General features: G+C 46.0%; 1 protein-coding gene across 1 annotated transcript; it reads left to right on the top strand.

The window, feature by feature from the left end:
• Positions 1-7,772: 7,772 nt before the first annotated feature.
• On the top strand, positions 7,773-54,900 carry LOC121438824 (one cut domain family member 2). Its single transcript, XM_041639290.1, has 2 exons — positions 7,773-9,149; positions 54,227-54,900. The coding sequence occupies exons 1-2, from the start codon at positions 7,916-7,918 to the stop codon at positions 54,511-54,513; spliced, it is 1,521 nt and encodes a 506-aa protein (XP_041495224.1). The 5' UTR covers positions 7,773-7,915; the 3' UTR covers positions 54,514-54,900.
• Positions 54,901-56,151: the final 1,251 nt, after the last annotated feature.

Raw genomic sequence — 56,151 nt, 5'->3', positions numbered from 1 at the left:
TCGACCCTGGAATCAATAGTGGGCGCTGATTTTTCACAATTGCAGCTGTCTGATTCATCAGTGAATAATTAAATCAGAGGCAGCCAGGCCTGCCTGGAGTCGGAATATAGGGGCCCCCTCCTCGAGCCCTTCAAACTGGGGGTCAATGGGAAGCTGAGAGGGCAGCCTCTGCCTAAGCCTAGGCTGGGAGAGCTACCTAGAAGGGGAGCCTTTCTGTGTGTGGCTGCGGAACCAGAGCCAGGTGTGGGGAGCAGGCCTGACTGCTGGGGAAGGTGAGAGAAAACGGGGCGCTCCACAGAGACCCAGCTCAGATTCAACAGCCCCTTCCTGTGAACCACAGGCTGCAAACCAACCACCACACTAGAGTCCCTCGCTCCCAGTCGCAGCTGTGATTTGTGCAGACACCCTTCTCGGGCTGACTTTCCGAAGGGACAGGAAATCCACCCTCGGAAAGCCAGTTGCCTTTGAGGAAGATAGAAGCGCCTAGAAACGGCATTGATTTAGACATCAATCCTGACCTACTCCCTCCTCCTCCCCACTGGCTGGGCCGTGCCGCCCCCTCCTCGCAAAGAGAACCTTCGCCAGCCCCAGGGCTACTGGACTCGGCTGGCCGGCAACCAACCCGGCTCACGCAAGACCCCATAGCCAGCGTACCTGCCCCCCAAGGTCTCCAACCTACCTCCACAGCCTCAATACCTGCACCCACCATCCACGTCCACCCCTCCTCCACGATCTGCACACCAACCTTTACAACCTCGATACCCGACTCTGTGACCTCCAACCCACCTGACTCAGCCTCCAACCGGTCTCAGTCTGGAGGCCAGCACCCAGGGCCTCCGTGCCCAGTCCCTACCTCATCGGCCTTCCTCTGAAGTGTGTGGAGCCTCTAATTCCACACACACAACCTGCAGGCCAAACACCGAGGCCTCCACACCAACCCCCAGAGCCTCGACGCCCTCCTCTGTGGTCTCCACAGTCACCCTCGACCGGTTGGGCTCCCTTCCCACCTTCTCCACCACCACCTCCAGCCCATTCCACTCCTCCAAGCTTGGCCCGCCCAAACAGCCAACCCCACACCAGGGCCGTTCCACTGCCCTACAAATGCTACTTTGGGGGGGGGGGGGCAACAGGTCTTCCGGGCCCTCCAGGTTGCAGGGTGGCTACTTTGCTCTCTCAGCCCGGGGTCTGGATCTCAGTTTTCTTCTCCACAACCTTACCGACTGAGTCCGGCCAGGGAGCACACTGGTACATAGTGCAAATCTTTCTTCAAGAATGACTATAGCCCCCTGGCCACCTGCAACTCCCGCGGTAGCTAGTCTTGATTTCTAACAGGCGTTTGCAAACAAAACGATTCAGAATTCGTAAGGTGACATCGAGACAATTTTGTGGTCATGAAATTCTCCTAAAACAACCTTAAAGTGTTGTGTGCCTTTTAATAGTGTTACCCCGAAAGATCGACTCAGAATGACTTAATTTATTAAATTTCTCTGAGAGCAGATAGTCAAAAAGCCTTTAAAAAATGCGCGAGCTTAATAAACGGACAGAATGCACAGAAACATTTTTTAACCCCTGTTATATTAGTTTTCGACTAAAAATATCTATTTTAAAATCGAAATTTCTATTTCTCAAGTTTCAGTTCTGGCCAGGGTATAAAATACTTTATGCTAAAAATCTTCTCCCGTGGTACCTACAACAAATGAAAGATATTTAAAATTCATTTTCACTGAGAAAGTACTGGGCATTCGTAGTAATGAATAAATAATGTTAAGTCCTCAAAAATCGTGATTTCTAGAACAAATAAATGATGTTTTTTAGAGGTTAATAAATTTTTAAAAAGTGATACCGTACTTAGTGTCTCCAGGCAACTTTAAAAAAAAAAAGCTCCACTTTCAAGGAGCTAAATTTGTCCTTTTTACAACCAACTGCAACTTTTGCCTTTCTTTAGAAAAGACAACAAAAAGATTTCACGCGCAACTTGACCGGGACAAAGAGACCTCACGCCCGGTCTCCTTTTGTAAGGTGACAACTGACAAAAAGAAAAACTTCATCTTCAGCCCATTTGAGTAGTGCGTCTGGAAACACTCTGCAAAGGGAAAGCGTAGCGGACCGCAAACTCTCCTAACCGAGGCCGCGGGGCTTTGAGGTCAAGGTGACAGGTAATCCTGTGAACTGAAAGTCGAGTAGGAGAAATGCCTCGTTCTTGGGCTTCAAGTTACTTATTTATGTGTGCCATGTAATTTTAGTGAAAATTAACCTCCTCCCGTCTCGGAAAATGTCACAAGCTTCCCCAAGGAAGTCCTCCGTATTTGACTATTCGCAAATTAGAGCCCTCAACTTCCCCTCATACATTATTATTATTATTATTATTATTATTATTATTATTATCATTATTGCATTTTCTACAAAGAGAAAAATGTTTCTCCATGAAGCTTCAGCAATGTTAGCAGCCTAGAAAACAGACCAAGAGAAGGGTGTGGGTGCAAATTCCAGACAGAAAAGGTAGTGCTGGCCCAGCCTATAGTATCTAGATTCAGCTAAGGTCTGTCCAGCTCAGAGGATTCACTACCTTTAGAACTCCTCCAGCCGTGAAGAAAGGGGACTAAGGAGCAAGAGACAGTAACACAGACAGATAAACTGGGCACCTAACTTTAGCCGGTTTCAAATCTACGAGGAGAGAGAAAGATTGGGGTAGGGGACCTAGTTCTTGGCTTTCTTTACAACCAAGCAGGTAGATCCGTTGGTGTCTCCGCTCAACTGAAGTCTAGTTTTGGCTGCCTCTGCAGAATTGTCAGTTCCTGTAAGCAAGTACCTATGCTCTTTAGGTTGGTGGCTGTCCCTTCTCACTTGTTCTCAAACATCCCCCCCCCCATACACACACACCTTCAACTCCACCTTCTAGTCTTATAGTTAAACTTGTCATTCCAAGAAAAAGCTTCTCCTGGAACCCTCCAGTTTTCCCCCTAGGAGGCCAGATAAGCTGGAAGAAAAGATTAACAGATGCCAGCTCTCTGTACCTCTCAGCAAAGCGTCTTTTGCCAACCTTCTGCAGTTAGGGGCAGTCATTTGAAGGTTCTGTTCACCTAGAAATACTTTAACATGATCCATAAGAGGAGGCAGGAGTTCCCGCTCCAAGGACTGATTTGACTTCAACCACTAGAAAACTTTTTTAAAAATTATTATTATTAGCCGGGCGGTGGTGGCGCACGCCTTTAATCCCAGCACTTGGGAGGCAGAGGCAGGCGGATCTCTGTGAGTTCGAAACCAGCCTGGTCTACAAGAGCTAGTTCCAGGACAGGCTCCAAAACCACAGAGAAACCCTGTCTCGAAAAACCAAAAAAAAAATATTATTATTATTATTATTATATTTCCTAGATCAACAGGACATTTGAAAGGTGTCAGTGGATTTACAGGGTGAGAAGCTGAAAGGACTTGGGCTGGGCTTTAGTTTTAGTTTTCTTCTTCCTGTGTTCAACCAGCCCAAGCTTTCAGACAGAAGAAAATTGAAGCTAATGGAGATATCAAACAGAGCCACAATTCTGAAGGCTCCCTCTTCGCCACAAACACCTACCGTGCATCTGCACGTGTAATCACAGAGACTGGCCGGGTCTTCATTACTACAGACTCTGAGAAAAGGGAAGAAAATTCTCCAGCATTAAAGGAAGCCTCTATTATCACTATTATTATTTGTGTACAGCAACATAAGAATTCCTTTCTCTTCTTGAAATTCCCCCACAATATTAAAACGCCATTTGTTGTCCGATTCATATAAACGCTTGAGGCCTTACTGGAAAACCATTACCATTCAATGGCTGGAAAATTGCTCTCCTTCCTTTAAAAAAAAATGAAAGACAGAAAGAAAAAAGAAGAAAAAGGCTGTCGCAGCAGCAACAGCAGCAGCTACACACAGACAACAAAAACTTTCTCCTGCATAATCCTCCTCGCACAATGACAAAGAAATGATATTGACTTACCCAGAAATGGATGATGTGTTTGATAAGGGGGGGGGGCGCTTTTTGTGTGTGAAGATTTCTGTCCCGGAGCTATACAGACAGCTGCAATTCATGGGCGATGCTGATTGCTAGAAAGGCTATGGATTGGCATGGGGTCTGCAGCTCACACACCCTGATCAATACCCCTACACTCACACGCCAGATGGTTTGGGGAAGGGCAAAAATAAAATAGTCCAAAACAGCCCACCATTATCCCCCCCCCCCCTCCTTTGGTACTGCTCTGATCAACGTAGCTGTAGCACAAATGTGTTGGAGCCAACAGAAAACCTGGGTATATGCTGAGCGTGTGGGTGTTTTTCTAGTCCTGTGCCTTCTAGACTAGGCTATGGCTGCTGTTGGTTTCTGTCTGTTTGTTTTGTTTTAAGTTAAAACAAAGCCGTTTGTATCCTATCCAGATTGTATTGATTTAGGGTCTGTTTGTATTTTTTGTGAATAATTTATAGAGTTCCTGTTTTAATTGAGTCTCCCCAGTTTTAATATAGAAAGTACAAATGGAAAACTGAGAGCAAATATTTTCAGTGTTCTCATGCCATTTCTAACTGAAGCTTTGAATATTTCCTCTTCCATTGTGCAAAGATCTAGCTGTCGAACATTTTTTTTTCATTCTCATTTACATTTCGGATTGTGAAGGATGTGTGACCTGCAGATGTGGATCTCCGAGTCCTGACACAAAGCCTGACACAGGTCCCCAGATTCTAACAGGAACGGCTGCTGGGCAGTACAGTTCCATAGACTATTTGTGAATCAAATGCTGGAGAGGGAGGGAGAGCTGAGCACAAACCCCTGACCTAAAGAACTTGTGAAGCTCTGACCAGAGCATGGGGCTAAACAAGGGATGATTAAAAAGTAGCTCTTCCCTTCTGTTTTATTAAAGACATAATGAGAAAGAAACACCAAAGTGTTTCAAAACATATTTCAAAATCTCATTAGTATTGTTACTGTTCAAATTATCATGATGTGGAAAATAAATAGTTTTTCCTTTTTAAAAAGGATGAAAAAGGGACATCTAAAAGCCAAATCAGTAACAAAAAAAAAATTAGAATGTTGACTAAGCAAGCATTTTCATTATCCCTTTAATTGGGTCTGAGTTGGAATATAAAACGTCAAAGCTATTAGAAAAACATCGTGGAAAAATCTGCTTTAATTTAACCCAATGAAATTATATACAAAGAAGCCCAATGCGATTTCATCATTTTCCTGAGATCGTCAATATTGATTGAGAGGAGGTGGAGGGGGGAGAGGAATGGAGGGAGAAAGGGAGGAGGGAGGAAGCCAGGCAGTGAGTGAGAAAAAAATGCAGCTCACCTTTCTGTTCTCAGCACAGAAACACAGTTCCCAGGAGCAGAGATACCTCGGAGGTCTGGCAAATTAGTTTATCATTGTGAAAAATATTTAAGTGGAAATTTATATGCTCAGGGTTCTGTGTGTTTGCTGCATCAGCCTAGGGAGTCACTGGCTACCACTTGAGCCTGAAGCCAGGGCAACAGCAACTTCAGCATGGGAGTCCATCAAAGAGACCTTTTCCAGCCCTGCCCTACCCTGTAGTTTGGGGTCCTGTCACTGAGCACTAGGGGACCAAAGCAGGTTGCTGTCTGGAGAACTTTTGTTTTACACCGTGTGTGTTTCAAACATTAGCTGGTTCAAATTCTCGTGTGTCCAACCACCAAAGATACAGTGAAGGAGGCAACATGGGAAGAAACCAGAGCAACAGAAAACTGCATTATTTTATGTGTCTCTTCTGTGACATTAAAGATGTGAGAACTGGGGTGTGCTGCTTTCTTCCCCAAGCTTTGATGTCACCGAGGATGCTATTTGAAAGAAAAATTGGCAACATATTGACCAGAGCTCAATACAGTTGATCTATGAATAACATCACCGGTACATTCATAGGTGGTGGTGGGGTATGTCTGTAGCTGGAAAAAAGAGGAGACCCACAGAAAAGGTCACTTCGAGAACTGTTTTCTAAATGAAGTAGACCATTCCCTAGTCCCAAGAAGGCACATACAGTATTCTGGGCTGTCCTTGTTTTCTTATCAAGTTTTCTCTAACAGCTGGAAATGGTCGGAGGGGGCTGTCTTAAGAAGACCCCCTGCTCTTCTTTTGACAGCTGATCAAAAGAAAATAGGTCACGCTTCTCAAACTTATGTCCACCCTTCCTTAATTACTGTCTCTTTAAACAAAGGCAACATCTGCGCAACCTCGAGCTAGCTTGAATCTTCGGAGGCAAACGGAGCGCAACCTGCTTTGGAAGAGACTGTTACTTTTAAGGCTTTCAATGCCGGGTGTTGGCCTCTCTGGCTGTCTTCTACCACCCCACCACCCCCACACAGTTCGCGGAAATGACTACCTCCTCCTCTCTGACCTCCCGACCTGGGTTTGCCAAACAACGGGAATTCTAGAAAGACAAAAGTGTACTTTTTAAAGCTACAGCTTTTCCGAGAGCGTTTTCCCTCGTATTCAACGCCCCAGGCTCGAATCTTTTTAGAGACCAGAGTGGAAAATGCAAATACGAGCGGAGTCTTACCGTTACCTACCCACAGCACTAACCTAGGGTGGACGATCCTCTCTAGAATTTGAGATAATTGAGTGGTGTGTGTGTGTGTGTGTGTGTGTGTGTGTGTGTGTGTGTGTGTGTGTGTGTGTGTGCTGGTAGAGGAAAAATAAGCCAGTACTGTCCCCACTATTCTTGCCCCCAGGAGAAGTTTGCGAAGCTGTGAATATCAATAACAATATTCACCCCCAACCCCACTCTCTCCCCCTCCCCTTCCCTGTTCTCTGAAGGAGCAAGCATTTGGTCACCTCGAAACCGCAGCTTCTGGAATTTTAGTTTTGTTTTGCAATCTAGTAGGGCCCTTCTGAAGCCTCATAACTGGGAGATTTATGGGCTGGCCAAGTAATTAAATGATGTTATTGTGTTAAGTTTGCATGCATTAGGGCTGCTTGTGCCGCCGACAGTGTGAACCTTCCGCCGCGGACGCCTCAGCTCTTAGGCAGTTGAGGCGTTCGAGCTGCCGTCCCCGCATAGATTATGCACATCCCAGTCTTGGAAATTTACCGTGCATTAGAACACATTAGCGCCTGCATTTTAAAAGCTAGACTGCTAGCTCCCGGCGAGGGACTCTGGGGAAGTGGCTAGGTAGGAGACGCGCGTTTGTTTTGACCATACTACGAGCTTACAAGAGTGAAGAAAAGCTTTGAGGTGAGACTAAAGAAACCGAAGCAATCAACCCAAATCGCAGCTGCCAGAAAGAGGCATCTCTCACATAATCCCCCTTGGTCCTCGCACTCTTGCTTCTTTCTCTCTCCCTAGTACCCCCCTTCTTCTCCTTGACGCTTGGTTCCAGGAGCAGAAAAAATGGGGGGCGGGGGGAGCGAACCGAGCTGTCAGCCAAACCTGAAACGCTGGTCCCCGCCCCTTCCACATTCATTGGCAGCTTCTCCGAGAAGGTCTGCCTTCCGAGGTACCTACTACCGCGGATTGGTTTCTGTTGATGCTCATCGAGCACGGTCCCGCCCCGGGCCCGGGAGGATAGGTTGGCTGCTCCCGCAAGCGGCAGAGCCCTTCTGGACAGCTCCCGCTCACCCAAACAGAAGACGTCGGCGCCAGAGTGGGCTCGGACATGGCGAGGCAGCGCGCCCGCACAAGCAGCGGGGCCCGGTGATCCCTCCCTCCTTCCCTACCCCCTCCCCTCTCCCGCACGCACGCCCTGTCCGCCCCCACCCCACCCCCACCCCGGGCGCGCCCGCCCGCAGCCCGGGGCACACACCCGCACGCACGCCCCAGCACACACTCCCGCACTCCCACGCCCGCCCCCGAGACCAGTGGCCGAACCACGCCACGCGTGCCTAGCCAGCCCACCGGCAGCCCCCGCCGCTCCCACCGCCCCCGGGCCCCGATGGACTGAATGAAGGCTGCCTACACCGCCTATCGATGCCTCACCAAAGACCTAGAAGGCTGCGCCATGAACCCGGAGCTGACAATGGAAAGTCTGGGCACTTTGCACGGGCCGGTCGGCGGCGGCAGCGGCGGGGGCGGCGGCGGGGGCGGAGGGGGCGGGGGCGGGGGCCCGGGCCATGAACAGGAGCTGCTGGCCAGCCCCAGCCCCCACCACCCTGGCCGCGGCGGTGCTGGCTCGCTGCGTGGCCCGCCGCCGCCGCCGGCCGCGCATCAGGAGCTGGGCACCGCGGCAGCGGCGGCAGCCGCGGCGTCGCGTTCGGCCATGGTCACCAGTATGGCCTCGATCCTGGACGGCAGCGACTACCGGCCTGAGCTTTCCATCCCGCTGCACCACGCTATGAGTATGTCCTGCGACTCGTCCCCGCCAGGCATGGGCATGAGCAACACCTACACTACGCTGACTCCGCTCCAGCCGCTGCCACCCATCTCCACGGTGTCAGACAAGTTCCACCACCCGCACCCTCACCACCACCCTCACCACCACCATCACCACCACCATCACCATCAGCGTCTGTCGGGCAACGTCAGTGGCAGCTTCACCCTCATGCGCGACGAGCGCGGGCTTCCGTCCATGAACAATCTTTATAGCCCTTACAAGGAGATGCCTAGTATGAGCCAGAGTCTGTCTCCGCTGGCTGCCACCCCGCTGGGCAACGGACTGGGTGGCCTTCACAACGCTCAGCAGAGCCTGCCCAACTATGGTCCGCCGGGCCACGACAAAATGCTCAGCCCCAATTTCGACGCGCACCACACTGCCATGCTGACCCGCGGTGAGCAACACCTGTCCCGAGGCCTGGGCACTCCGCCTGCAGCCATGATGTCTCACCTCAATGGCTTGCACCACCCGGGCCATACTCAGTCCCATGGGCCAGTCCTGGCTCCTAGCCGCGAGCGGCCCCCTTCGTCCTCCTCGGGGTCGCAGGTGGCCACGTCGGGACAGCTAGAGGAGATCAACACCAAAGAGGTGGCCCAGCGTATCACCGCCGAGCTGAAGCGCTACAGCATCCCACAGGCTATCTTCGCACAGAGGGTTCTATGCCGGTCTCAGGGGACTCTCTCCGACCTGCTCCGGAATCCCAAACCCTGGAGTAAACTCAAATCTGGCAGGGAGACCTTCCGCAGGATGTGGAAGTGGCTGCAGGAGCCCGAGTTCCAGCGCATGTCTGCCTTACGCCTGGCAGGTAAGCTCAAAGGCATCGGTAGCCAGGCTGCTGGGAGAAACTGTACGTGCTCCAGGGGCTGGTCTGTGCGCGAGCTCTGGTCTTTAGCTATGCTCCCTTCTCTCCTATATACTTCCCCCTTTCTTCTCTTTCTTTTTCTTCCATTTTCACTTTCTCTTCTCCGCTTGTTTCTCTTCTCCCTTTTTTCTTCTCTTGCTTTCTCACTCATTGCCTCCGAGTTTCATTGCCCCCTCCCTTTCATTTGTCCTCTTATCAGTGTGCCAACCTTTCCCCTCCTACAGTGGGAGGCGGGATCGGGTCTCTTAGCGTCCTCTAGAAGTCCTGTTTTGTGGACTCAACGCGAATCAAGAATTGCCCTTAGCCCAAACCGGTGTACTTGAACTTTCTTAGGACAACACTCTTCTGTTTTCCAGGGTGCCTAGTCTCCTTATGTAGATGCTTTTGACTGTTAGGGAGTTTTGTTCCTTAGAAAGGGAAAAGAGTTCTTCACTCCCCTCCTACCCACCAAAGCAGGCAAACTTCTTTGGCCATTGGCAGGAGGTACACCCTTGCGGCTCCGGGAACTAACGGCCGGAACCTCTCTGAGGCTTTGGTGTTAGCCCAAGGACTTTATGACCCACTAAAAGAGCGGAGTCTGTCTGGCTCCGCTGTCACTGACTGTAGAAAAGAGGGTGCAAAGACGAAGGCTGGCGCGGCCGCATTCATCGCTTTAGGAAGAAGCACCAGAGTAAAGGGCTCCCTGCCTCACTAGCCTGCAGCCCTTGCTGGGCTACAAACTAGGGTTTGCTGAGGTTTGATAGTACTCCAAGATAGATTAAGCTCTTCGATAGAGGTGCCGAGAAATTAAGAAGCGAGTTAGTTAAGGTTTCTTGGCCGCAGCAGGCTGTAAGCTCCGCCTTTGCATTAAGCGGGCGCTGATTGTGCGCCTAGCGGCGGCGTGGCAAAGAAGGCGAGCAGCCGCGGCAGGGGACCGGTCAACTCGCGGGTTACATTGTTCTGGAGCGGGCACGGCTCTCTGTGCCTCCTCTAGCGGCCGAGAGGCGAGGTACAGCCCTCTATTGTTCTAGGAACACTGAAACCTCCGGTGTGGGCGGTGGGTGCAAGAGCAAAAGACGCAGCCTGGGCTGCGCAGGCTGACTCAGTTGCGGAGCTTTTGTGCACGCAGACCCCTTTCCGAGAGTGCCACCACCGTACTACCCCCAGGCCTGAACCGCCGACCCAGACGGGCTAGGTGTCCAGACCTCCCACTAATGAGGACATACAATACCCAGCTGCAAGCCTGACTGGGACCTCTCTGGAAAGACTTGGCGCTCTAGAACAATTAGTGTTCGTCTTAATTTGCGTAAAATCTCTATTGAGACTCGCGTGGTTCTGAATCGGGCGCTCACTGCTCACTAGCGCTCTGAATCTGTTAGCTCAGTTGTCCTCTCCGGTCCCCAGGACTTTCTTCCACCACCGAGACGGGCTTGTCCGGTGCATCTTAAGGTTGCCTAGCAGGACTAGGTCACTGCTCCGGAGGAGGAGGCGTTTCCGCCTACAGCCCCCGCCTTTGGCCACTGCTGGATTTTGTTCACTGTTCAGTAACCTTCCCTGCTAATCTAAAAGGGTAAAGAAAAATAAAAACAAGCAAACAGAGAAACAAACAAACAAAAAGATTTGTTCCAGAGAACTTCATTCAAAATCAGTGGACTTCGGCACTTTTGGAGTTCAAAGTCGTCTTTATCTTTTTTTTTTTCCTCCCTTGGTTTATTCTTTATCCTCTCCTACATTTTCTTTGGATTTGCTCCTGGCCCCTAGCAAAGGTAAAGCTGGAGGCCTGGCTACAGCTCTCAGTGTAGTAACGCTTTTGTTTTAGACTCCCCTCTCTCCAATACAGCAGGAGCTCTGAGGGGTCTCCAGCCTCGGCTGGCTTCCAGCGCTTGGGGATAGAAGGAACTTGGCAGCTGCTCTTTGGGGTACAGTAAAAGGCTGGAAAACAGCTGTTCTACTCTGGCCCATCTCGGAGCGCTGCCGCCCCCTCACGCCGGTCGGGCAAAGGACAAGGCTGTTGGAAAACGCTAGGTTCTGCCTGTGTACGTCTTGAAAGTTAAGCCTCGCCTTGCTATGAGTTTTTAGGATAGCGCGTGAGAAAGAGTGTGGTACCTGGGTCTTCTGCAGAGTTGCCTGGTGGTACCTGGAGGCAAGCTTTCCAGACCGTGGAGAGATTCTCGGCGGGGACGCCTAAGGGAGAAGTGCACTGAGGACCCGGCTTTGCTCAAACATTTAAATGTGAGTCTGTTTTATTACCCTAGGTGAAAAGGGACAAGAGCCTTCGCCTTTTTATCTTGCCGTTTTATCAGCAACTACAAGTGTGTGGAGTGGTTATTATTACATAGGAAGCCTTTCAGTACGGGGTCAGTAGATTGAGTCTCTTCTCTTCAGACACTGCGGCAAAAGCCAGGACAAGTAAATAGGTATTATGTGCTCAGGAGAGTAGGGAACAGAAGCACGGAGAGGAGAAAAGGGAGGCCTTTTGATTGTTATTGATCGATGGGAAACCCCGCTGGGAAGCAGCCGGGACCTAGGCCTTTGGGACCCGGGGTTAAGCAAGCCAGTGACTCCCCGGGATGGCCAACCCAGTCCAGAACCTACACGACCTGGAGCCACATCCGGCTGCCCATTCATATTCTCTTGTTCATTCATATAGTGTTCTCTCTCTCTCTCTCTCTCTCTCTCTCTCTCTTTCCCTCTCTCCCTTTCTCCCTCCCTCTCTCCTTTTATCATTTTGAGACCCATCTGAGGGTCTCTGAGTTTAAAACCTTTGGTTTGCCCACCATCTCCAAACTCTAGGTCAAGTATATCCAGTCACCTGGAAGATTGGGTCTTCCACCAATCTGCCCGGTCTCTCTGCTACCTGCATAGCCAAACCCATGTTGCTCTAGAGAGGATGCGGGAGGATGCTAGGGAAGCTCGGAGTGTCGGAGTGTCAGAGTGTCCCAACTTAGAAGTCTGAGAAAGGAACTCTGTGCGCCCTGGGTGGTGAGAATAGCAAGTGGTTGCCACTGGCCGAATAGGCTGGGAGTGGCCCAAGACGGGATCCCGCAGGGCGGTTCTTATTAAGTACTGGCCTGAGGACAAACTCACGCAGTTTTGAGCATACTTCCTAGGGCTTTGTTCCTCAAGGGCCTCGGCAAGCTAAGAAGGACCTCCAGGGTTCAGGGAAGAACCTGAGTCCATCGCCAGGTGGAGGAAAACCGAGATTTTAAAGATGAGGGGTTTGGGGTTTTTTTTTTTTTTTCTTCCAACGCAGGAAAACAATAGCATGGCTGTTGTTACTTTCATAACTCGGATTTCTGCCTCCTGGGAGGTAACCTCCGAGGTTGGCCCTCCCGGAGTCCGACTCTAGTGCCAACTGCGGGAAGACAGTGTGGCCTTCTCCAAGACACAGTCCCCAGACAGTCAGGATGGAGCCCACTCAGTTCAGGCGGTCTAAGGCCCTTAACCAGCCCGATGTCGTCGGACACACTTGATGCCCGCCTTAGTGGTTTGGACGGAGCGTTGATTGCTCCTGCCCAGACACACGTACCTGCGCGTCTCCAGTCGCGCGGTGAGGGTGTTTAGATGACGCAGGAGAGCATTTTTTGCTAAATTGAAGGGCTGGAAGAAGGCCTGAACCTTAGAGTTCCTTCTGTTCTCCACTCAGCCTTCCCCACCATCTTGTTTCTCCAACCGGGGGGCCAGACCGCCTCTCCGGAGGACTTAGTTCCGGGACCCGAGCCGGGAGGCCAAATCCTACACACGTCCGTGCAGAACAGACTGATCTGTTAGCCTGCTGGCTGATCGGATTAATAACTGCAAACCTCACTACCGGTGTCAGTGCTTCAAGTCCCTAGTCCCCAAAGAATGCCTTCCTAACTCAGATTGCGGTAGCCTGGAGCTTGCGGAGGAGGCGGGACACGAGGGAGCTGAGTGATTCCAAGTTTGAGACGTGTTTCACCCCGCAGGGAGCGGTGGATTAGAGGGGCTGCGCACTTCTTTTTATTCCAGGCTCTCCACCGTGTGGTTATGTCACTTTCTCAAACAAATGTGTATATGGAGGGAGATCGATGCTGATAATGTTTAGAAGATTAAAAGAGCATTAATGCTGGCAACAATAACGTAAACGTGTGGACCCAGATTTCATTGATCTGGAACCTGATCCGGCGCGTTTCCAGTAAGTCCGACGTCGGCGTGCTCTTCCCAGAAGAGCGCTCGCCAGTGCCCAGGATCCCTGGCGCTCCGGCCACGCCACTTCACCAGCTGGGGCCCGGTTCTCAGATCTGACCACAACTCCTCCCGTGAGCAGTCGCCGGAGCCAGCTCCATTCTCGCTAAGGTTTTCTTAGCCTTGTACGGGACTGCTGGACCCCCTTCCCCACCCCTGTGCGCGTCCTGTACACTCTCCGCACTCCTGGGTTCTCCCCGTCCTTGACCATCAAAGGGACCCTGGCTGGTTCGTGTTCTCTCTCTCTCTCTCTCTCTCTCTCTCTCTCTCTCTCTCTCTTCTCTCTCTCATCAAAACTGTTCGGGAAAGCCCCCCTTAATTTTGAAATTCGTTCTCGATTAAGTTTAGAAGGAATGTGTCTAAAGCTGCCTGGAACGTCGCATCTCGGTAACAAACGCCTGGGTTTCATTCCCCAAAATGGCCCGCTCTGCGGTGGACCAACTGGGTCAACCAGGGGAAGGATCTTGTCTTCTGTCTTGACTCTTGACTGTGGCCGGGATCTTAGGGCAAAGCTACTAGGAGAACACCCACCCTGCACTTTCCCACCTGACTCTGATGCCACAGGCCCATCCGGGGTGTGTGGGGGGAGAGGGGGCTTGGGAGGAGAGGGGCTTGCGCTGAGACAGACGTCCAATCTGCCAGATAAGAAAACTCTAGAACTTTTTCTTTCCGTCTACGGGGGGGGGGGGGGGGGGGGAGCTACGTTCTTAACCCCTTTCCTTGCTAAATGGTGGCTTGCTCTTTGAGAAGCATTGCTGTGGGTTTTCTAGGAGAGGGCAAGAGCTGTTTTAGTATATATATGTTAGTTCTGTATATATAGAGAACTAATATTTTCTTTCAAAGAGGTGTTTTCCTACTTTCTTCCAAAAGGGAGGAGGGGGAGAAGAGAGATAGAAATCTTGTGTTCTGCTTTGAAATGTGGGGAAAAGCAAGTGGTCATTTATCTTCCCACCAGTGACTTCTCTTAAAGCAAGGGAGCCCCCGCAGAGCACCCTAGTTTTGAAGATCACAAAGTACCCTATAGACTCCCTAAAAGCCATGTGGTCACCAGATTCCCCCAAAAGCATCGATGGTTTCCTTTTGGACTGGAAGGCAACTGGCCCACTGTCCCTCCAGGAGAGCTGGCGTGAGCCTTTGTTGAGTCAGAGTCTTGGTTTGTCCCCCCCCCCACCCTCCCACCCCATTTAGAATCTAAACAGCGGGATTCCGGATGAGAGGTGTAGGGTGAGGATTAAATTGATTGTTCCACATTCTCTTTGTTCCCATAATGTCTTATCAATCCCTCTATTCTTAAGTCAGGAATGGCCAGAGAGCCCAGAACCCAAGACTTACTTTCCAGGAATTTCTTTTATGGCCACCTCTCTCTGGCTTTTCTCTCTTTAAAAAGCCCACTTGCACAGGAGACCAGAGTGACTGAGGCGGAGAGCTCTTGGGAAGGAAGCACTGCTTCTGTCATGGCTAGTGGTGAGGGTTGTCAGAAAATATCTTTGCAAAAGGCGGTATCATTCTGGGGAATCCCTAGAGAAATGAAAACCTCATAGAAAAAGCAGAGTTTTAGTTTCTGGATTCTTACCAAAGGAAGAGAAACGAAGAGGGCATAAATAGAAATAATTATCTGGACAAATGGCCCTGGGGAAGAGGCCGGGATTGGAGTGCCTTGGAGTTCATACTTCATTTGCACACTCTCTGGGTGTGCACCCTTTGGGGGACACTTTTCTCCCCTACCAAGCTGAGGAATGCCATTTCCTACAGAGGAGTAACTCCCCTTCCTGGACTGAGTGCATCAAGAGAAGTCCTGGGCTGTCCTTTAGTCTGTCTGGGGCAGAGGAGCCAGGGCAGCTTCCTCCTGGTGAGAGACAAGACCAGGGTTCTTCAGTCCAACCTTCCCTTCAACCACCCTCAGTGCCTTTGAGGGAGATATTTCTCAATTATCGGCAAAATAGAGACTGTAAAGATCACACAGGGTGGTTGGAGTAGGGAAATAGGGGGCAGGGAAGTTGGCTTAGGTATCCCAGACTTGTGACTTCTGGTGGACAAGGTACAGAGGCAGAGATTATCTCACTCAGAAAGCAGGATTCCTAGAAGCTGTGGGCGCTTGTTATGAATAAAAATCCCTGTCCCAGAGGGCTGGCCAGGAGGCTCGGCATTCCTCCTTGGTGCCTCTGTTACCACGTGGGGATCCATTACTCTTTCTGTAAAAAGCAGACTGTGTTTGGGTTGGAAGCACACCTCCAGTGTAATTTAATCAGCATTGGACTTTGGCTCCTGTAATCAAATATACATATACTTTCTCCTGTAGGAAGAAAAATAATTTCTCAGTAACTGGTATTGACTTGAAATCATGTAATTTTTGGAAGGCACCACATTTTTAAAGGGAAAGGTAAAAATTAACCAAGAAAGAAACCACGATTTTCGTGGTTTGCCTGGCCATTACTGAGAAGACCCAGCTACCACCTAAGGAAGGGCAAAATGAGTGCTCACAGAGCTCAGATGTTTACCTCTCCAGCTGTAGATATGTTCAGTACAGCTCCTGTGCAGTTGGCCTCTTAGATCTGTAGATCTTAGATTGATAGGAAGCTAGATCACTGGCTCACCAGATCCCAGAATGTGGCTTTATATTGCCTATGCATTCTTAAAGGAACCTGCCTGTCTTGCATCTTTCTTGCTCCCCTCTTTGGGGAGGGCACAGGCAGTGGGATCTGAATGTGCAGTACACCAGTTGTTGTTTGGTGGCTATTACCAGCATATTCCCCATCCTTCCCTACAGCATCTCCCTGGGGCAGCTTGGTCTCCTCACCTCTAGGGTGAGGCCTTGGGCTTTGCCCAAGCTGAGTCTGTCAGGGAATCTGTTGTAAACACAGATCCATTGATTTGCATTTGTCAGAGAGTAAAGTTAAACCAGTGAAAAGAGAAGCCCTTACCCTTTTATGCAGGGCCAGGGAAACCTTTCATATTGATCCTATTGATCCAGCCTTTCCCTTTAAGGAAACCACATAGTTAAAGACCCTCGTTCAATAGATTTACCCTTCGTGCTTATGATATTCCTCTAAGTGTTCTCATCTAGGATAGCTGGGCATTAAGCCCACATTCCAAGCCAAACAAAAAAAATGAAAAGGGGAATGAAAGCGGAGGGAGGGGGTCAGGAGGCAGAATCGTGGGAAGTGAAATTAAATCAGACTGAAATGTATAGTGACACAGCTGGGGATGTTTTGATCATTCCGAGATGACATGCAGAGATAAAGATAAATTAGATGCATTTAGCATCTTTCTCCCCCAACCCACTTTGCCCACAAATGAAAATCAGTTTCTACGCATAAACTAGCAATATCTTTTCCTAATCTAGGGTGATCTCAACCAAACCACTAACTTGGCTCGTGTAAACTGGCTCGTGTAAAAGCACCATTGGTGCCACAATAATTATTTTGGTGTGTTTGTAGCAAATCAAGAATAGAGTTGTTCTTCCAAGTGCAATATCTTGAACTCCATATACGATCATGGATACCGAAACCACTTAAGAAGTAGGGGTTTTGAGCCATGTGCTCTGAGGGAAACAGTAGAAGCCAGTTTAAGAATAAAGTACAGGGTTTCATGGAGAGCACTCTAGACGAAATGGACGTTGCTGCATATGGCTCAGTGCTCTTCTTGCTTGCAGATACGAAAATGAAAATCCCTTCGTCCCTTGAACTATTGGCACAATCCCATTCTTTCTTTCCTGGCCCCTTTGTGTTCTGTAAGTAACTCCACTTGCGATATTTTTTAACATGGCACATGGATTATTCTCAATTGGCTACCTCTTGGGTTGTTTTTGGACATTCCTGTTTGTTTTATGTGATTGAAAAATATTAATGATTCCGTAGGTGAGCTAATGTATTTATCTGCCGAGGGAGTTCAAAGGGCAGAGTTCAGCTGTGGTTCAGATTAATTGAACAGGAAGTAGTGGGCTCGCTAGGCTGTGCTGAACAAGGGACTAGCCCCTTAAAATAGCACTCTTAACAAACACACAGTTTCACTGTCCTTATCCTGGAGCCTGACGTAAGAGGCTGGGGGGGGGGCGGTGACTTGCATTGCCTGTTTAAAAACCTAAAGCAAAGTGCAGCAACTGCAGCAAACCCCAAGTCCCCCTCCAGGAAGAAGAGTTTTCTCATTGGCTAATTGCTTTATTGGTTGCCTGACCTGCAGAGCAGCTGCAGGGGCCTGGATGGAGGCTTAGACCTTGGAATAATGTGATCCATTAGAACAGGGAAAGTCATTTTTTTGTTTATTCAATTGGAGCTCCCTGGAAGGTGCCATTAACCCCATCCCAAATGTGTGTGCGCTGCAAAAGCCAGAGGTCACCCTGGTCATCTACTGGTGGAGCCAGCCTCTGCCTCCTGGCCAAGGGAGAGGGCGGGCATCTTGCTGGCACTGCCTGCCTTGGAGTTTGCTGTCGTCTTTTGGGTCTGTCTAGGGTTTGACCAAAGCTAGCAGATTCACCACTTGTTTACATTTCTCAACTGCTGAATCATGTTCTTGCTGATTAAACAGTTTTGATCTGCTCCCCGGCGTGCCTGCGCATGCGTGAGTGAGCGAGCACACACACACACACACACACACACACACACACACACAGACACCCTCCTCCCCCAACTAACCCTCTCTGTTCTATTTATGTTTCCTCCATTACTGTGCCTTACAGTAAATAGAATTGTGCACACGATGCTTTTAGCAGAAACATAGTATGGATACGTTACTCGGATCCAGCGGACGACGGTATGGACTGGAGCAGGCGCAGAGTTAAGACTTGCCACACAGACAGTAGTAACTACAGCTTCCTCTGCTAGAAGTCTCTTATCAGCAGTGTGCTTTACGGCACCTCACCCAAGCTCATTCCTCACCTTCCACGCTGCTGCCTGTTGCAAACACTGTTTTTCTAGATATATCATAAGGGCGTCTCTGCGTGCTCATTTGAGCATCCATCCTCTTCTTCTAATTCATTGCCAAGGCAAAGCCAATGAACAGTTCTGCCTGGAGTGAGGTCTCGTCCCACGGAGCTGTTGAGGTAACACTATCCTGCTAAGTTGGGTCGTGTTTGAGGTGGAGTGGGCAGAGAAAACAAGAAATGTGTGTGGGACCAAAGAGAAGTGATTACCTGTGGAAGGAGAATGACACCCTTGATGGCACCAGGGAAGGCCATGCCTAATGTGCAAAGGTAAATAAAGTGCTGTAAAAGAGAGAAGGGGGTGTGGAGAGAGCCAGGAAAAGTACATACCTGAGCTAGTGAGGTAGACTTGAGGCCTAAGGGTGGAGCTGGCTGTAGCTCCAAAGTCTCCTCAAGTCCACCCCAGCCAGGAACCTCACCCCACCCTACCCAGTGCCCCTGGGTGGGTTGCAGACTCTCGCCTAAAGAGCTTCAGCACCACGAACAGCGCCAGCTATCAGCCCTCCAGTGGCTGTGCCTGGTGGCCGGACCCCCAGCCTAGACCACAGAGTGTTCTGGCATGAAGTTTGAGCAGAAACGTAGCTCCAGCCCTGGATATTTTCGTGCCCAGAGCAAAAAACTAGGGCCTCAGGTTTTCCTCATGCGGACAATTTTTGGGTGAGAAGATGCTTGAAAAACCAAACAAGAAAAGCTCACCTAAGGGGAAGAGCAGGGCATCTGTGCAAGGAGACAGGGTAAAGGTTGTCTGGATGTGGCTTTTTCTCTTTCCTTGTGATTTTCAAAGTCACCGATTGACACTCTCAACATGGTTTTTAAGATGTAGGGTCCCTTTTAAGCTCTACTGCCTAGTCGCCCTTTCCCCCAGGTATGGTGTGGCTCTCCACCTGCGTGCTTCTGGTTTTTGAAAACACAAGTCTCGTCATAATTAGCAGTATTCTTACAGAAAAATCAACAGTGACGTTTCAGAGAGACCCAATTACGAGACACTAACTCATATAAATCTAGGGTCCAAGCTTAGCTGCTCAAATGTCACTGGTGACTCAAATGTCATTGGTTATGGGGCTGTTTAAGAAGATATTTACTACCAGGTTTTCACATGGAAAGAACCTAGAGCCAAGACATTGAGGCTGCCTGGCGGAGGGTGAGAACTGACCTAGGCACTGACTGCAGATTCTGGCAGGCCTGCTACTCAGCAGGTGAGTTCCCTTGGTCACATAATTTGCATCTTCATTGGGTTTTAGGAAAATATCCCTTGACTTCCCCAAACTAATTAACATGCAAAGCCTCCTTTTGCTTGCTTTCAAGGGACTGCAGTTTTGGCCTAATCTATTACTAAGTGACTGTTGGGGAGGCAGAGCCTAGGGACAGAGGAGTGACTCCTTAACAAGAAGGCCAAGGGCAAAAATGCATGAAGCTCTTTTCTACTAGCAATCCATTTTGAAATTTAGGCGGTTCCTTATGAAGATAACTGATGATCATCTAAAATCCAGTTCTGAGTGCATTCAGATAGCTCTGATGAAGGTAGTTTCTTCAATTCGTAATTGGGTCTCTCAATTTTCAGACATTCGTTTCTAAGCAGCTGTTGGGTTATGCTTTTAAAATCTTTTCTAGTGAACACCAACAGTGTTCATGGCCCCCTTGGTCTCGGTCTCTGTCTCTGTCTCTGTCTCTGTCTCTCTCTCTCTCTCTCTCTCTCTCTCTCTCTCTGTCTGTCTCTCGTATTAACACTGCAACATGTGGTACTGGATTTTGTGAACTTTTTTTTTGTGGTCTTTGTGGTGAACTCAGTATGGCTTTTAAAAATACTTTGACAAGAAGCACGTAGTAGGGCCTTTTTTGTAGTCTCTGACTCTAAACATTAAAAGACATGTGGGATTAAATAGCTTCATATTCTTTCCAAATCAATGGCAGAGACCCCTAACTCTAAAATATACAGGAAATTTTTTTTCATGGATCCACTTGCCTCCTACTGTGTACCAAAGTTCACCTCAAGTCACATTCAAGGTACAAGAGCAGTTTGTTATTTCCCCTCAGTGCCGTACCCCTGGTCCTTTCCTTATCTTGCTGAAGGGAGAAGTGGTCTGGTATGGAAGGCTAAATCCGCTGACTGGCTCTCCTCTCCTCAGGACCCCGCCCTTCCTTTACCTCTCTCTTTCAATTGGCTTCATTACGTCAGCGTTTTCCGGCCCCTCACTTCTGTCTACTTTTTAAAATGTGCCCCACCCATCCCACCTCCATTTCTGTAAAGAGTTATAGCTCTGTGTGTCTCTTGCCTCTGTGGTTGGCCTCAGCGCTAGGCAGTCTGGTCCCAGTGACTCCTAAATCCCAAACCTGCTCCTGCTTATCCCACCACTGTCTTTGTATCTAAGTTCACATCTCAGTTTAATATATGTGTGTGTGTGTGTGTGTGTGTGTGTGTGTGTGTGTGTGTGTGTGTTATATACATTAAATATCTTATTATTATTACCTGGTCTCTGCAGTTGAAACTGTTGGCCACCCTCATCCCCACACTTTTTTCCCACTGATTTCTAACATGTTATTCTCCCTCTCTTTCCCTCCCTCTTCCCCCTTTCTCCTACTTTATCTGGGTACACCTCCCCAGCCTCTTCTCTAGCCTCCCTCGAGTGTGGTTCTTTTCCCTAAGCTGTTTGATTTTTTTTTCATTTATCATACTCAAAATTGAGGATCTTTCTTTTTAATATTTTCATTTGAATTTTATCTTAAAGAACACAAAATAATGAGTTTCATTTATCATTTTTGTAAATGTATGTCATTACATTTTGTTCTTATTCCTCTCCTCACTGTAGTCCCTTCCTCCCTCCCTGGCTCTCACAGGCTCTCTTCCTTCCTCCCAAACAGCCCCTTTCCCATGAGGTATGAAAAGCTGGGATTGGGTGGTCTGGGCTCTCAGGTGGAGAAACCATAGCAGCCCGGAAGCTCAGAGTGTTTATTACATAGAATTGAACATGAAGGCAGGGTTGTTACACAGCTGAACTAGGAGGTGGGGTTTATAGTGTGCAGGTGGATCAAGGAGACAGGTTTAGCTAATCTTAGTACGAGCAGTCTCTACATAGAACAGTCTTTGGGCTGTAAATATCCAGGAGAAAGCTATGGTGGACATTTTCTGCACACATTATCCACATCCACACATGGACTTCCTACAGTCCTATGTTCAGTGTTTTGGGGGAAACTCCACAGTAATTTCTGCACGGTCTTGACCATTTGTGCTTCCGTCAGCTGTAAGGGTTCCTGGTCCCCTGTTGCCTCTCTGATGTTTGCCACCATGGTGTTTCCTTCATGAGAGCCATTCTGGGGTGAAATGGAACCACAATACAGTTTTAATTTGTATTTCCCTGATGGCTAAGGATATTGAACACTTTTCAAATATTAATTGGCCATTTGTGTATCTTCACCCTGGAAGATCTTATCGATGTGGTCAACATCTCCCTATACTGAGGACCTCGGGACTCTCTCCAACTCTGGTATCTCTCCCTTCCTCTCAAGCTCCAGGAACCCGTTTCCATCTGTGTTAGGACATCTTTGCCTAAATGGCCTCAAGCACAATTTATCTTAGAGTAAACCCATTTACTTATCCATCAGCATGACTCAACGGTCACCACATTGGAGACTTTTTGTTCAATCTTTGAATAATGATACCAAAAGCTTATACACTTATAAGCTTTTAATTCAGAAGTCAGAATGTCAACACAGGTGGTTTTTTATTTTCTTTTTTTTAAAAAGATTTATTTATTTATTAAGCAGACAATGTACTTCTGGTAAGGAAGGCACCAGGTCTCATTACAGATGGTTGTGAGCCACCATGTGGTTGCTGGGAATTGAACGCGGGACCTCTGGAATCTGGAAAAGCAGCCAGTGCTCTTACCCTCTGAGCCATCTCTCCAGCCCCCATTTTTATTTTTTTTTCTTTTTCTTCTTTTCCCATCAGTCAGTCATAAATTAGTCATGTGGGTTACAACATTTAAATATGCATGTCTGTTGCTCACTTCTGATAATGGCCCGATATTCATCAGTGACCTCTGACTAGTTTATCACCAGTGTTACTTTCTGTCGTCCATGTTCCAGGATTAAATTAGAGTGATTTTTCTGGAATCTAAATCTGACCCCATCATTATCAGTCTTCATAGCTTGAAACATGTTCCAGGTCCCTGAGTGGAACACACTGTCCCTGTGTGTTCTGACCTGCATGTTCTGACCTGTGTGTGTGTTCTGACCTGTGTGTCCTGACCTGTGTCTTCTGACCTCTGTGTGTGTTCTGACCTGTGTGTTCTGACCTGTGTGTGTGTTCTAACCTGTGTGTTCTAACCTGTGTGTCCTGACCTGCGTGTCCTGACCTGTGTGTCCTGACCTGTGTCTTCTGACCTGTGTGTTCTGACCTCTGTGTGTGTTCTGACCTGTGTGTCCTGACCTGTGTCTTCTGACCTGTGTGTGTGTTCTGACCTGTGTATTCTGACTTGAGTGTTCTGACCTGTGTGTTCTAACCTGTGTGTTCTGACCTGTGTGTCCTGTGTGTTCTGACCTGTGTCTTCTGACCTGTGTGTGTGTTCTGACCTGTGTGTTCTGACCTGCCATCAGCTTCTCCCACATCCCCACACACTCACTCTGGGTTAGACACAAACCACAAACTGCCCTTCCTGGAGCTCCTCAAACATCAGACCAATATTTTGGCCCAGAGTTTTCCCCCCTTTACTTAACCAATTGAAGTCTTGGCTCTAAGGAATTTTTCCCTGGTCTCCTGAACTGGGATATCTGTGAGCTGCTCTTCCTGGTACATTTAGGATACAGAAAAGGGCACCTGTTCACTTGACGATGTGACCCTATTTGATTAAGTTCAAGAGAACAGAGATTAGGTACAACATCCACTAGGTCAGTAAGTATTTGTGAATAAATTTAGAAATACTTTATAGGATACTACTTCTGCCCGTCATAGATTCCCTCCCCAAGTTATTACACAATATTCTAGGAAAAACGTAACCAGAATTGTCCCATCTAGAAGTATTGAGTAGTTCTCATTCTCAACTTCTTATCAATATCATTTCCCTCCAAAGCTCACATACTAATTTGAGGATTTATTTTAAAGGGGGTCATAGCGTGGAGTCTTAGTCGGGCTTCAGATTGGAACAGTGAGACAAGGAGAATACAATAACAGGCACTCCAAAGGGAGCCCGCTTTCCCATGCCTCGCTCCCCCAGGTAGCCAGCGCCAGGCAGACAGCTCTGCTTCCTTTCACGTGTTGTCCTGTTTATCATGCCCATGTGTTTGTTTGCATATCTGCTTCCCTGGAATGCATCACCCCTTCTTCATCCTCCCTTGCCTCCTGCACTTACCCTAATGAAATCATTCCAGCTGAATTGACCTATTCTTTCCCCTCGAGTCCCTGAACGTCTGGATACAGTCATCTGCCCCAGAATGCACAATATAACTTCTTGGCTGATCTGACAATTCTCTTTAGCTATTTTCTCCCCGTGGCTCCCCTCTCTGTGGCTTTAGGGAGAAGGCTATATCCTTGTTACCCGTGGTTGCTGTCTGTGGTTTCTCGAATCACTCTGGACTATAAAATCTATTCCCTGCTGTCATCCTGAGAGTAGGTTGTATATGTTTGCATATGTCTACCGTTGTTTGTTTTCTTTTGTGTTACTGGGTATTGAACCCATGGCCTTATGCATGCTAGGCAAGCACTCTACAACTGAGCTCTGGTTCCAACCCTTTCCTCTTCCTAGCAGCTCTTTTAAAATGCGCCTTCTTTTCTAGAAGCGGTAAGGTCTCAGATAGACACGTCTGCTTACATAATTAAAAGTAGGTGTCAGTGTTATCCCACAGTCTGATGAGGGTAAAACAGTGCTTACAGTGGCTTGGTTGCTACCAAAGAGTGATCCTGCCTCAATACCAAGCGGAAATGCAATGCCGCACACCTTAGAGGAGCAGAGCCAGCAGCCTGCTTAGCAAATCAGAGAGACTAATTTGTAAAACATTTTAATTATTGGTAACCTAAATTTATATTTAAATGATCATAACTTGATATACTGCAAATTCTTAGACTGTTGTTGCCTTAGTTTGCTGAAAACAACAAAGCCAGAGGTCACAATTTTCTATTTATAAACTTAACCTCATTTTTATTTTTATTATGTATTGACAAGCAAATACATAAATAAGGCCACAGGATAGCTTTGGAACTCGGCAGTTCAACATTTCTAGGATGAATGTAGTTTTGCCGGCACAGTGCTGGGCCAGATAATTAAGACTGGGAGAAAATTAACCATATATACATACATGGTTAAATATTGGAGATAGTATCTGGCCTGGAAGTCACAGAGACCTGCCTGCCTCTGCCTCCCAAATGCTGGTGTGAAAGGCATGAGCCACCATGTCCAGCAGCTTCCCCGTCTGCTATCCCTGAATTTTAAAGATTTAAGTGCATATACTGTATTTACAATATCTATAAGTTGTAGGGTAGGATTTCCTCTTCACTTTAGTAAGAAATAGTGAAACCATTTATTTGCCATATCATCCTGTGTGGACGCAACACATTGTACTGCGATGCTTTCCCTTTTGAGTTGTACTCCAACAGCTCTGCATTGTAAGCATAAGAGACTACAGAGAGCAAGAGCAGAGCTGAAAGAATTACCGAAATTCAGACTTTTTAAGGCTGTTGGGTGTCATTTCATTTTTCCAGACAGGATTTCTTTGTGCAGCCCTGACAGCCCTGGAACTCACTCTACATGAGCTCACCTCAAACTCAAAGATCTGCCTGCCTCTGCCTACAGAGTGCCTTGTCTTATTTTTTGATTCTTGACATCGGATGCATCACTGTGCTGCCTGATAGTTGGGTGTGTAAGATTAAGAGCCTGTCAGTTGGGTGACTGGCACAGCCAAGTCAAACTCCCTTTAATCATAAGGCTGAGAGATGACAGGCTTGAGCAGAAAAGGAGGCAGTTCTGAGGCCACCGTGAAGGGCCTTAGACTCCCACCTGCAGGTATGTCAATGGTCTCCTCTTTGGTTGGGCACCAGGGTCAGAATACACAGCATCATATCCTTCCTTTGTTCTCTTGCCTCAGCCTTTTGTCTGCCAAAGAGCTGGAAGGACCAGGAGGAGCTGGCAATGCTGGCTGGGCTCACCACCCCTTCTCAGGAAGTTCTCTATCAAAAGCCTCAGAGTGAGGTTTCGAGAGGTAGATTCTGGAAAGCCCCTTAAAAGTCATCATGGGAAGTGGTAGGTAGGTACGTTGGAGGATGAAGGAAGGCAAATCCTCGTTACAGATAAGTTGGCTTTTCCACCTTAAGCCATGCCAGCTCAGGAGCTCTCTTTAGATTTCTGGAAATCCTGAGGGTATGAACGTACAAACATCCCTCTTCTAGTTGTGGGGAGGAGCCTCAACTGAGACACCTTCTCTCCCAGGCTGCTCCAAAGGGGTTAAAGGAGCAAACTCTCTTCCTCCCCTCCCCTTTCTTTCTCCTTCTCCTCTATTTCTTCCAACCCCCTTGCTGATCTTTTAAGAAAAATCATGTCACACACACACACACACACACACACACACACACACACACTCCATGATGTAGGTGAAGATCAGAGGACAACTTATGGAATTTGGTTCACTATTTTCTACCATGTGGTCTCAGGGCCATCTTGCTAAACCGTACCTTGGCTGCTCGGAGAGAAACAGTAAGAACTACAAGGCACATAATAATGTAATGAGTGATCTTTGTGTTTGGAATCATACAGGCTCAGGTACATATAACTTTACCTTTGTATAATTTTAATTCAGTCTCCCGGAACCTCAGTTTTCTCCCTTATGAAACAGGAGTAGTATGTTCATCTTAGAGAGCACATGCAGGTATTAGACATGATCCATGTAAAGTAACTGTCAGGTAGCAGACGGATGTATCTCCATGGTTTTTTCACAGAATCCCCTGCCTAGCGTAATGACCCAAGAGGCAAGATGCCTTTGGGTGTTGAGGGGTAAGAAAGCATATGAAGTACGTATGTTACTGAAGGTCTGTTATATTAAATCTATGTAACACATCACCTCCAGACTCATGGGACCCAACAATTAATACTTATTTCTCATGTATCTGCAGGAACCAGCTAATATAGGGTGGTCACAGATGGCTTTGCCCGTGCTCTGTAATGGTAGAGCAATAACCATCTCTGTCATCCCATCAATGAGAGCAAGTCACATGACTGAGCCCATTACTCGGTTCTATGTCTATGGCAAGAGTACAGAAGGGTACAGAAGAAAGTGAAATTGAAACTTTCAAATTTGTCTAGGTACTCTACCTCATGACACAGATTTCTCAGAGGAAGATGCTCTCCTAGTGGAGTATGGATATTAAGGAATGTCTACTAGAATAGCTTTAATGCTGGCAGTGAAGAGAAGGTAAATGTGGAAACAAAGGTATTTGATATTCATAAGGAAAGCTGCTGTGTCGATGTAGGACATTCACGACCTTCCCTACTAGATCACAGCAACCAGAGACCCCAAGATTTGCCCTGCCTTCTTTTCTCCTCAGCCTGCTACAGTGCCTAAGGCACAATTAGTCAACACTCGGGAAATAAGCGTGGCTAAATAACCCCAAGGTCACACAGCTACAGTGTGCTCTGGGTGTGGGTGGGATTAGAGTTTCTTTCCAGGAATTACTAGTGGATTTCATATTGTTGGATATGTGCTTTGCAGATGTTTATTTGGGGAGTTAGATTGTGGTTATATCTGTGTTTTGTGAAAAAAAATTCAAAGAAGCAGATGCTGTGTAAAGTTTTGCAATGACTATAGAAACCGTTTGGAGGCAGTATCCAAAAGGCGTTCTTGTTTATAACTCTATTCCGCGTCTCAAATTTTGTTTTGTTTTGAAGCCTCAGGTTCTACTTCTGGATCATGCCTTTTTTTTAATGGAAAGCAGCATTTAAAAAAAGAAAACAAAACACTTGAGTGTTTTGTCATGATTCTCCATGCAGGTGTTAAGGGATGTCTTCCATTAGGAAGCATGCCCCCAGATAACGTTCATTTGCATTTTCTTCTCTGCTTGTCTCTTAATGGTCTGGTACACAGAGGGCTACTTGAGCTGATTTATATGGATGTCAGCCGCTCTCATTTGTGCATACTTAATTCAAAGAGGTGATCCCATTGATTTCCAAGCCCTGTATTCCAGGACATGGTACCGGCGTAGATCTTTCAGCTGCTCTAACTACGTTGTCTAAAAAAGGAAACCACTTTCACCTTCTAGAAGTAATTTTGATGGGCATCTCACCGTGCTCTAAAGTACTCGCATAATTAAATTCTCTTTACTGCGACTTTAAAATTAAATTGGCAAGCATTTTTTGAGTTCCACTGGGTAAATAACTTCATTCTGCATGCAGAGGAAATGGCACCTATAGCTTGATACACAGTTCCCCTTTCCCAGGTGTCCTTGTTTGCTTCTCTTTTGCTGTGATAAACACCATGTCTAAAAGCATCTGGAGAAGGGAAGGGTTTATTTGGCTTCCAGGTTATAATCCATCATCAGAAAAAAAGCCAGGGCAGGTGCTCAAGGCTCGGGAACCCAGAGGCAGGAACTGAAGAGGAGATCACAAAGGAGCACCGTTTACTGACTTGCTCAGATATCTTTTTTATGTAGCCCAGGCACCTGATCCTGCCCACAGTGGCCTTATGTCAATCAGCAGTTAAGAAACTACTCAGAGGTCAGCTCGTAAGGCAGTTCCTCAATTGAGATTCCTTATTCTCTGGTACGTCTAGGTTTGTGTCGTCAAAACCTAACCAGCACACCATGGGCGTGAAGAGGCATCACCCTCAGTAGGCAAGTGTTGCCTCATTGTATTAAGCTTGCTTACCACAGAATTCCATAATCTTTGTGTTTTGTGCCTACTCGGTGCTTAGTGTTGAGAATACAATTTGTAACCTCCTCCCCCGAGGAACTCCCATTTAGTACATACAAGTTATGTGAATCCCAATGTCCCCCATCTTTGGGAAGGAGACACAGGAGTAGCCTCGTCTCTGGCCTGGTCTGCTGCCAAGAACAGGTAGCATGCTTCTTTTGTCCTGGAGATAACTGTTCCATCAATCCCCTTTAGTGTCAGAAATGTAACTGGAAAGCTGGCATTCCTTAAGCACGGGATTAATACTCTGAAAACAGTCCCAAAGAGGTGCACTGTTTCTTTCCCTTTGGACACTTTAGAATTCATTAGACTAATCAGTCTTACAGACTCTTCAAGACTTATTTTATTTATCTCTGGGCTTAGATAAGGTACCTTAGTGACTTCATGTATGTAGGTGCTTAAAACTGTGTAGCACATGGTTGCTAATTGCTAATACAAATAATATTCATTGCTAACCTTGTTATAGCTTCTCTGAATATGAGCAAGAGACTGCCTCAGTGTGTGTGTGTGTGTGCGTGTGTGTGTGTGTGTGTGCCTGTGTCTGTGTGTATGTTGTTTGGCATTGTCGCTGAGAACATGAGCATGGAAGTCACTTGCAGTTTCTCAGTCACCATTACGAGCCCAGTAGCCCCAGGCACATCTCCCCCCCCCCCCCCCACAGACCTAGGAGATTTTGGTACCCACTTGAGCTGGTATGCAGATTGAAAGAGGAAGTGTGAGGATGCTCCATGCTGGCACAGCCACCTCGGATGACCTTAGTGAAGACATCTACTTGTCACACCTGGACACATCTGTTCTCCTGAGTGATCCTAGTGTCACCTTCAGTGGTAACATTAAAGATGGATGAGAGCTGGACATTGCCCCCACTGAATCCACTCTTTGTGTTCCCAGTGGCCCTTCAGCACATTATTTTACAGTTATAGCCTTTGGCTAAGTTGGTGCTTTGAGCCCAGAAGTTAAATGTGCGCACAGTGGGTCCAGCTGAATCCTACTGCATCATGCTGGGAAGAATTAAGTCCATTTTGCAAGTTATTCCGCCACAATGTTCTCTGCCTGACGTATAGTAATTGCTACTGAGACAACGAGGCTCGGTTCATCCTTGTGAATAATAGTTCCAGTGTGGGAAGTGGGGTCGCAATAGAGAGTCATTTTCATCAACACCAAGGGGGTCCTGGGGCTACTGGTGCTTGGGAAAGCGACTCCCTCTTTCACATCCTTGCTGGTTTCAATGTGCCCAGACTCTGCCCTTATGCTACCATGCTGGCCAAAACCCATTTCAACTGTCTCTGAAGGGTTCCTGTTTGGTCTCACACTAGCGTGTTTGTTTCCACGTCCACAAACCTCAACAAGAAAAAAAAATAGCCGTTGCTTTTCTTTTTGAAGCAACAACTAATTTGCTTGCGTAAGATCTTGAAATCATAGCCTCTGAGTTGTCAATGTTCCCAGTCTGTGTAAACAATCTCCAGAATCCCTGCCTGACCCCAAATTACTCTGGAGCATTAATTGTCCTGGTGGTTTCGTGGCCACATTATTTCATATTCATTAGTGTTTTCATGAAAAATTACAACACTAATTAGAGCAGCTTCCAGTTAATTCACTTGGTGATTCATTACCTCTCTCCTCTCTTGGTGTTCTGCATGTGGTCATCCTGGAGAAAGCATCCGAGGGGTAATTACAGTTGTATTCCCTGAGGGAGCGCCTAATGCCATTAGTTCTGATCCACCTGCACAGCCCAGCAGCTCTGATGCAGTCTGGGTGCAGCTGCACCCTGCTCCATGCCCTGTGGATGTCCAGGGAGAGAGAAGGAAGAAGGGAAGCTCCCAGTGAAGACCGGTGATTAAGGAGGGATCCAGGACAGCAGAGGGGAGCAGAGCCTCAAAGGGAAGCGAGGGAGCTTAGGCATATGAACATCCCTATGGTGCCTTCTGCAGTCTGGAGTAAGGACAGGGTGGTGGGCATCCGTGCTTTGAATTTAGCATGCAAATGACCAGGCTAGACTTTTCCTTCTCAAAGTTCTGGTGTCTTGTTCATCTAGTAAGAAGTTCCGAGGACCTACTAGCATGGATGCTATAAAAAAAAAAAAGTAGGAAATAACTGTTGGGAAGGATGTGGAGAAACTGGAAGCTTATGCATCACCAGTAAGAGTGGAAAATTCTGAAGCTGCGGTGGAAACAGAATGATAGCTCAAATTAATGCTTTGCTTGGAAAGGCCACCTTAGATCCATACTGTAAAAGAAAAGAAAACAGGGTCTCAGGGAATGTGTGCATATGCACTCATGTTTATTACAAGAAGGGGAACTTGAGCATTCATCCACGTATGAAGGGGCAAACAACATGCAGTACATATGTGTCTATATTGGTCTTTACTCAATCTTCAAAAGGAAGGAAATTCCGCCAGGCCTACTGGCACATGCCAATAATTCCAGGACTCAGAAAGCTGAGGTAGGGGATTGTGGCTTAGAGACCAGTCTGGGTTACAGAACAAGAGCCTGTCTGAAAAAAAAAGAAGAAATTCTGATTCGTGGTGTGATATGGGTGAGCCTTGAAGATATGATAAGCCAGTTCCTAGAAAACAAATGCCTTATGATTTTACTACAGAGTGTCTAGCATGGTGAGCCTCACAGAAACAGAAAGCAGAAACCAGGTGTGGGTGTTCTGTGTCTGTCGTCTCAGCACTTGGGAGGTGGGAAACTGGGTGATCCAGGAATTCCAGGTCATCTTTGATTGTGTAGCAAGTTTAAGGCCAGCCTGATCTATGTGAAATCCTGTTCAAAATAAATAAACCAGAAGTAAAGAAAGCGGGGATGGGGTGGGGTGGGGTGGGGGACAGAATGGCAGTTGCTGGAGAGGAAGGGAAAGAGAACTACTTAGTGGGCTATAGTTTCTGTTCTGCAAGATGAAAAAGTCTGCTCAGTGATCTTGTATACTTAAAAACGGGTAAGATGGGCCCTGAGTGTGGCGGTGCATGCCTGTAATCCCAGCACTGGTAGGCTGAGACAAGTATTCAGCTTCTGCTACACTAAGAGACTCTGTCTCCCAAAAAATGTGTGTGTGTGTGTGTGTGTGTGTGTGTGTGTGGTAAATTTTACGTCACATATAATACAGTTTACATAAAGAAAGATGTAACTATATTGTAATGGGCGCTCAATTTTTAAAACTCGGAAAATAGAAAACAAAGTTTTGCTAAAATATATTTCTGTTCTTTTGCAGTTTTCCTAGGCATTGCATTAAAATCTTGTCCTTAGGGCTGGAGAGATGGTTCGGTGGTAAAGAACACTGGCTGCTCTTCCAGATGACACAGGTTCAATTCCCAGTACCTACGTAATTTCTCACCACTGACTGGAACTCCAGTTCCAGAGGATTCAGTGCCCTCTTTTGACATCTGCAGCCCCTGCATGCACATGGCGCCTAGACATACATGCAGGCAAGATGTCCCTACACATAAACATAAATAGATAAAACCTTGTCTGTGTAAAAATCAAACTGTAAATAATTTGATAAAGTCCTATTTACCTGCTCCCTTTAATCCCTTTCTCCCATATTACTTCTCTGAGGCAACCTCCGTTTGGGCTTCAAAGGTGTCTGCCAATCTAGCATGCATTTATTTGCCTACATATACACTTGTATGTAAGTATGTGTGCGTTGCTTTAATATAAGCGCGTTCACAGAGCCCATACTGTTCCAGGACTCATCACTTTCATGTTGCAAATGTCTGTAAGTTTTCCACTTTGAATGAGATCCTCCCAGCTTCAGTCTACAGCAGAGCAAACCATGGAACTGGCAATTTCCTTTAGTCATTCTGTACTGATGAGCAGCTTGGGCCACCTTTATTACTGTTCCTGTTTGAGATGGGGTATTCCTGTTTGGCCCAGGTTTGCCTAGAACCTATCCTCCTGCCCCAGATTCCCTGGGTGCCAGAATTACAGGTGCAGACCCACCATACCAAATGATAAGGCTGTTGATCCTTTGGGGTCTTTTATTGACAAACTACATTGCATGAACACTTATGTGTTCCAGTGCAGATGCTTCCAGAGGTAGACAGTAAGAGGTGTCTCTCCACACCTACCAAAACTGGAGCCATTCTGTCTTCTTCATAGTCAATGTGTTAAAGTAGAGTTTGTGGTTTCTTTCTGGTTTGTTTGTTACTTTTCATGATTTCTAGTGAATATGGAGATATATGCACATACTTTCCAGATCCATTTCCTTCTGACAAAGTCCTGTTCCCATCTTTTATCTCTTTTTCTTCCTCTAATAATCTCTCTGTGTATCCTTCATATATTCTGCTTACAAATACTTTGTATTTTGCAAAAATGTTTTTTCCCATGTTAATTGGTTTTGGTTGGTTGTTTGAGGCTGGTATTGGTTTTGTTCACTTTAGTTTTGATTCTCTGAGATCAGCTTAGACTGTGCCCTAGACCTTTCTATATAGCCCAGGCTAGGTCTGAACTGAAGATTCTCCTGCTTCAGCCTCTAGGGTGCTAGAATTATAAGTGTCTGCCATCATACATGGTTCCAGACTATTTTATGAAACCTATGCATTGCTTGCTTTTCTGTTGCTGACTAAATCACCATGACCAAGGCAACTAAGAGAAGAGTTTATTTGGGATACAGTTCTAAAGAGTTAGAGGCCATGATGGTGGGCAAACATGGCAGCAGGCAGCAGGGATGGGGGCCAGAGCAGGAAACTGGACATGCATATCCTCAAACACAAGCATGAAGCAAAGAAAATAAACTAGGAATGGTCCTTATGTTCTCAAAACCCTTCCCCAGTCACTTACCTCCTCCAACAAGGCCACACCTCCAAGCCTCCCCAAACAGTGCCACCTACTGGGCACCAAATCTTCAAGTCTGTGAGCCTATGGGGGATGGTCTCATTCAGTCCACCACGTCCAATAAGGTATCTTTTAACTTAGTTGTGGTCAAATTCATCTTTCTGGTGGTGGTGTTCTATTTTATGTTTTCTTCCTAGGTAACTTTTAAACCTTGAATCTCTAATGCATCTTCAGGTTCATTTTATAAGAGGCATAATGTTGAGACCATAATGTCCCTCTCAGATGAGGAGCCACTCAGTCCAGAACTACTTTCTGGTCATTGTTTTCTTCCCTATTATTGGAACTGCCTCTTAATCACACGTTAAGGTCCCTTATACACTTGGGTTTATTCCCATAAATCTGCTCTGTCCTGTGAATATGTTGGTTGCTCTGCCAACATCAGACCTTTAATGACTTTTACTAAAAGTGTCTTTTGCTTTGCCAAGGCTTATTTTTCTTCCTCTCTTTGGTTTCTGTGTTTGCTTTGCCTTCCTTACCCTTCCACTCTTCCAGAAAATTATAGAGCAGGCTGTAATTTATGAATGATTTTAATCTTCCTGATTGCATATAGACCAATGTACCATTTATTCCAATCTTTATGTCTTCCTTAAGAAAAGAGTTTGGGATTTGTCCTTTCCACTGTTTGGTTAAGGTCATTAGTAGTCACTCATTACTGTTGAGAAGGCATTATCCTTCTGTTCCTTTTTAAACAGATTAGTTCTGATGTATAGAAAAGGCTATAGCCTTCTCAAATGCATTTTTGTGAAGTAAAAGATAGATTGAAATACATAACACATTGATGTGTGACATTCTTTCTGGGAAGACAAGAACAAATATCTGCTTACCCCAGACAGGGAGCCATGACAGAGCAAAGAAAAGAGACCCCAAGATTCCAGCTTGGTAAGCAATGAGCTTTATTGAGGTTACTCATAGGAATATGAGTAAGGGGCTACTTATAGGATCAGAAATGACTCAGTGACATCACCAGGAGACCACGCCCATATGGGTGACAGCTCACAAAACCTGGGAACCTGGAGCTCCCACAGCTTACAGGGAGCTCAACAAGTTGGAGAGTGTCCTTTGCAGATGGCCCAGTTTGTCTGGGCCTTTTCCAGGCAACTTGGCCGGTCTGGGCATCTTCTAGGAAACTCAATTTGTCTGAGATTCTCTCACAGCCATCCTTGCTGCTTAGCTATGCTTGTGCAGGGAGGATCTTAGTGTTTCTGCTCAGTTTCAGAGACTTCCAGAAGCCTCTGGGTTGTTTACGTCCTGGATTTCAGAAGCTTCTGTATAGGAGGGAATGTTTCACCTCCCCTTAGGATACTCTGTTGCTGGACTTTTTCTAACATTCTGTGCCTTTACAAGCTCCCCGCCCCCAAGACAGAAGTTTTAATATCAGAGGGAACATACACAGCACACGCAAACACACACTTAAATTCTGAAGCACATTGAATATTGCTAGCTCTCTAGAGGGAATAGGTGATGTTCTTTAGCAAAACTCCTTCTCAAAGACAAGAAACATCTCAGTGGTCTGACTTAGGGGGGTTGCCTCTTGATTGGTTTCACCGCTCTTAACATTCCTGTCTGTACTCCTAAATGCCACGATTAAGTTTTTCTCATTTTAACATTGATCATATAGGTGTAGATTTTCCCAGTGTCTATTTTTGTGTCAAGGTTCTTTTCTTGAAGCTTTTTTTTAATGCTGTTACATGTCATTTCGTGTAGAAGCTATCCCTTCTTTCCAGAGCCATGCCATCAAACCAGAATCAATCCATCCTCCTGTTGGTGAGCTCTTAGGGCATTCCTAGTCTTATCTTAAAGAGAGCCACTCTGGGTACTCCAGGTGCAGGTAATACCCTCAGTGTACACAGCGTCCATCTCAGGAGAGTTTTAGATTTCCTCAGAAGACCTTGAAACCGTGACTTAAGGATGGGTGGTCTTTTTGAAAAAAGGATTCTACAAAGTGCTTCTACACTGCTTCTCAACCTTCCTAATGCTGTGAGCCTTTAATGCAGTTTCTCACGTTGCGGTGATCCCCAACCATAGAATTATTTTTTTGTTGCTACTTCATAAGTGTGATTTGGCTACTGTTATGAGTCATAATGTAAATATCTGATGTGCAGGATATCTGGTGTGCGACCCCTTTGAAAGGGTCATTCAGACTCCCCAAGGGGCTGTGAGCCCCAGGTTGAGAACCCCTGCACTAACAGAAGGCTGGAACAGTGACAGAAAGCCCAAGGAGAGTTGTTTAATGAGATGCATTCCCAGTGTCAGCAAATGGAGCTTGACCTTCTGTGACACTCTGTGCTATGCCATAGAAACCACACATTATGGATTTCTTGGTTTCGGTGGTGGATAAGTGCATAAAATGTATTCGATACTGAGTGTAAAACTTAATGTGCAGCTTCACGGCTTCTGTTCCGAACACCCGTTCTAACTGTATGGAAGTTCATTGAGTTGTGTAAATTCAAATTTTAGGTCCAGTTAATTTGGGCATGTGGTTTTTATTTGTGATTTTTTTAACAATAAAGTTTATTTATGAAGGGAAGAAAGAAATAGCAAGGACGCATACATTCAGACACACCTCAGAGATGCCCTACCCAAGGAAGCCAGTTCATCTGGTAGCCCTAATTGCTCATTGACTGGGGAATTATAGAAGGGGTTCTCCAGTCTTGCCCATGGGCAGGGTTGGGCATGGCATACAGAGAAAGACTTCAAGCAAGGAAATGCCAAAGCTGACACTTGTGACTTGGCTGGCATGAACTAGAGCAGTGAGGCCCCCTAGCGGCATGTGCATGTGCCTGGCACAAGCTGCTGAAGGAGCGTCTAAGAGCAGACTGCCAGCCATGGGTTCCCATGTGTTCACCCACTGAAGATGCTGTCAAGCTCTCCAAATGTTGTACCTTCCCAGATCAGTCCAGTCAGCTCCCTACAGACCCCAGCTTTGCAGTTCTTGAAGAAAAAGACTTTTACATTTCTTGCCATTTTGGTGTGTGTGTGTGTGTGTGTGTGTGTGTGTGTGTGTGACATTTTAATTTGTATTCCTAGATTACCAATAATTTTTAGTAACGTTTTATATATTTATTGGAAACTCAAGTGTCTTCTGTGAAGTACAGTGTAGTCCCTTGCCTATTTTCATATTAGGATGTCTGGGTTTTGCTTATTGATTTCCGGTAGATTTTATATATTCTGGCTCCAAGCCCTTTGCCAATAACACGTATGGCAAATATCCACGACTTTCTTTCTACTCTGATTACTGTCTCCAGTAAACAGACGTTCTTAATTTTAATGGCTCCTAATAGATGGTTTTCTTTTGAATTAATACTTACTGAGTCTTAAGAGATCGTCCCAGGATTATCGGATGTTAGCTTGTATTATTTTTCTGAACATTTCATTTTTTTATATTCATTCTAAGGTATATGATCTGTACAGAACTGTGTTCTGGGATGGGGGGATGACTCAGTAGGTGAAGCACCTAGTGTGTGTGCAGAAAGATCTGAGTTTGAAGATCCAGAATGCACAGAAAGCCTGGTGCCGCACATATGGTCTATCATCCCGGCGTTCCCACGGTGAGGTGGACAAGCTCTGGAAACTTACAGACATGTTTTGTCATTAACCAAGTAGTCATGGGTTTGAATCTCTCTTTGTGTCCTTGGCTCTGTTCCGTGGGCCTAGAGTTGTGTGCTTTCTCCTCCCCCACGTGGCACTATGTGCCTTACCGAACATCTGAGTAGCTGACATAACAGGGCTTTGCCGAGAGCAGCTTGGGCATTCTTTACCTCAGCGTTCCCTGTACATTTCCAGATTAGCTAATTAAACTCCAAAGACTGTCAAGAATGGAGGAAGAAGAAGAGGAGGGAGGGAAGGGCGCTGGTCTTCCGATTAGAGGTAGCATTGTATTTATAGACCAATATGGGAAGAACTGAATCTTGTCGGCATCAAATCTACCACTCCAGTTATTTAGATCACCTACCTGTATTTCCTTTAAGAAACAGGAAAACTTCTACCAGAGACTTGTACAATACACATTGTTAGACTGAGTCTCTCTACTTGTTTTGATATTAGTATACATAGTATTGACATGTGTATGTGTACATGGTACATGTGCATATACATGTTAGCCTGTGTATGGGGACATGCACAAAAATGTGCATGTGCAGGCTGAAGTAGCGTGTCTTATTTGATTTCATCCCGCCTTCTATGCTAAGGCAGGTTCTCGCATTTGAACCCGGAGGTTACTGATTTGCCTAGTCTGTCTAGCCAGCTTTCTCCAGGGACCGCCACCTCTGCCTCTACAGGAGACTGCCATGTCCACCTAGCATTTACGTGGGCATCAGTGGTCCAAACTCTGACCTCCACTCTTACACAGCCGGCGCTTTCCTCACGGACCCATCTCTCTAACCCTGATGCACAATACTTTTAATATTCTATGTGTAGCATTATATCAAAATACCATTGATTTTTGTCTACTGTCTAAGAATTTTTTTAATTCTTGTATTAATTTTAGCAATTTGTTTGTTTCCCTAGATTTTTTTTATATAGGTACCGCATGGACTTTTGTGTGTGGCTTATCTTGTTCCTGGTCATCTTATTGAACTTCCTTATTAGTCCTAATAATCTGTCTCAGGGACCCTTGAGTTTTCTAGGTAAAAATGAGATTATCGTGTAATGTAGCTTCTGTTTCTGTCTGGAGAAAGAGTATAGAGTACTGTAAATGCAAGGAGTCTCGAGTCAGACCACCCTATTTTTCATTTCTTTTCTTTTTTATCTTTATTTTATTTTTTGAGCCGTGGTCTCTCTGTAGCTCTGTCTCTCCGAGGACTCACTCTGTAGACTAGGCTGGCCTTGAACTCACAGTGATCCTCCTGCCTCTGTCACCCAAGTGCTGGGATTAAAGGCGTGCACCACTATGCCTGACTGTATATACGACCCTAATTTTTATCCCAGTTTTGCTACTTGCTCTGGGGCTGAAATTAATTTGCTTAATTCTCTTGACCTTGGTGTCGCTAGTTATAAACAGCCCCTCACAGAGTTCTTGCCAATAGGAAGGAAGAGCCTGCAAAGAAAGAGAAGCCCCTGCTCAGTTTCTGCAGTCCGGGTTTCCCCACTTCCTAAATCTCAACACTGTATCTCTTTGTTATTAGTTTGTTTCATTGTAATGGCTACTTTCCCAGTGTAGAGCAGGATCATAGGGGTGCTTGAAGGCCTCATCTAGAAACTCTGAAGCATAGCCTTCTGATTTTATTGTAGGAATATATTTTTTCTATATTTGATATATCTAATACAATTTGATATATTATTGTTCACCTCTGAGAGGTTGTGCTATTCACATAAAAACGGAAACACTGGTGCTGGAATTGTCTTTACCTACCACTGAGATGTGAAAGGAGAGACCGCCCGCCTGCCTCCCCATCCACAAGGCTCCCCACTTACAAACCCATTAGTGTAACTTTTCCAGAAAACATGCTTTGATATGTTGTAAACCTGAGGCTGTTCATGATGAGATCATCACAGAACACGCTGGCCGTCCACTGTTTGAGAAGAGTATCAAATTCCTGGGCTTTTGTGTTTCACTAAACTCTTATTAACTTGAAGGACATCTTCAAGTTATTTTTCTTTTCAAGGAGAGAACACAGACTATGTTATTCCAGTAAAGATCAACTGACCAATATTATGGTCACTGTGTCCATATGCCTCAATGCGTCCTCTATATTCCTTATTTATCTGCAGATTTTTTAAATGTTTATTTATTTAGTGTGCACACACATACACAAACATAAACACACACACATATATATGTATGTATGTGTATATATATATATATATATATATATATATATATATACAGCCTGCTTAGTCTGTATAATGTTACTTGTATAGATATGATTTCAGGGCTGACCATTTAGTATTGGACAACCAATTAGGGAACTCATCCCTGGAGAAAACTGTTTCTTCCACTTTCAGCATTTTGCCCTTGCCTTCTGTTCTTTGTCTATGGGTAGGGGCACCATGAGATTCTTTATGTTAGCATGACAATGTTAGCATGTTGTACTTCTTCCGGTCTTGTTTAGGCAGCTATATCATTGAGACTTCATGGGCACAGCTTCCCTGCCATTTCTAGGAGACACAACTTCACAGCAGCCTTCCTGATCCTCTGGCCCTTACGTTCTCTCTGTCCCTTCTGCAATGTTCCCTGGGCTTTGGCGCAGGAGTTGTGTTGTAGATTTATTTCCTGGGGCTTGACAACCTATAACTTATTCTCTGTGTTTTCACTAGTTTATGGCTTGACAGTGGTCTCCTTCTGTTGCAGAGAGAGGTTTCTTTGGTGAGGGGTGAGAGCTCCACTTATCTATGGATATAAGGCTAGATATTTAAAACATATTTAGGGATTATTCTGGTTTAGTAAAGTATGAATCTTAGGCTCTCCTCTATGATCCATAACCTTACTAGCCCTGGCTGGTTAACTAGGTTTCTAGTACCAAGTATGATTTCTCTCCTATTGAGTAAGTAAGTCCAATTAGAGAGCTGTTGTTTACAACCACGATGTGAATGCCACTGTTGCACTCATGTCTTGGGGTTATCATGTCATTCTGGTCATCACTGTGGTTCATAGGCATTACAGCTGGGTAGGGCTATTGGATGCTTTCCTATCTTGGCAGTTTGCATGCCACCTTCTGATATGTTGGCAGCTAGTCCTCAATGGGGGGTGGCTTCCAGGTCATATCCAACTAGCTCTCTGGGTCTTCTATGCAAAATGCATGGTGTCTTCAGCAATCGAGACTTACCTTCAACCTTGGGGAGATAGCCCAAGAGCTACAGCCATAGACTATATTGTTCTGAGAGTCTTTTGTTTTCCCCTGACCAAACATTCAAAGGGGGTGACTCATGATACTGCAGTTTTTTGTTTTTGTTTTGGGTAGTATATGGTCCTCGGAATGAGTATTATCAGACCAAGTGGGATAACTTCATTTATACTATATATATGCATATATAGATTTACATTATTGTATGTAGTTTAGATAAATAAATAATGGTATGATTCCTTGTGAGTTTTTCAGACTTCTTTGTTGTTACCATACCCTCCTCTCCTCCTCCTTCTGTGCTGACATCCCTCCCATCACCCCCAGTTATAGTTTTTACTGTGGTGAGTTTCTGCTTTCTTTTTGGTCTTTAAAATGCTTTTAGTGGGAAGTTGAGCCTTCCCTGGATCTTCTAGCCATTTGAAATCAGGCATTCCTACAACTGCTTTTGAAGCTTCTATTCCTAGCTGTCTCCAGCTATGTAGGGAGTTGGTGATTTCTTTAGGGCAGTGTTCTGCTTGAGTAGAGTGGATGGTCAACAATTGTGATTTCAAAGAGTGGGTTCTCCAATTTTTTATCATAGCAGCTAAATGAGAAACCCTTACTGGATCAGTTGGGAGGACAGATGGATTCTCAGAGCTTGATCATTCCCTGGCAATGGTTAGGACCACACAAAACGAAGTCACCTCTAGGAGTTGTAGCCTCCTGTTCTTATCTAAGTGCTTTCTAAATTCTGTCGTCTTTGAACTTCATGGTTTTACAGCCGAGACCATCTGGCTTTGGCTGTCTGGTTTTTAGTGTTTCTTATTTCTGCTCTCAGAGCTTCGGCTGAAAGGGAAGCAGAAGCAGAAAGCATAGCTGCTCTCAGTGCAGGCTTCCGCATGCTTCCTGACTGCCACCGGAGCCAGCTGGTAACGAAGAGAGCGACATCTGAGTGCTCTCATTTTGTAAGTCTCAGACCCTCAGTGACTTTGCATTCAAAGTAAAAAATAAGGACAGGAAATAGAGCTAGTTTTATACAAAGACTGCCCTTGAGGCATTGGAACCGAGATCAGCCCCTGCGCTGCCAGCCTTTCGTTGGAGGAGAGATGGACATTGCAAAGTTGCCGTGACGCTTATCCAAACCAGCCTACTTATAACCTGCCCAGCACTCACGTGAAAGCAGAGGATCTGGGGTGTGAAGATAGAGCAGAAGTTCATCAATCACCCGTGTTTTCCAAAAGGGTAGAGGAGGATAACCTCAGAAACACCCACACGCTAAGCTCAATACACAGCACAGACATGCGTGGGCAGCACCAAGCCCCTTTGGCCTCCCGAATCTGTGAAATTAAGGCTACCTCTGCTGTCTGGACTCCAGAATGTTTGTATGTTCACTTGTATGCAGATATTTGAAAGCCAGAGGTCAACCTTGGGTGTCATTCCACAGGTGCCATCCACCTCATTTTTAAGACAGGGTCTCCAGTGGCCTCGAATTCCGAACGTAGTCTAGGTTAGCTAGCCAGCGAGCCTCAGGAACCCACCTGTCTTTGCCTCCTCAGCATTGCGATCGCAAGTGTGCACTACCACACCTTGCTTATTTTTTATTTTATTGCCTTCTGGAAACATTTATTTTTTTTTTTTTGGAGAATTTCTTCCATACTAGTAAAATACATAGTGACAAACTAAATCAATAGCACAATTAATTGGAATCAAAAAGACTGATTTATGTACATATGTGCATACATATGTGTGTCTATACCATACATACCTGCACACATGTATGTTATATATGTGAATTATATACACCAGTATGTATATATAATTTATTATCCTTCCAGTTCCTGGGTAAAGGGTCATTTCTCAAATTTCTGAAAGAAGCAAGACAAAGAAACAACTTAAAACTGAATAAAAGATATCATACTGCTTTGGGCCTTTGGAACTTCAGGTTTGGGTCTGAGGCATCTCTGGCTGAGTCATGTATCTCAGTTTCTAGAACTAATGGAGTTCATTAATGCAGTCATGTCCTATGCAAAATAAATGAGCATAATTATCCATATTTTTAACCACCAGAACCAAAAATCATATGTTTCTTTTGATGTGAATAGGATCAATATTTATTATTGTGGCATGCATTCTTTTTTATCATTTTTATTGAGCTATACATTTTTCTCTGCTCCCCTCCCTTTCTTCCCTCTCTCCTTCTCCTGTGACCCTCACACTCCCAATTTACTAAGAAGATCTTGTCTTTTTCTCCTTCCTATGTAGACCCATGTAGACTACATCTCTTAGGATCCTCTTTGTTGTCTAGGTTCTCTGAGGTTGGGGACTGTAGGCTGTTTTTCTTTGCTTTGTGTCTAAGAGCCACCTATGAGTGGTACATATTACATTTGTCTTCATGTGTATTCAATTTTTTTCTAGATCTACCTGTTTGCCTTCAAATTTCAAGATGTCATTATTTTTTACTGCTAAGTAGTACTCCATTGTGTAATTGTACCACATCTTCTTTATCCATTCTTTTTTTAAAAAAATATTTATTTATTTATTTATCATGTATACAATATTCTGTCTGTGTATATACAGACCAGAAGAGGGCACCAGACCCCATTACAGATGGTTGTGAGCCACCATGTGGTTGCTGGGACCTTTGGAAGAGCAGGTGATGCTCTTAACCTCTGAGCCATCTCTCCAGCCCTTCTTTATCCATTCTTCAGTTGAGAGGCATCTAGGTTGTTTCCAGTTCTGGCTATTATGAATAATTTTGCTATGAACGTAGTTGAGCACATGTCCTTGTGGTATGATTGTGCATTCTTTGGGAATATACCCAAAAGTGGTATTACTGGGTCTTTTTTTTCTTTTCTTTTTTTTTTTTTTTTTTGGTTTTTCGAGACAGGGTTTCTCTGTGGCTTTGGAACCTGTCCTGGAACTAGCTCTTGTAGACCACGCTGGTCTCAAACTCACAGAGATCCACCTGCCTTTGCCTCCCGAGTGCTGGGATTAAAGGCGTGCGCCACCACCGCCCGGCTCACTGGGTCTTGAGGTACATTGTTTCCTAATTTTCTGAGAAAATGCCATACTGATTTCCAAAGCAACTGTACAAGCTTGTGCACCCACCAGCAATGGAGGAGCATTCCTCTTTCCCCACATCTTCTCTGGCATAAGCTGTCATCGGTGTTTTTGATCGTGGCCATTCTGACAGGTGTACGATGGAATCTCATAGTTGTTTTGATTTACATTTCTCTGATGACTAAGGATGTTGACCATTTCCTTAAGTGTCTTTCAGCCATTTTAGATTCCTCTGTTGAGAGTTCTCTGTTTAGTCTGTACTCCATTTTTTTATTGGATTGTTTGTTCTTTTGATGACCAGTTTCTTGAGTTCTTTACATATTTTGGAGATCAAACCTTTGTCTGATGTGTGATTGGTGAAGATCTTTTCCCATTCTGTATGTAGGCTGCCGTTTTGTCTTGTTGACCGTGTCGTTTGCTTTACAGAAGCTTCTCAGTTTCAGGAGGTCTCATTTATTAATTATTTCTCTCAGTGTCTGTGCTGCTGGGGTTATATTTAGGAAGTGGTCTGTAGAGACAGTTTCTAAGGAAAGCAGCTTTCTCCTTTGAGAAAAAGCCAGTGTGCTTCCCATCTGACTCTAACCAAGGGAGAACTGAGGTAGTTAAGAGTTTAGCTTACAAGAACCAAGTTCGCGGTACTGCGTCTTTGGTCATCTGGATCATAGTGCACCTTATTGATAAGCCAGGAATTCAGAAAGGTAGGGAGAACTTGCAAACTACTTATAGTTTCTTAAATTCCAGGAGCACAAAATAATAGGATAATGACTTTCAAACTGCCCCATGTTCAAAGTAAGGCCTTGCTTCACCCAGGTCATTCAACTGGCTCTCGGTAGCCAAGACGACATTTTGGAGCCTGAGACCAAGTCTCCTGTGCATCAGCCTCTACTCCCCATGTTCTTTTAGCACTGTACTGGCACCTGTCCCTCTGCTGGCCCAAGCAGCCTGCAGGACAGATTTACCAGCATCGATGGCCAACCGAACACTAGATCTGTACCAGCCCAGTCTGTGAGACCTGCTGGCTTCCTTGTTTGAATGTGAGGGATCCCTTTATTTTCCCTGTAGACTCTTGACTGTGCAAATTAGTTCCAGAGACAGGGTTAGCTCGCTCTCTGTCAGTACTAGAGTCACCTCTTACAAGCCCAGAAGTGAAGGGAGTTAATTTCCTTTCCTCTTTTCTCAGAAGCCCGTAGACTGCGCAAAAAGAGCAGCATGAACTTTTTGCCCTTGGTGTTTTCCAACCCTGTCTCCCTGCATCTCTCTTGGGATGGGCCTCTTTGCCTTGAAGGTCACTCTCTCCCCTCTTTGGACAGTCCCTAGCTTCAGGCTCTTCAGCTGAAAAGACAAAGGATTTTTCTGCAAACTTCAGACCTATAGACTTGCAGGTGCTGACAGATCACACCAGTGATAGTTTCCTTTCCCCACCTCTGCCTCCATCTCCATCCTGGTAAGAGCGTCGTGAACTCTTCAGGGGAGTATTTACTGAACGCAAGGTGAATAAAGCGTGGCTGCATTATTTCTTAGGTGCTAACAAGACCCATCACAGATAGAATGTATTTGTACATAAATTAGTGATGTTAGGAAACAACTGTGGTCAGGAGCCTTTTAGGCCCTCTGACACAGGCAAAAAAAGGAAAGAAAAGAAAGTCCACCGTGGTCTTATCTTTTGCATGATGCTGGGAACTAAATGAGAAAATAAGGAAAAACAAAACCATGAATTTTTATTTGCCATTAGCCCTATGGCAAGTTCATGTACTGTTAAGTAAGGTGTGAAAAACACTTGAAATAATGAATTAATTTTTTTAAATGTGTGTGTATGTCTCTGCCTTGAGTGCCTATCACATGTGTGCAAGTGCTCACGGGGCCCAGAAGTGAGCTCCTGGAGCTGGAGTGACTGGGGGGCCATCATGGGAGGCCCTGCATGGGCCGTTTTCCAGCACTGCAAACGCTTTTAACCATGGAGCTGTCTCTCCAGCCCTTCAGATCATGAACTCTAAACCTCCCCTTCTGAAACCACGTTCCTTTTTGTCTGTGAAGGAGAGACAAGAGTCATGTTTACTGAACATCTGTGTATTGAATGTGACAGCTGGCATTGCGTGTGTGTGTGTGTGTGTGTGTGTGTGTGTGTGTGTATACACATGCACATGTGGGAACATGTGTGTATGCATTTGTGGAGGCCAGATGTTGATTCAGCTATGCTGGCTAGCCAGTGAGACGCGGGGATCCTCCTGTCTCCGTCCTCCTAGTGGTGGGGTAAGAGACACCACCAATTTGCTTGGTTTTTTACTTAGGTTCTGGGGATCCAAACTCAGGTCCTTGTGTCTGCGTAGCAGGCATGTTACTGACCTGGTTCTGTCCTCGGCCCACAGCGAGCTTCTTGATGTCCTAGAGTGGTGGGCGTTAGAGTTCCTAGTAAATGAGGACACTCAGGACGAAGGGAATGCAGCTGCTTAAGGGCCAATGGCGATCTGGACGTGGCTTGGCTCTGAGATGAAGCTTCAACCCTGCCTTTGACTCAGTCCATGAGCAGAGAGGCAAAGGCTGTTCTTGGCTTTGGTGTCTACCGGCTCTCACCACAATCAGGTTGCATAACATAACCACAAAGCAGGTGGCAGATGTCAGCATTTATTTCTGCTCGGGAGTCTGTGGCTTGGCCTGGCTGTTTTGCTGATCCAGGCTGCACTCGGCTGATCTCAGCTGTGCTTCCTCAAGCATCTGCAGTCAGCTGTGGGGTCAGCTGCGGGGTGATCTAGTATGGCTGGAGTTGGGTCAGCTCATCTCCTCCCACAGTTAGCCTTGGCCTGTTGGTAGCATTCCCAGAGCCGAGACAAACTTTTATCCAGCGTGCTTGTGCTAAAGCCAGGCCCTTCATCACCAGCCCTCAGACTAGCTCCCCTCACCCAGCTCTGAGAGTCTCTGGCTGACTCTGTGTTTTGCTGACGGAGCCAGGACTCTCTTTCCTTATCTCAGCTCCCTGTAATGACCTCTATTTTCTTTGCTATGATGAAATACCTTCGACTGGGCACCTTACAAAGAAGAAAGGTGCATTTAACTCATTACTGGAGTGATATGGCATTGGTGTCATTGTGGCTTTGATGAGGAGTGTATAGCAGAAGGTCATAGGGCAGAAGGCTTTATGCCAAGTGAGAGCTAAAATGGAGATCAGATAGCGGGACAGGAAGCTAAAGGGAGACATGAGGCCAATGGACATCCTACAAGAATGACATTCGTTACTTTGGCGGCACACGTTAATAACCCCAGACCCTCCTACTAGATCCTGCCTCTTAATGCATGGCGGCAATCTTCTAAACATTTAAACTATATCCAAACTGTGGCATATAGTGCCTCTTTTTGGTGCAAGCACTCATGGTTTCAGAGGGGAGAGGGTTAAAAGAAAAAGCCATTTGCAAAGACTCTGGGTCTTACCAGATCGACACAGAAAGCAATGTCATACTTGGAGGTGACACATGAGCTGGGGGGGGGAGGGAGGAGGGAGTGTGCTTCGGGGACAGAAAGGACACTTGGGTTCTTGGAGGACAAGGGTGGACAAGACAGTCCCAGAAAAATAAGTGAGAACTGAATGGAAGCAGAAACACGTCTAGAAAAAACATAGAAGATCAGAGAGGAAGGGACAAACCATCATCCCCAGACACTGGGCTCCTCTTGGACCATATTCATCCTGCTGCTGTTTGGGACCAAGGACTTGCTCAGGCCTCTCTCTCCACCAAATAATTCATGAGCCTCCACTATGACAGTATAATTCTCTCCACGTGCATCCCCTAAAGCTGCTAGTATAGGAAGGATGAAAACCCATCTCTTCCTGTTGAATGAGGCCACTAGATGGGGGTTCTATTGTTATCTCATATTAATAATTCTGTTTCAGAGTTCCAGGCTTAAAGAGGGTCTCAGCCCAATATAAGAAAGGGCCACATACTGGTGGGAATCAGAATTCATGGTGCAAAACCCAGGCAATGGGGTGTGTTTCTGCTCTTGAAAGGCAGGGCGATTCAAGCCATGCTTTAAGTCACTTTTACTTCAAGGAGGGCATTATTAAGGGGTTGAAAAGGGAGGCTCTGAGTCTGCTGACTGTCAGCCTCAGCAAAGAGGGGTCACTGAACTTTTATGAACTGTAAACAGGAATCCGTACCTCTGCTTTACCTTCCTCTAAAACATGTGGAAAGAAAGTTCGATGGGGCATCTTGGTACTAACTTTGGTACTAACTTTGATTATGCTGGTTCTTATTTTTTCTGGGTTCCTCATTTTCCTTATGAAAGTGACAGCCTCTGACCAGACAAGGACCCCAAAGATCTATGACTATGGCAAAGACCAGGCTACAGGAGGTAAAAAGATGTTCAGGTGACCAGGTATGGTAGCTCATGCCTAGAATCCCAGCACTCATGTGTTAGAGGCAGGAGGGTTGCCACAAGTTCAAGAAGAGCCTCGATGAAACAGCAATCTCTGTGCCAGTCAAGACTACATGTATCTTGTATTAAGCAAAGCAAATAAGTGTTCAGAGGCTTTGGAGAAACTAAAGGCACTAAAGGCACTGAACCTATGGGATAAATCATGAGTCTAGGAGAAGTGTGGTACCCGAATGACCTCACCCAACTGTACGTGCCTCCAAAGCCAGTCAGACACTGCCTTACACATACACACACACACCACACCACACACCTCCTGATGTCTTCCACAGATACAAATTGTCTCTGGCTTGATAAATCCCGACCCAGGTCTCCAACCACAATTCCTGCACATTGCCCAGGGTGACCAGTGGGCACAGCTAAAGACCTGAGTATCAGAGGACAACTGAGACCACATAATTCTAGAAGAAGCTCCCTTTCCAAAGCAAATAAGACTTGGCCATCTAGGGAGTTGAGATGGAGCCATGTGGAAAGAGAATCAGTCAGGAGAGAACTGAACTCTCCCTCCTGGTTAAGAAGGATCAGCTATGGGAAGTATCACATCCCAGGCTATTCAGTGTCTTATCTTATTAATCTCCTTGATACGCCAAAGGCAGCAAATCAAGTGGTGACCAGGTAAGAGGCAAGTTGAACTGTTGAGATGTGAGAGTTGGCTTGTGCCTGGACCAGAGCCTCCACTAGAAACAAATGGTTAACACCCCAGTCTATCACTGTGCCTGCATCTGTAGATAGGTAGCTGCCTGCTGTTCTTTCCTGTTAGTCACAGGTTATGGACAGATCCGTGGATTCTTGTCTGTCCAAAATTTACCAAGCTGAATCAGCGGGATTCCTTCTGGGAAGAGGAAACAGGCCTGGTGGCAGGGGCAGGTCACCTCGTGGTAGATAAACAGACGGTTATCCCCATCTCTGAGCTGGACAGGAACTTTTGAATGTCCTTATGCTCCACATTAGGAAGGTGGGGACAGTCACAGATGGCTGGAAGCTGCCTGGATTCACACCAGCCTCACTAGCATCGAGTTCATTCATTGACTCAGCTATGTTCTCTCTGCTTTTTTTTTTTTTCTTAAAGAGAAATGGATCCAGGTAGTCAGGATGCCATTGACCCACCTTCCAGTGTGAAATTCCCCTCGGACTGGCCAGCATTCGGCTGTAATAAGACTCCATCAACACTGCCTGTGAACACCTGCTGTTATTTGGGGTCTCTGACACATTCCTCAGTTGTAGGGAGACACTTGGCACTTTCCTAGCCACTCAGAAATGGGTACATATTGACTGTAGAGTTTAATAACAATACCGGAACCATTTACAGGCTACTTGTGTCTCTGGGGATAGCTGGGGCTGGTGCTTGTTTTAAGAATATTGAGGTTCTAGACAACAATGAAGACCCTAAGAGAGACATACATGGATCTTATCTACATGGGAAGTAGAAAAAGACAAGATCTCCTGAGTAAACTGGGAGCATGGGAACCATGGGAGAGGGTTGAAGGGGAAGGGAGAGGAAGAGAGGGGAGCAGAAAAAAATGTAGAGCTCAATAAAAATCAATTTAAAAAAAGAGTAACAACAACAACAAAAGAATACTGAGGTTCACAACCTCACGCCACCTGTCATTCCATCTGTTGACTTTTTTTAGACTTTCAAAGGTAAAACTATTCCATTCTGTTTCTGAGCAACTGACTTTGCTTTTTATTTGCTTATTATAATATACTATTTTAATTGATTATTTGAGAATTTGATGTGTACATGCGATGTATTTCGACCATGTACTTCTGTCTCCCCACTTCCAGATGCCCTCTTTCACATCTCTCTCCTGACTGCATGACCTCATTTTCTATAGCTCACTGAGTCCAACCAGTGCTGCCCATATGTACATGAGTGAAGGGCCACTGGTCGTAAGCATGAACAACTTATCACACCACTAAAGAAAATGATCTCTTTTTAAAACTTTTATTTATTTATTTTTTAAAGAGTTATTTATTTATTATGTATACAGCATTCTGCCTGCATCTATCCCGACAGATCAGAAGAGGGCTCATATCTCATTATAGATGGTTGTGAGCCACCATGTGGTGGTTGGGAATTGAACTCAGGATGTCTGGAAGAGCAGCTAGTGCTCTTAACCTCTGAGCCATCTCTCCAGCCCTATTTATTTATTTTTACAACCAGACAACTGCTTCCTCCTCCTTCCTCACCTCCCAGTCCTCCCCTGTCACCTCCCCTCTGCACCCCCATCCACTCCTCCTCCATTTCTGTTCAGAGATGTGCAGGCCTCCCGTAGATATCAACCAAACACGGCATATCAAGTTGAAGATTGGACAAGGCAACTCAGTATGAGAAAAAGGGTCCCAGGAGCTAACACAAGTATCAGAGACAGCCCCTGCTCCCACTGTTAGGGAGCCCCACAAGAGGACCAGCTGTCACATATATGCAGATGGCCTAGGTCAGTCCCATGTGGGCTCCCTGGCTGTTGGTTCAGTCTCTGTGAGCTCCTATAAACCAGGTTAACTGGTTCTGTGGATTTTCTCATGGTGTCCTTGATCCCTGTGGCTCCCACAGTCCTTCCTCCCTCTCTTCTGCTGGATTCTCTGAACTCTCCCTAACATTTGGTTCTAGGTCTCTGCATCTGCTCCCATCAGTTGCTGGATGAAGTCTCTCTTACGACAATTGGGCTAGTCACTAATCTACGAATGAAGCAGAATATCATTAGGGATCATTTCATTGCCTTTATTTTTTCTTGGCGGCCATCAACTGCCAAACATCAATAGCGTCTCAGCTTGGGATGGGGCTTGAGAGCCCTTCTTCCAGCCTGGCTTGAGCTTATGTGGACACTTATAGCTTCTGTGAGCTCAGGGGGACAGTGGTCTTCTTGTGTCCAGAGACACTGTTTTGCCCCAGTCTTCCCCAAGTTCTGGCTCTTAGCATGTTCCTGCTCCCTCTTCTGCTATTTCCTAACCCTCGGGTGGGACGGTTGCAATATAGATGTCCCACTTATGGCTGAGCACTCCCCAAATACCTGTTCTCCACACCTGGACCAGTCACTGACCAGCTGATTTTGTGAGTGGAACTCATGAGTTGCCAACTTCCAGCTGTTGGTACTCTGAACAAGTTCAATCCGGCTATTTCATTACTTGGGCCTGCTTGACTTGGCATACATTTACTGGAACATGGTCTCTGCTGGTCTGTATTCTGGTGACTTCAGAAAGCCATTGGAAGAGCATAGGAAGAAAGTATCGATCCGTTATTTCTTGGCAGTGCTGAACATTTTAAGCATTTGATATTTTTCTAAGTATATAAATCTAATATCTATCTCATCTGTCTGTATCTCACCAAATACAATCTGACAAACCAATGTGGACTTCTCCCACACAGTGTAATCGCCCTACTAAAAACACAAATAGAGGCTTCTCTGAAGGGTAATCAATATCGGTATAAAAATTGAGGGCTTCAGGACTAATCCAGAGGCGGGCGAGTTGACAGAGGACCCCAGCCAATGTTTACAGAAGCTATTTGCTCAGATTTTATCAGGCGATAATTGGGCATCCCTATTTATTAAGAATCCTCCAGATGAAGGCTCCACCCCCAGGAGGCTGGGACAGGACTGGGGTGTGAGGACCTGAAGTGGCCATGAGTAGCCAGGCGCATTGTTTCCCACATCTCAGAAGAAGCTGTCCGGAGTGTAATAGCGCAGAACTCCACAGGGTCTCTGGAGAGGACTAAACATTGCCCTGCACGGAGGCCCCTCCCCTTGCAACAGGAGCTGTTCCCTGGAAGGGAGGGAGGAAGCTTGGCCTCAGGACCGTCACTCTCATTATCTAGGTGTCCTCTTATTTCCTTTTAAGATGACAATCATCCTGCCTGGTGATTGCTGGAGTAACCCAATGAGTGGAGACTGGCACTGTGAGCTCTTCTTATTTGGCTCAGAAATACAGGCCCTGAAGGGTTAAGCTCTTAGAAATGGGAGTCAAGACTTGAATCCAGGTACCTCTAGCCACAGAGCTTCCATGTAGCAGCTGCTCCGGAAAATTTTAGAAAGCAAGTAATTCAGACTGAGGCATGTGGACCACTGGGGACAGCATCACCTAGGAGCTAATGAAGAATGAGGACCCGCAACCCACCCCCAACCCTGGCTGCGCCCACACCTGTTTGTAAAATGCTCTTCAGATGCCTCCTGCACGCCGTAACGTTCAGGATCACTTTGATAGATGCCCTGAAATATGACACGAGAGTCTCAACATGCGCTTAGGACAGCCAGACAGGAACCCACATAATCCAACAAGCCGTGAGAACTTGGTGGGGTGCGCAGGGGTGGGACTGAGCAAGGGAGTGTGCATGGGGAAGCCATCCAAGGGTGGCAGGCAGTCTCAGTCACTGCTGCCTGAAATCACATCGCCAGGGAGCCTCCCTTCATGAAAAAAACCCTAAAGCCTCCAAGAAAAATGTACTTGTGTGGATATATTTACTTTTGAAAGATAATATGGTTCGTTTTCTTTGTTTCTTCTTCATTTCTTCCTTCCTTCCTTCTCTCTCTCTCTCTCTCTCTCTCTCTCTCTCTCTTTCTCTCCTCTTTCTCCTATTTTTTTCTTCTTAATGAGAGGACAAACCAGGAAGAAATTATTTACCCAAACTGACAGGCCCCAGCAGCTTTCCCATCAGAGGTCCCTCTGTTCCTGCAGCCCTTAGAAGGTACACATCTTGTTTACTTCAGGAGTGAGTCCTCTTTGTTTCTGTATGGTACATAGACAGCATCTGTGAGTTTAGTGAGAGAAGCTTTAGTTTCCAGAGTATTTTCTCTATGAGTGTCGTCCTTGAGTTAAATCCTCTTCAAGTCCATTCCAGCTGCTATGGTAAAATATCATGAGCTGTATTATAACAACTGGGGTTCATTTTCTCAGGAGACTGGAAAGGAAAAAGAAATCAAGGGACTGTTCTCTGGTTCACAGATGATAGTATCACCGTGCACCCTCACACGTTTGGAAGGCATCCACTAGCGTTCCTATAAGAGCACTAGCCGCAAAGTCTCATGAACTAGCTACCTCCCCCAAGCCCCACCCTTCTAATGTTGACCTTGACTAGGATCTCAGCATATGAATTTAGTAAGGGTATATAAGCATCTACATAACAGCAGATCCCAAACTCTTCAAGAATGTTCCACAAGCAGGAATGCCTAGACTAAGGTCTAGGCACATTTGCCCATCAGTACTCTGAGATGTGCAGAAAGGTATCTGCTCACCACTGAGCATCTGTGGTTCCCATCCCAGGAGTCAGGTACCCGGTGGAATTTAACTGTAGAGGAGGCTGCCCAACCTCGTCTTTCCTGCCCTTCCCCACGTAACACTGTTGAGGCTATGCAACACCCCCAGGAAGCTTAAGACTCTCTCAAGTCATGTTAACCCGTGTTTTCGTGTCTCAACACAGTGGCATGAATGAATTGCATTATTTAGCCCTTATAATCACTTTTCTGGAAGTCCTGTGTGCTGCTTAGTTTTATATCAACTGCATACAAGCTGAAATTGAGAAAAATGCCTCCATAAGAGTCGTCTGCAAGGCATCTTTTTTATTACTAATTAATGGGAGAGAGCTCAGCCCATTGTAGATGGTACCATCCCTGGGTTGGGGGTTCTGGGTGCTATAAGAAAACAGGGTGAGCAAGCCATGAGGACTAAGCCAGTAAGCAGCACCCCTCCATGGCCTCTGCACCATCTCCTGCCTCCACCTTTCCACCTGCTTGACTTCCTGTCCTCACGGCTTTTGATGAACTGTTGCAGGGAACTCTTAGTGGAATAAAACCCTTTCCTTCCCAAGCTGCTTTTGGTCATGGCATTTCATCACAGCAGTAGAACACTGCCTAGGACAAATTGGCATCAGGAGTGGGGTGTTGCTATAACAGACCTTACCATGTTGATTTGGGGAGATGCCATCATGGGAGGACTTTGGAACTTTGGGCTAGAAAAGTCATTGAGTGCTGAGAGCTCAGTGAGATGCTCTTCAGAAACTTGGACGATCATAATGTTGAGAACAGTGCAGACAATGGAGGCCTGGTTCTGGAAGTTTCAGTAGGAAGAACTTAATTCCCTGAGTCAAGATGCCTTTTTTCACCACTGTGCCAAGTAGAACCTATGTGCCTGCTCCAAAGAGTCAGTTAGGAATGTCAGACACGATTGGTCCCTGCCTCCTAAGAAGTTGCAGACTAAGGGAGAGGTGCTGCTGGCTAAAATAATGTCCTGGTCACATATGTCATTCACATGTAGCTTCTCACGTCTACTATATCAAAGCGTATGGCAATCGAGATATTTAGGACCCTAAAGGCTGTCGTTGCATCTTTGGCTTATTTCCTACCCCTCCACTCACACAAACACACACCTGTTTTCCTGTTCTGGCTTCACTTTAAAGTGGCCAAAATAGAGCTGGTTGAACTGACTTTTCCGTGATTTTTGTATGGCTGGTTTTGCTATTTGAATGTCTGGATGGACAGGATTTGGGTCAGGATGCTTTCATCTGTCGCCTTGTGTTTCATCCTGTTAACAACTTTTGGGGTTGTGTGAATTGAAGCCTTGCTTGTGTGTTGGGGGGGGGGCTTTAACTTCAGAAGTGATTTCAGCTTAACAGAGAACAGCTGCAGAGGGTGAACGTGCAAAGGGCACCCCCTTGCCAACTGACTCTCCCCCTAATGCAGGGCTGCCCCACCTTCTTCACCACAACTGGTTCTGGGGGTGGGGTGGGGGCAAGGGGAGAAGAGAGAGAGGGAGAGGGAGGGAGGGGGAGGGGGTGATTGCTAACTGAGGCCTCCCATCACCAAGATGAACTAGGTAGGTTTGCTATTGACAGCTGAGCAATCCACACAATAAAACCTAACAGTTTCCGTCCCCTATACGATGTTGTCAATGTTTTCAATGGATCACCTTCCGGCTGGGTTCTCACACTACCACTGATCCCGTTCCCTTTTCTTTTCTCTCCCTCAAGCGTGCAAACGCAAGGAGCAAGAACCCAACAAAGACAGGAACAACTCCCAGAAGAAATCCCGCCTGGTGTTCACGGACCTCCAACGCCGAACGCTCTTCGCCATCTTCAAGGAGAACAAGCGTCCTTCAAAGGAAATGCAGATCACCATCTCCCAGCAACTGGGGCTGGAGCTGACCACGGTCAGTAACTTCTTCATGAACGCCCGGCGCCGCAGCCTGGAGAAATGGCAAGATGACCTAAGCACGGGGGGCTCCTCCTCCACCTCCAGCACTTGTACCAAAGCATGATCCAAGGATTCTCACCTGGGCACAAGTCACCTCCAAATGAGGACAACAGATACCAAAAAAAACCAAAAACCCAAAATACCAAAAAAAAAAAAAAAAAAATCACAGACATCAGATTCTTAGCTGGGGCCCTTCACTGGTGACTTGAAAGCACAATTCTCTTGAAACGTCTCTTCTAGCTGTAATCATAGGCCAGGTGTTCATTGTGTTCGCTTTTGTTTTAAATGGCTACAGAGTCTAAGTGCACGCTGAAAACGAATCTCTCTGAACCAGACAGTGTCCTCTGAGCATGCTAGGCATCCCAGAGATCCAAATGGGGCCTTCTTGGAGCGAGCTCACCACAGCAGGTGTCAGCCAAGCTCAGCATGGCTGTAAGCGTCAACAGTCCCATTGGGGGGGGGGGGGGGCCCGTCTATCTCTTGCGTCCATTGCCCACGGGTAATAGTGGGAATTTGGCCTGAGTAAAGACACAGCGTAGGATTCCAAGACTCTACGTGATGAAAAGAATTCAACAACAAGAAAGACCTCATTTGCTTCCCAAGTGCTTAGCGTCTTTATATCACAATATACTAAAATTCTCAGCCATAACATTACAAAAAAAAATCAGAATGGTGATTACTGAGCACAAGTTTTAAATATGAAAATCAATAAAAATCCAAGGACCTGTTTTTTTCCAACTCAGGCATTTTTTCACTGGATAGTTTAGAAAGTTTTAGGTTGATTAATTTACAATGTTCCTTTTCCTTACCTCCTGGAAATCTCATGTGGTCTTTTGGATCCGTCGGGAGAAAAAAATAAAAGTCAGTTCACTTGAGCTCAAAGTATCAAGCACAACGAAGATAAAACAAATAAGGAAGGATCTGGTTTCAATGCATCCAGTTTGACAAGGCGGTTTAGATCTGCCTTGCTGTTGTGAAGTCATTAGGAAATCATTGGAAATATGGCTTCAAGCACACTTTGCAGTTTGTTACAAATTCTATTTGTCCATAAGGCAGATGCACACTCAGGAGGCCAAGTTAACTGTTACAGTACAGGAGCAAATGCATCGTTTAAAAAGATGTAGATTTTTTTTTTTTTTAGATCATTACCAGGCCCTTGATTTACTAGTCACCCGGTTCCTCCTCAGTGCATTACGACTACCATGCTGTTCATTCTCATTCTTGCTGATTTATGTTGTTCTCCATCCCATCCCATGAGTTGGGACGCTTCTGTTGTTTTCTAGAAAGAAACAGTTCAATAAGCCACATCCTGTCGTCTCTTCCTAACTCTCTTCCATTGTTGATTCATCCTTGTAAAACAGCTGACTGAATCTGGAAAGAACACAGCACACCAAAGAAGCAGAATACTGCAAACCAAAGACATTTATTACCTGCCATTTTCTAGCCTACAAATACTGTGATTACTTTTAGAGATCAGAACACCTCTGTAACTCCGAGTGGCATTCAGCTCTTGTCTTGGGCTCACCCTCTGGCTGAGCAACCCAGCTATGCCAATGACATTCGCCAGGCATCCAGGCGGTGGCTTCACCACGCCAGCTCTGGTTGTCACTTTCTCATAGCGAGTGGAAGAGGGCCCACAGAACTCTGGGAGATTACAAAGGTCACTATGTGCATATTTACCAGTGAATGGCCCCAGGTGGGC

This window comes from Microtus oregoni, unplaced genomic scaffold (assembly GCF_018167655.1).
Source record: "Microtus oregoni isolate MIOR12 unplaced genomic scaffold, Mior012 000057F_ref0000458, whole genome shotgun sequence".
NCBI classification, from domain to species: domain Eukaryota; kingdom Metazoa; phylum Chordata; class Mammalia; order Rodentia; family Cricetidae; genus Microtus; species Microtus oregoni.
The sequence above is the reverse complement of the archived record's forward strand: the minus strand, read 5'-3'. Positions and strand labels throughout refer to the sequence as shown.

What these genes read in the sequence shown, in the direction of transcription:
- LOC121438824 (XM_041639290.1), top strand. Translation starts at nt 7,916, where the DNA reads ATGAAGGCTGCCTACACCGCCTATCGATGCCTCACCAAAGACCTAGAA. An exon ending in GTCTGCCTTACGCCTGGCAG is followed by an intron (nt 9,150 to 54,226) that starts GTAAGCTCAAAG and finishes CTCTCCCTCAAG; the next exon opens with CGTGCAAACGCAAGGAGCAA.